The sequence below is a fragment of the Psittacula echo genome (genome assembly GCF_963264785.1).
Source record: "Psittacula echo genome assembly, chromosome: Z".
NCBI classification, from domain to species: Eukaryota; Metazoa; Chordata; class Aves; order Psittaciformes; family Psittacidae; genus Psittacula; species Psittacula echo.
The window spans coordinates 100318202-100379149 of record NC_137742.1 but is presented as its reverse complement, the minus strand read 5'-3'; the positions used below and the strand labels follow the sequence as shown (position 1 = coordinate 100379149).

Genomic DNA, 60948 nt, shown 5'->3' with positions numbered 1-60948 from the left:
GCAGCAGCACAACCTGCATTCAGCTAAATTCCTGAAAAAGCAAGTTTAAAAGGGAAAATACTGTTTACTGCTAATAAAATGCTAATTTAAAATATATCTTTGAAGGCAGAAGTCAGCATGCTCTGTAATTTTTATTGACATATTTTTTATATGGCAAGCAATGGCTTTCTTTCATTTGAATGACTAAATTTAGGCTGTTTTGTGAAATCTGCCACTTACTAAAATTATTATGAAACATTTGAAGCATTTGTTTTTCAGAAAGTAGGCTACTGCACTGATGCCGTGGCACAAGAAATTCAACTAAACTGTTAACAGGAATAGAATGGAAAGTCTTTCTTGGGTTGTAGATTGGAACTATGACTTCAGCTCTTGCAACCTCTAGTTCCTTTGGTGCAATTCCACACCCTTCCCACTGACTTGGGCTCAAGCATCTTCATGGAATCGATCTTACTGAAACAAACAGATCCTGACAAACCTTTATGACAACGTACCATGTGAATTTTAAAACAGAACACTTGCTTTTTAAAATCCCTCAGTGTGTTGCATTTCAGTTAGTGTGTGACATTATTTTGCTTTTCTAAATAAGTTTAAAAGCATGAAACAGGGTTCAAAATGAGAAAAAAGTAAAAATATAATTAATCCCATCAATCACTTCTACAGCATGATGTAACACAGCTAGACCTGGGGGCATCCATACTTTTGTGTCTTTGGGTTCAAAACTGCAATCTGACCCTTAACCCTTCCCTATCAGGCCCACCCCACACGGATGGGTCAGGGAGGCTTTGAACATGGATCCAGCCGCTCGCCGAAGCCGGGCTTTGCTTAAGTAGGATTAGGGAAGGAAAGCGGCTGGGTGATGCCCTCCGACACTGCCCTGCGCGTTACACAGCCTGACCCTTCTGAGGGGCCTGCAACCGGCGCTCACCGGCAGCGTGTGTCTGCACCCGCGGATCCTGGTCCTGACCAGGGAATTCTGCCAGTGCCCTGCGGCCCTCCCTGCCCTTCCTCCCCTCTCTGGAGACAGCCGCGGCGCACCGGGAGACCATGGATGAAACCGGCTCCCGCCTGGAGCCGCTGCAGCAGCCCGGAGGGCATCCCCTCGGGCATTCATCCCCTCGGCATTGCTGGCGGAATAGAGGATATAGATTATCCGTCTGTAAACAGAATTCAGGAAGATACCTCCCAGCGACTTACAGAGAAGCGGCTGGAAGCGAGGCCTGCCCTGGGCCGCGGACCCCGGGTGGGCAGAGAGCCGGTCAGGCCGGAGAGGCGCCGAGCGCTCCCGTGAGGGGAACCCGCCGTGCCTCAACCCCCCGCAGGACCGGCCAGCCGGCCCCCCGGGGCTGCGCGCTCCCTCCGCGCCTCAGATGAAGTGGATCCAGGCGGAGCTGTCAGGGTCCTGCGGCGGACCGGTGGCGGGCGGGCCGCGCTGCCGGCCCCGCAGCCGATAGTTCTTGCCCTCGTTGTTGTCCCAATACTCAGCGCCGGCGACGCGGTAGCGGACGGCGAACTCCAGCGAGGCCTCGGCGGCGGCGGCGGCAGCGCCCAGGGACAGGAGGAAGGTGAAGCGGTCGGTGATGCCGTCCGCCGGGCCGGGTGCCTGGTAGGCAGCGGGCACCTCTGCGCAGCTGGCCCAGCTGTTGAGCGTGTAACGCACCGTCACGGCCTTCTCGTAGGCGAGGTTGAGGACGCGCACGGCCCCGCGCAGCCCCACCGGCTCGGCCCGCACCCACTCCAACCTCACCTTGTGCTGCCGCACCCGCTCCGTGAAGCCGGGGCTGGAGCCGGGCCGCGGTGGGAAGAGCGGTTCCAGCAGCGGCGGCGGCGGTCCGAACAGCACCGGCTCCAAGTCTCCCAGGGCCGGTGGCTTCCTCGTCTTGAAGAGGTCTGCGGTGCGCGGCGGCGGCGGGGCGGGCAGCGGCACCTGCGGCAGGTCGGCCTCGCAGAAGTGGCGCACAGAGGTGAGCTCCAGGCCGAGGGAGTCGGCGAACCGCACCGTCTTGCGGCGGGATGGGCTCTGCTGCAGCGCCGGGCGCAGGCTGCGGTCGCCGGGCGTGGGCAATGACTTGGCGCGGCGGCGCTGCGTGGGGCTGGGCGGCACTGCGGGCAACGCGGGCTCCCTGCCGCGGGGCTGTGGCTTCGGCTTCTCGCCCTCCGCTTCCCGCACCACGGGAGGGGGCACAGCGTCGCTGTCGGGGCTGCAGCCAGCCCTGCACTGCTCGGCCAGGCTGCCATAGAGGCAGGCGCTGCAGCTGAAGTTGCGCGGCAGGTAGAGCCGAGGAGGCGGTGTGGGCACCGAGGTGTGCAGCGAGCCCGCCTTATCCATGGGGGAGCCGGTGGGAGCGGCGGCTGTGCCGGAGGCTGGCGCAGGACCCGAGGCCCTCCGCCCGGCCAGGGCTCCTCCTCTCTGGCCGCTGCTTGCGGATGGCGAGGCGGTCTAGAGCCCGGGCCGCGGGCTCTGCCTCTCGCCTAGACCCGATGTCAGTGGGATGACCTCGGCGTTGTCCCCGTCGCTGCCGGCCCCGGGGACTGCCGGCGGGTGCATGTGTCCACTGGCGGCGGGGGGACCGCGGCGCTCCGGCGGCTGCCGCTGCTGACGTGCAGGGGTCAGGCAGCGAAATACGCCCCGAGTCATCCTTCTTCCTCCCCCATCGCGCCGCTCTCCCCAGCCGCCCCTCTGCTCGCCTCAGGATCGTCCTCGCCACCTTCCCTAATTGCACTCCGTCGGCGGCAGGCCCCTCTCTCCCGGCGGCTCTCACTGCCCGCTTTCCCCAGGACCGCGGCTACACCGTCCCCCTCCTCCTCCTTCTCGCTGTGTTCTGGGTCTTTCCTCGAGGAACTCATACAGAAAGAGGAGGCGGGAGGGATTCCCCCGTGGAAGCATTAAAATTCATCACGGCGCTGTCGCTCGTCCGATCCGTTACAGAAATAGCCGCTGAAGGAGGACGCTGAGCCGGGCTCTGGAAGGTTACATGGGCCGGTAAGAAAGAGCTGGCTCGTAAGCTGGACCTCGCAGTGTACATTTAAAGGAAGAAATCCAGCTAATCTGCTGTAATGCGTTTACAGTACATCTGCTGAATAAAATATGCCTGCCGCAGCCCTGCTATCTGCAGTCGAAGTGGCTGCAGCCTAAACACGGAGGGTGGTTCCGCACCAGAACCGCCTCTGCTCTTTTCAAAAGAGTATTTGATAGTTGCCAAGCGATATTCAAGTGAATTAAAGCTTAATGAAAAGCAGACACTGATGCAGCCAGTTCAAGGAGCTAAACACTATTTTAGTAAGCCGCTTCATTCCAGACTTCCCGTAATCTGGTACTCATTTTTAATTAGTAAATTGCATTAAAAACAATGATCCTACCATCCTGCCAGAGACTGAGCCTGACCTGTGTTGACGTCTGATTCTGATTTAGCTTCTGGGCAGGAGCTTTTACACCTTCATCATTTTATCTGCAGCACTTGGTGTTCCTTTGAAAGTCTAGGCAGAGGAAATGAAGCTGATGAGATTAAGAATGGAACAAGTAAACCCTATAGGTCCTGACAGGAACCAGGAGTTAAAGAAGGAAAGTCACAAGAACACAAGGAAAATCTCCCTACTGGCTCATATTAGAGCTATCAGCTTCAATTCCCTTATTAAGAAGTAGAAAATAATTCCTAGGTTATTGCTGCTGGGTTCCAAATCTTTTTAATGACAAATGGTTCCTAAGCAGGGAATGAAAAATGATGCCCCGCAGTGGTAAACTTGACGACACCATTACGCTTCCCAGTGATTTGTCGTGTCATTGTCTCACATTCATGGGATGATCACAGGTTTTGAAAAATGAGGTAGGAATGACATAAAGAATTGCATCTGAATTTGTTAGCCCAGGATCTTAAAATTGTATCACTTGTCTTTTAATGCACACTACAGGAAAGATTTGTTAGTCCTCTTTCTTATGCTTCCCTCTCAGAAATGAGTATTTCAGGAAAATAACATGAGCTCCTGGATGAGTTTTGTCTACTCATATGGGTCTGGGGGAGAAAAAGAACAGACCCGGAGAATTGTTCGAACAGGCTTTAATGCTACATAATTTTGAGCTATTTTTTAGTAATTTCCACCTGTCATAATGAAAATTTTCTAAGGAATTAACACTTGGTTTTGCTGATGCTAATTTCACCTTAAAACCAAGAAATGGTAAGAAAATGCAAAGTCTTTGCATTTTTAAACTGTTGTGAAACTAACTGAACTAACAAGCTAAATCAGCCTAAACCTTTAAACACATTCAGTCAGTTTTGAATATGTGCAGACAAGGAACATGAATTTGGAGTAGTTTAACTTCTTTTACAGTTATACTTTACACAATTGGGGTGCCTTAGCAGAGGTCGACTTCTCTTCTGGTAATTTCAGTTGCCCAACTTCTCCTTATGATAAACTTGTGTAATACTCCTGCTTTTCGTCTTTTCCAGACCTTCTCTTTTCTCCCAAAATCTGGGTAATATTTAATGGAACAAAAAAGAAAAAGCAGCTCCTTTCTTCACTAGTGATTGTAGGTGATGTACCTCATAACTGAGTTAAAAATGCAGATTCCCCAAACTTAGTTATCCAAAAAGTGGAATAAAAAAAAATGAGGAAATCCTGTGAGAAGTAAAACTAAACAAACCAACACACTAAGCTTTGGACCAGCCAGGTCGAGGCAAAATGAGATGCAGATGAACACCCATATAAACCGATTGACTTGATGAGAGGACAGAAATTTTAATTAAGTTCAGCTCTTGTCATCTTCAGGTAAAACCTGATGGTTCTTTGGCTTTGCAAGAGGATGAAAATACTGTATGGGCATGTGGATAGTATAGAAAAGGATAGAAAGAGACTTGATAGAAATGCATGCCCACTGTACATAATTCCACAGGCGATCCTTGTGGAGTGGAAGAAAGCCCCTTACAAGCTTTCAAAAGATCAGAACGAAATGGTACTTAAATCAAAACATCAATTCACCAGCTAATCATGGAGGAACTCAAAATTTCACCAGCAATTTCCCCGACACCTCAAGTTCTGGCACACACAGGGGCACCTCAGCCTTGCCTCTGTGGAGTACTGTGCCCATGTAAACTCCACCAGAATCCATAGCAAAAGCATTTCTTTTTTTTTTTTCTCTTGATTGAACATTCTCAGCTTGTCTCACTGAATCTACAAATGCGAGGTATGCTGCTGCTTTCTTTTTACTCTCTTGCTTACTTGCCAAGGGTAAAGCTGTGGGAACTCTTCCCCACACGTGCCACTAATGAGGGTGTCCTTATTACTAGGCTGATCTTCTGCCTCTGATGAATTTAAGATAGATACAGTAAATGAAAGTTTCTAGCACTGAAATTTAACAAACATACACACAGACATTCTCTCAAATAGCCTGCAGCATTGTGCATCCTTATGTGATGTGGAAGCTGTGCTAGAAGTTCAAAATGGGAAGCATCTGACACCATTTGTAAAAGGAAGTTCTTTTGGTTTTGCCTACTGTAAATATTTGTACACAGCAAATGTTTAAACCCTTGGAAGCAAGGAAGGACTACCACACATACAGAAACCATGGCTTAATATATGCAGCAATATGCATCATCCACAGCCTCCCCTCCTTCCCCCCCAGCTTAATTTAGTTCACAAAATTTAGGACATGTAAGTTTAAAAATTTAATCCATCTGTTCATTTATAGTGCTCTGCTAAGATAATTATCCAAGGTTCTTTTCTAAAGAATACTGTAAATATCCAAGCTGACAAAGAAATTGTTAATACTGATGTAGCTAGCACCTTTAAAGAAATACCTATTGTCTTTTCACTGGGAAATAATATTTTTATGACAGGATAATTCTGAAGGTTCCAGGAGGAATAGAGCAGTGGTGATGTAAATTCTAGAGCTATACAGTGTTGCTGTGTTACAGGGTAAGAAAAGCAGGAGGTCTTACATCACAACTAGTGTCAACAGACATCAGAACTGGCACTCAGGCATTGTTTTCATTTCTTCATATTCCTCTCCCTTTGCAGATTCAAATAGCACAGTCATAGGATAAAAGTTTGTCTTAATAATATTGTCCTAACAACATTTTGTTGACCTGTCTGAATCTTCCCGCTGACATCAAGAATTTTAGAGACAGCCTCTTGTTCTCCATATGTAGCACTGAATGACCCTGACATTTCTGCTGTGCCAAACTGCATTTGAAGTCCATCTGATACCTGAGAATTTCCAGCTAGTTGAACAGAGATGTATGGTTCCCTCTTTTCTTAAGGTTTAAAAGATTCACAAAGGCAAAACCAATGCAGGCAATGAACTGGGAGCTTTCTTCTGCTGCATTTATCAATTGTCTTTACTCCAGGTACTCTAGGAGAAAGCAGATGCTACTGCTGGGGAACATTAAGCAGAATGACAATGGAACCATTAATAGGGAGGCTTGTCTGAGTGCTGGGGCTTATCCAAAGTGGGCACTGTCACATGTCCACTTTAACTTTCCAGAACAGGTTTATTTTTAGCAATGAGTACTGTAGGAAGATAAAATGGATGTAAAGGCGAAGTGCATTACAATTATGTCAGCTCTCGAGATGCAGTTGTGACTCAGTGCGCGAATTGGAAAGGTCAGCTCCTACTCTCATTTGTATCTGCACAGCTCTTCCAAAGCTGATGAACTACGTAGGTGTTACACCAGAGTTTCACCTGAGAGTTTAATAATCCTATATGATTACATGAATCTGACAATTGTATTTACATTGACAGTTTGTAAGCTTTGCGTGAGACACTCGTTCTGCATGCTTACACTTTAAAACACCTTCCCACACTATTTCACATTAACAACTAACTCAGACTTCATTTATTTCCCCAGGAAAATATCTTGGTCAAATCTCAGAGAAGTGCCACTTTAGAACTAGGTAATACGCCTAACGCATATACGAAAAAAGAAATAATTAAGTATTCTGTTACAGAACAATGGTATCAATCTTCTCTACCAAATATTGTCTTCACCTAACCAGGATCCACAGTCTTTAGCAAGATGAAAGCTGCACGATTCACAGGCTTGAATCAAGGACATTTGATATTAAAGACAAGTGAATAATTTCCAAAAGGCTGCAGGTTCTGCTGCATAGAGATGTGACATTTGGGAAGGTGCTTTGTGGTTGCATTTTGGCTTGTGGGTTTTTTGGTTTGTTTTAAATATAGAGATCCAAGTGAAGATGCAGTATTAACAAGAAAACAGAACTGTAAGAGTTTACCTCAGTTCATGACCTTGTGAATCTGCCTTACTGTATGAAGAAGCTCACACAATTTTATTAGTTAAGCATTAACCATGTCTGTTGACGCTAAGTGATTGGCTTAAGACTTCTGGAGAGACCATAAGCTAAAAAAAGCCCTAATTAAGACTACAGTGGAAAACTAAAAAGAACAACCAAACAGATGTATCTCATTATGTGGAGAAAATTATGAAGAGAATTTAAAGTATTTTTCTCATGTAAATAGTTCTGCTGTCTTTAACAGGAAGGAATGTTTTTAACAAGGATTAAGCAACAGCCAGCAGGACAGGACTCTTTCAGTCCTAGAACTTTTAACAGATTTTCGTGCAAATATTTGAGTAAATGCACTTCAGGATCTCCCCAGATCCCATCTTCTCTTAAAAGCGCTTGTGACTCACTCTTCACGCCACGTTGCAAAATACCCACAGGTCTTCCTAGCAACTGCAGATGACCTCAGTAGTGCTAGTTAAGGATTTTAGATATGAAAATATGCTCATTGTATGCCTGATTTGATTTTTTTTTTTTTTTTTTAATTTAAAGATCTACTGGTCAGGCAGTGATACACTGATTACTTAGATTAGGGGCTTGGAACTAGATAATCTTAAGGTCTTTCCAAACCTAACTATTCTATGATTCCATGATTCCTTATATTGTAAGATAATTTTATCTCCTCATATTTTATTTGTTTTTTTTTTTCTTCAGCTTCCTCACAGTTTTTCTTCCCCTTTCCCCCACATTAGGTCATTTCACATCCATTTTTCTCATATGCATTACTCTCTTCCTAGTCACATTTTCAACCTCTGTACAGGCTCTCTCCTTCCTTCTGCTCTTTCCAGCACTATTCCCGTGGTTTTTTTTTTTTTTGCCCAAAGCCTCCCGATTCTGCCATTTCTCTCACTTGCCATTCTCGGGCTGGTGGTTCCCAAACGCCTGTCATTAACCTTCAGAGTCCTTCTCCACTCTCCACCTCAGGACAGCGGCTGGAAACGAAGCTCTGTCACTTCCATGCAAACCACAGGGTCCCCAGGATAATGAATGCAAGCTCGGGAGGGCGCTGAGGAGCTGCCCCTTGGCGCCCCACTGGCCAGGCACATCCACCACGCCATGAGGGCACTCCCCGTCACAGGAGGCCTCAGGCCGGACCCGCCATTTCCGCACAGCCCGCCGCGTTGCCGGGGTAACGGCTGGGCGCGAGAGGGCGCCCCCCGGCGCCTCAGGCGGAGAACGGAGCGGCGCCCCCGGGCTTTAAATCACTTCTGAATAGACACTCGGGGGCTTTCTACATAATAACTTTTACATCCATGGTGAAGGAAAGATTGAAGACAACCACCCTCTGGGATACTGAGGGAGGGAGCAGTGCTCACCCGTCACAAATGCCCGCATCAGAGGGTTGATGAAACTGTTCTCTTCTAGGGTAAAACTGAGGGACCACGAACCACCTCAGTTCCTTCTTTCAGTTCAGGAGGCTATGCAAGGTTACCAAATAAGACTGGTGAGGAATTAGTTATTTGTTAGTTTTTACTTAGAAGAAAACACAAAGAGCATGAGTGTTCAGATGCATCAGCAAAGACTACTGCTTCTTACACTGCTTTAGCTTGTCTTAGATTTAACACATTTCCCTATTACCAGGTGCAAGGCTGGGGTAGAACTGACCTGCCTGCCTGCTTCCGGCTGCAGAGAAATGCAAGGCAAATGAACTTCCCACAGTTGCCATTTTGGTTAGACATGTGCAATCATGACAACAAGAAGCTGAAACTACAAATTAACCAAAACAAAAAGACCTGTTAAGTGTAGATGCCACAGCTGATACAGTTTCAGAAGAGATTTTAACCCCTTCTAGTAAGTCTGTTGCCCTACAACATATGGCATTAAAATGGAAATACTTAACAAGTTACACTATTCAAACATTCCAAGGTGAAACGAAGAACCTGCCAATAAAAAGAACATATATATGAAACCTGGAAGATGAGAAAAATCCTGAAGCTGTAAGGCATAAACAGATTAATGTGCTTAGTCCAGACAGCTCTTTGGTTTTAGGTCTTCACAAGTACTTCCACCTGTGAAAGATGCCACTGCTGAGGATACTGCAAACCCTTCTTGGAAGACTATAAAAGCCATTATCTCTTAGAAGACGCTCACTGGCACTTCGGCTGAGATTACTTCCTGTAATCAGGAGGCCAGAGGACAAAAAAATAGGAATCCATGAATTGTCGTTTATCTCATGCCATATAAAGCTCTCAGTCCTGAGCAATTACACTGGCACTGCTCTTGCATCAAAGCATTGCAACTGCTTCTAATCCTATGGCTTTTAGAACAGCTGTCATGCCTGTATGCAGATACCACATAGAAACCAATATATATAAAACAAAATATACAAAACATGATGACATCCAGGGCTTTCACTGGTAACCCCTGGCAGTGTTCAAGGCCAGGTTGGACAGGGCTGTGGGCAACATGGTCTAGTGTGAGCATCCCTGCCCATGGCTGGGGGTTTGGAACTGGATGATCTTAAGGTTCCTTCCAACCCAAACCATTTCATGATTCTATGATGTGAGGACCAGGTATGCTGAGGTCAAGGCAGGAAATGAATACAAAAAGCAGGAGATTCCACTGCTTTCTGGACTACCTTCCTTAACAGTGAGGCATGCTGCAGGAGCTGTGTCTAGACAGACCTAACAGTTCTATGTTGTAATTTCATGCTTTTTAAAGAACTTGTTAGACTGTGAGGAAAAAAAAATAATTTTCCTTGTGAGCAACATGGATACTTGTAGGCTTTGTAGACACTATTAATAGAATTACAAGCTAATGAATGCTGATTACTTTCATGTAGGTTTAGCTTCTTCCTGATAGATTCATTAGAACTATAAATAACTTATTCTGGGGATGGAGCACAGTCTCTTCATTTAGATTCTCTCTGAATGACTATGGTAGCCTAGCACAATAATTCGGCATTTGATGCTGCTGAGTATTGAACCAATGCCTGACTTTAGGAACATCCTTAAATCCATGCCTACTCTGCAGGGAATTTAATAATATTCTAATTTAAACAGTGCTAAATCCTATTGAGCCTCACAAACATTTGCATACATCCCTTGCTAATTTGGCACCCAAAAGAAATGGAAAATGACCTGGAAAACAAGACAGTGGTGGGACTGAGAGTTATCTACTATTACTTTTTTTCTTACTCATTGTAAGTAGACTCATTTTTTAATCCTATTAATGTGGTCGTTTCTTGTTTCTGTTTAATATGTATTCTGTGCCTTCTAATATTCACTTATTCTTGTTTCATCTCATACTAAATGAGGGAATTTCTGGTCAAGTTTTCTTTTACTTTTGTGTTGAACAAAAAAACCCAAACAACCCAAAGCAAAATAGCAGCCTTATCATAGACACATATGTAACTGCAATTCCATTCAGCATTCAGGACACAGATTCACTGCAACTTACCCTTCCCCTCTTTGATGCTTCGATAAAAATTTGGAATAGGCAAAGATAACACCAGGGTAAAGCCCCCCAGTAGCAAATGGTTTCCATTTTTAAGGAGAGGGAGGAATTCAATGTCTTTTTAGATTAATTCTTATTTTTTACCAATAAACATGCATAAACATAGTTTTTAGTTTTCTGGCATTGATTTGCTAATTATGTTCATCTTCAGGTATCTCAACACCAGAGCTAAAGAATTATCACCTTTAGAGGCACAATTTCAGTAAAACACATGATTTGTATTCTATGTACCTAAAGAATTATGTGTTTATTCCTTCAAAAAATAGAAGGATGACATGTCTTCATCTCTTCACCCAATACTCACACCACGACCTCTGGAGAACAATGCAGGAGCTGAGTGATAGTGAAACTCCAAGCAGTCTGCTTTGTCTCCTAACACAAATTTGCCTGGGAATTGCTTAGGGAAATCTGGAAATCTTGTAGAACACTAATTTGTACAGAAAGTATGTTACAGTTCTTTAAGAAGGGTATCATTAGGTGAAGTGGCGTTATCAGCTTGAGGTGCAGAGTATGAGAGTTGTGGCACTGGAGGTGGGAACAGGGCCACTGGTTTCCTGGCAGCAAATGGGACTTTCCAAGCGACGATACCTCTGCTCCAGAGGGAGTTGTGCCACCTACTAAGCTATGAACACATCAGCACCCACATCAGAAGCTGCACAGATCTGTTGAAAAATAGGTCTATGGTGATCTGTATGCATCTTTTACCCCTTTCAACACCCGGATATCTGAAAACTTCAGCCAATGATTATCTGGAATAAAGCTCTGTCCTGGTTATTAATTTCCAGGAAACACAGGGTTTTTGTTGTGGTAACTTGTTCCAGATGACATTCAATTACAGTGCCACAGTTACACAAGTGCAGCATACACACACAGATACACCCTCTAACACATACCATTTTCTTCCTCTCTTCATTCCCTTCCCCTGATGTATTTTCTAATCCTGTTTAGATATAAAATGCAAGCTCTACAAAAGAAGCATCCTTCACAAACACCCCAAGATAAATACATCCACATATACTTGTTTCAGTCCCATTTTTTGCTAAATAGAAAATTCAAACACACATGCATATGTGAAGCAAGTAACATTTTCCATCGCCCAGAAGGAAAGAAGATAGTCTCTCCCATTCAGACAACTGAAAATAGTGCTGCTTCAGTTATAAAACTGAACAACTAACTGCATTGCCAATTAACAGTAAAGGCAAACATATTTCTTATAATAATTGTAAGTTTCAGCCACTGCAGACAGGTAATAAATCCCTTAGCATTACAGAAACAGAATGTTTAAAGCTGCAGGGAAAGCTATAAACTTTATTTCCACATTTTCCCAGTGTTTAATGCCAGATAAGGTATTTGCTGAGGTTTCCCAAACTGTCAAATCAGTTGGTACAACCTGATACAAGATAATATTCTAAGGACCACACTTGCAGATTATTGCTGTAACACCAGACCACAAAAGCTACTAACGAAATGCCTCAAACATAAAGAAACGACAACACAGCACTTAAGCCATCCTAAGCTTAAGTTGCGCCCTTAAATACACTGTATTCCTCTAGCACAGGAAACAGCAGCTTATTGTTTATGTGCGAATTCTCTCAAGAATAAAGTCATTCCTGTTCAAAGAAAGGAAATAAACTTCAGTGCTCAATCAGCTAGAAGTGCTTCTTGTATTCAAGGTGCCAAAACAAAACAAGCCAAAAGGGAATTGCTGACAACAATGTAAAAATACAATGACAGAACACCTGAAAGTTAAATCAACATTTTTCCCTTTTGTTTCAGGTCCAAGCTTCAAAAGGGCTGCTTCCAGAGGCCTCCTTAACAAATCCTTGAGCCAGAAAGCAAATAATTTCCAGTTCTATTGTTTTGACAGAAAACAATCAGCTGGTTAGCATGCAATTTCTTGAAGTGAAGGAAATTCAGGAACTAAACACAAACGGGTCAGTGATGCTTTCACTGCTAGAGGAAGAAATAAGTGTTTTCAACAACAGCAAACAAGAAAGTAGTTCAAAACTGCAGGAGGCTTCCCTGGTCTCTAAGGAGCCATTTTCATCTCAATCTGTCTTCAATCAAGGCCTTTTACACTGCCTGCCATTTCTGCAAGTTTCATGAGGACCACTCTGTCACAGTATCTGACTTTTGCCCATGAGCCAGATCTGTTCTGAATAATGAAATGTCTGAAATAACAGCCTAAACTAAGTTTCTAGACACTTAAGACATACTCCCCTCTGGAAATGCCTTCCCTATTTTGCTACCACCAGGCCTGAACACAGCTGTGCAAATGCTCACCTCAGAGTACACTGGGACTGAAACCTGCAGCCTACTACACATCAGAGAACGCTTCATTCATGACTGCAGCTGATGTAATGGTTCAGATGAAATTTTAGTTCACCTACTCTGAGTTACATCTGTAAGACACACAGGTAACAGTAGAAACCAGTATTTAATATTCTCCAATTAACAGAAAATGGTGGGACCACTACTAAAGATGGGAACTGTACAGGAAGAAAAAGGAAAAAGTATGATCCGTATGCCAAGCCAACCTACTCTAGCTTCCTGCTTTTTTAAAATACTTGTAGTGGCCAAAATTATTTTCTCAGTTATATAAAATATATTGCAAAATAATATAATCTGTTAAAAAGGATTGTAATTTTCTAGTAGGACACTTTGAAAACCACTTATAATGCAGCTGAATTTGTACTTGATGCTACTTCTAACTCTAAAGATCTTGAAAACTACAGGAGGGGTGGATGACAAGGTAGAAGAATGCAAAATAATCCTTCTGTTTTGAGAGCTGTTGTAGAAGAAACACATTTATCTGTCAGTGAGCTGAAACTGAAAAGGAATTCCACTGAGTATACAAGATAATTTAAGACTTAATCTTGCACTCACTGCCAAGAGGTTTGAGAGGGAGCACTACTGCAGGCAATGTGGATGCTGCTGGCTCTGAAGAATCTAGCCCTGTCTGTATGCGTCAGATCTCACACAGAAGTCTATGCCTAGGTTCACCTACAGCAGAGAACCTCTCGAATAATTTATTTCCATTTTATAAAATGCAGCATCTTGACATTATGATTATACTTGTGAGTTTGAACTTCCTAAGATTCATGGAGGACTAGAGAGGAAAACTTCTTTCACCTCTGCAGATCAAGGACTGACACTATAATTTTTTAATTTTAAACCCATAATGTTTTAATTTACAAAATCTCTACCAATTCCAAAGACATTTAGCTTTCAAAAGGTAAGATGTTAAGGAGCAATGGGTGGTACTTACCAACAGGCACCGAATACCTCACCCAATGCCAGTAGGCAGACTGCAGCCATTAAAACAGAAGCCAAAAAACTGATTCAAGTTCACTTTATTCCAAAATATGTATAACTTACAGGACTAAGTGCTTCATTTGTGAACAAAACGTTTCAATACTTGTGAATAAATTACTAGTAGCTTTGTGTAACACTTCAGTTTCCAATAGAGGGAAAAATGAAACAGTATTTTGGCACAAGATTCTCTCTGCATGCATTAATATACTCAAAAGTTTCACGATTACTAGGACAACATTCCTTCTTTGGGATTGTCACTTTTAAAATACGCCTCAGAAATTAAGGTTTGCTTTTGTTCAGTGGATGTTTTCTGGCTTAAATAGGAAGAATTAAACGGACATCCTTTGAAAACTAAGTTTGTCCACTAGATCAAAATCTCACTAGTGAAGAGAAATATTTTAAGGACAGTCCTCAGCCTTGTTGAGATTAACTCACACATTCTTTGGGAAAGACTCACCCATGAGATTTACTACTCATCCATTCCAAATAATTACAAGCTAAAATTAGATCATAATCAGGTGTTGAATTCTGTAACTGGATAAAAAAAATATGGCTGTCTTTCATATCTAGCCTTACCATAGATGCACTTGCAAATTCTTGTAGATAGATGTACTGCCAATCCTGCTCTGCATGCAAGTGCCTGAAGCATGAATGTAACGCATTAGGTGTTGTGAAACGTACAGTTTACATCATCATGAGTCATCTATTATACTCCACTGCTAGTTACGTTGCAGATGTTGCCGTGAAGCCAGTATATGAAAAAGAATCAGAAGCAAAGGACTTGTGTTATTTAACTCAACAGTTCCTTCAGGAGTTTCTGTGGTTTCAGGCTGTCCAGTTCCATTTTTGGTGAAGTGGAAGAGTCACACGCACGAATACAAACATAACCCTCAACTTGACTGCAAGACAAGAGTTAAACCATGTCGTTCCTTGATTCTGCTAACTGCATAGCAATGGCATTTTAAACAAGAAAATTCAGTCATGTCCTAAGCAGCAAGTCCTTCTAGCACACGTTTAGGTTCATACAAACTGTTAAAAACAGCAACAAAAGAAACAAGAGATGCATGTTCACACCGTGAATTGAAGCTTGCTTTGATTAAACAGCCCTATCCTCAGTGTTCATGTCAAGGGATTAACAGAATGTTTACAGTAAACCTGTTCTACCAGGAACACACTCATAACAGCACCTTAAACCCAATGTGAATGAAAAAGCTTGCAAGGCCCAGAACGTTAACAACATTTTGGTGTGAATGTATTTGGAACAGTAAACTGTACATTAAGATCATGTATAAAAAAATCCTAACACATCAGAAATATATTAAAGCACAGGAAGCCATACACCCTTAATAATAAAGGCAAGTACATTTGGTTCATCTCTGAGCTGTCATTTCAGCAGCACATTCTTTTCCAAGTTGAGCGCTCTATGTTGATTCAGTATGTGTTAGTTCTACTGACTCACCCTGTATTTGAAAGGTTATTAAAAAACCAGCTAATGCCTTCAGATCCCATTCCTGCCAACACTTATACCTCTACCCAGCCTCACCAAAAGGTAATATCAATTCAGATCTGACTAAGCATGTGAGCAGGTATTAGAAGGAGAAAGATTTACAACAGCGGAAGGCAGTCACCGTTCTTTCTTCTGTTGCCTCTTCTGTTGCCTGTACACAATCAAGGTACATATAATTTATCACGGAAATTCAGCCTTCTGTTTTCAACACAAAAACATGACTGTGTGCATGCCCTGGAATAAAAATTTGTGAGGAGTGTTAGGTACATACACCAAGTTACAGACATCAAGTTCATAACTGGATGAGGTCTCACAAGGCTTGTATTACAGCTGTTTAATTTATAGCTGCAAGTATATATATTAAGATTACATATCCCTTGGAAGTTAAAATTTTCTAGACACAAGCAGCTTTGCACAGCTAAGAATACGCAGCATTAGCAAACTGTGACTTTAAACTACTGATTTCTCTAGGCTGACATGAAGAGTGGGGAGAGGATTCCTTCCTTACTGAAAGCAGAAATAAGTATTTACAAGCATATTAGAAGAAATAGAGGCAAATACAGCCAAAGGCAGAAGAAACATAGATTTACTGTCTTACAAACCTTTAGCACTGTGACAAATAAACATGGAAGGCAACAAACCAGACCTCTCCTTTTTCAGCTGTTTTGCGCTTATTTTCTCATAGAACACGTCCCAAAATTGCTGTGTTTCATTTGTCCGATTTTTCCTACATGCTTAAGAAAAGCTCACGTGAAACTACAAAACTACCAATTCAATTTTGGAGTAGCATTACATGGGCATCCAGATCAAGATCCAGTAATCACAGCCTAACAGAATTAAGCAGGGAATTGAAACAGTAGGCAAAAGTAGTATTAGTATCACTTCCAGACAAAAATTTGTGCTAAGAGGCTATGGAGAATCTGATGCTACTTCCTGCATAGCAGTTCAAATGGCAATAGAGGATACAAAAGAGAATAAGCGAAGGATTAAGTTACTGCTGACCAATACTTGCAACACAGTGCCTTGAAAAATCAAATCAGAGACAAACTGCAGAAAAAGGGAGACAAGTATCATTTAGGACTACCAAGTAATAGTTTTAACTGAAGTTTACTTTTAAAACAATGGCCAAAATAGGAAATTAGCCCCTTTAAAGAACTTGTTCAAATGTGAAAAATATTCAGCAACAGCATCGCAGATAAGGTTTCATCAGATTTACTGTGGGATTCAGCAAACTGTGAAGTCTGGTTACAGCCTTCACAAAAATACTTAATAAATGCAAACTGAGCAACATATGCCAGTGACACAGGATCTAAACCAGTTTCTGACTTTCATGAATAATTTATGGAGAACCAAATTTGTGAAGAAAGAAGTTAACTTTGGTCAGAATAAGCCACTTCCCTTAGACCATACAGACACATGAAATAATTTCTTAATAGTTTTAATAAATAATTTCATGTTGTGGTACAGTGTTCACCTAATTAATTTCAAGCTATTTTAAATCCATAGGATGAGGGAAGGGAATGGTATTTGCATGTTCCAATAAAACACATAAAACTTATCAACACATTTAATTACAAAGTAAAACATATGAGTAACGATTACATTGCAAGACTGCATCCACACAAACCTTAGGTTATTTTTCTGATAGTCACTCCAGTTAAGAGCTTTGGCTTCCACCATAAGAATGTGGCTTTTCACATTCTGATTTGTAATTTAGTTTCAAAGTTCTTTAAACGCTAGCTGGTCTCTCAGGTGGCTCAGTTCAAAGCCTTTCACCATTCTGCTCCTCATCACCTAAGATTCCCTTTCTCATAGAAAAAAGACTGGCTTTCTAAATTCAGAGGTCACAGGCCTTCTGCCTTCTACAGCTGTGGAAAATGCTGTTTTCTCCAACCAGATTTATAGTAGCTGCTTCTCTTCCATGCGTCTGCAACTTGCACATGGGGAACAGAAGCCTATGTATGAAGAAACATTCTCTAGTATTCCAGTCAGGGGTAAGAAAGGAGAAGGAAAATCACTTAAAACGTGAAAATGCAACATTACTAGAAAAATACTGCAATAGAATAAACTAATGTAACTTTGTTATCTTATTTCCCCAATTTCAAAGCAGGCAAATAAATATGAATCAGTCATATTTTCAGAAGACAGAGCAACAAGCAATCCCTGACTGTTTTTAATATATCCCACCTTTAAGATGAGAACTTTAGGCACTGTGAAGCCTGGGGGGGGGGCCTTTCCTCAAAGCAGAATTAATGTACTCTTGGGGGGAATTGCAAGATGCCTTTTTGCAGTTTCTTCAGCCAAAATCTGGAAGACTCTGAAATTGCACCAGAAATGCTGAAAAATTAAACAGGCAACACAGCTGAGTTTTCTGTTTTTCAGGAGGAAAACATGAGCTTCATGGTTAATATAAAGATATTACTTCCAGTAAAAGTATACACTTACCATATTAGCGTAGTGTGAACGATGGCAATTCAAAGGGTGTCAGGAAGAGACAGAAAGGTATTGCTCATTTCCAACAAAACAAGCTAGCTGCAGTGGATGAGTAACGTAACTCCCACACCCCTGAGCTGAGGATAGGAAGCACAAAGCATAGTGAGCCTTCAAAAACTAAGGCTTGGGCATATGTTTACTGGTGGGCTGCCCAGTAAATACATAGCCAACACTGCTCCTCTCACAATGGAGGAGTAAAGTCTGTCAGAGCCCCAGGAACTTGACACGAAGAGGTTTCTCTTTTCACTTAAGGTAACAAACTAAAGCCTGTCCAGAACAAAACTAGCGGCCTACATTTTGTAGGCATTATAGTAAGATGCAAAAATTAGTTAAGGCTGAATTCCAACATACATTCACAGCTTCTTTTTTTTTTCATGCACATTAAAAGTACTGCAAACAATGATATAAGGGGCAAGATGAATATTTAAAAAAAAAAAATAAATCCAAAAGGTCATGTTTTATTTCTCTGTCAAAAAAAAAAAAAAAAAAAATCAGTTTGTTTGAATTTGACTATACTCAGAAAAATTCTCCATAAGCTGCAGGAACTGAGGGCTGCAGTCAGATTTGCAAAAGCAAGATACAGCTGTTCTGAAAGGGCTTCTGTGAGGTGATCTCCCAGCTCTGCTGCAAGGATTCCAGTTGGTTTTGGAAGTGGGAAGTCCAAAGCCAAGAGTCTAGATAAGTAATTTAGAGAATATAATTTCCCATTTGTAAAGATTTCTGTTAAAGTAATAGAGGTATAAACCACTGTAACACTTCTCAACTTGTATCTTAATAAAGCTAGGAGAATTTCAACAAAAAACAAATTATTCCAGTCTTTGAGGCACAGACATTGTAATATTTGCATCTTGGAGACGGAAATAATTTAAGCAAATCCCTCCTGAAGACTCTAGAAACGTTAGTCCCATTTATTACACTACCTAAAAGGACAACACAGTAACTTCTCCTACAGTTGTGAATTCAAAGTTCTTTTTCTATACTTCAAAGGACATCTGTGCCACTTAGGGAAAAATATAAAAAAATTACTGCTTTCTACATGTTTTGTAATAAATATATTTGACAATCCAGGAGTCTCTATGTGTCTAGTGTTTGGAAAATACCAACTTATGCAGGAGAACGAGTTGTGAAGGCATAAAGTAAAAGACAACAATACGGCTTATTATGTTCATGCCAGATTTGAAATACAAGCTACTAAAAAAAGTAAATAGAAGTAGCTTACACTAATAGAATCCTCCCCCATAAGTTCAGGGAAGCATCTGAACTGGACAGCTCAGGGTTTTGGTCCAGCACATTGGAACCTTATATGTAAGCCAGGAGTAGATAGAGATACATACGTATACAGAGCTACTTCAAAAGTTGTTCTGTTTAAATGAAAGCAGTATCACCTCCGTAAAGGAGTTTCAGAAAAAAAAACATAGGCACCATGAATTCTTTTTTAAGGTTCAAATGTACATTAACATGTTACAGCTTCCCTTTCCCCTCCATTCACACACACAGTTTATGTCAAGTCATACACATTTGATAGAGTACCTTCAGCATGAGAAGTCTCTTAGGTCAACTGCTCACGATAACTACATTCAATAACGCAAAGTGGATGACTTGGTCAAGCCACTTCTCCCACCCCAATAACTTAATTTCAAACCACAGGAAATGGTTATATTAAGTAGCACTCAATGGCTAGGCTTGTCAGAGCTCTGAAACAAGGAGCACAGCTCTTCACAGGTCTGTGTTTCTACTGAACTGAATTGAGACTCCATTGTGTTCCAGGCCAAGTCAGCCAGAAGAAAGTCATCCATTGCTGTCTGTGTCTCATTACTGGTAAGGAATAAACTCCCTAGATTCTCAAAGCAGCTATCCATAGTCTGTGTTTCAGCGCTACTGAGCTGGACTTTGCTTTCAATATTCTGCGTAGGTGTATTTTTAATAGCCTGGTATACATCTGTCTGGGTTTCTGTATCAGACGAGTCAGTACTCATGGAGAAACTAGACTGCTTCAGAATACTCCCTAAAGGCAGATGGGCATTACTGTCCAAGAAGAAATTCAAGTCTGTCTGTGTCTGTGTATCGAACATCTCCAAACCTAAGAAGTTAGAATTTCCTCGGCAGCTATATGATTGAGTTGCACTATCTGAAAATAAAAAATCAGTTTGAGTTTCTATGTCCAGTGACTCCAAAACTGGCTCAGGGTTCAGGGTACCAAGATCACTCTCTTCAGTCTGAGTTTGAATATTGGATGCTGAAAAGAACTCTTCAATGTCAAAGTCTATTCCTGTGCTCTGTGATGGACCAGATGGTAGATGCGTGTCAGCATTAGAACTTGTCTCAGACAAAAGGCTACGATTATCCAGTGTCTGGCCAGGCATGTTTCCTGAAAAGATGTTTTCCAGATCGCTTAGCAAGTCCATTGTCTGGGTTTGATTATCCATTGTATTTTGAGATGGAAGTATATTAGGCTGTGTACTGAAGTTGATAAGTGATTCAGACTTCACTGTATCTTGATTCAGGCTCTTGCAATTACTTCTTTGCAGCAAGGTTTGATCTATATTTGCAGGCATTAAGTTGTTTTCTGGAAGTTCAATGTGAGTAGAAACATATGATGAATCAACATTGTCAAAGATGTCACTGCACATCACAGCCTGGTCCATCTGTACCCTTCCATCAACAGAGTCCTGTGTCCTACTGGTTTGAGTCTCTCTAGAAATGCCACATGATGGAAAACAAACCTGACTAAAAGCATCAGTCTGGGCAGCTATGGATGAAGTCAGTTTGGAAGCAGGCAGCAGCGTCTGTGTTTGTACACTGATGGGCAGCGAAACCTGTGAACTGAATGACAGATCTGTCTGAGAGCAAGAGGATACAGAAGAACTGGGAGTCCAGGTTGCAGCTGGTACAAAGTTCTGTGAAATATAAGATAAGTCAGTCTGTATATTAATTGAAGAGATTTTATTCTTGTGACAAACATTCCCCATCTCCTGCCCTGTGTTACTCAATGTAACCTTATCGAACTCTACTTGTAAACTGGTACTTACGGGTTCACGATCACCAGAATTTGTCACTTTTGAAACAGGCATACTGTCTTTAAACACAAGTGTTTCTGCCTCCAGTGCAGGAATCAGAATTCCTATTGATTGAGGCAATAAATGAACAGTACTTACAAGTGAACCTTGATTATCGACAGCCACTACAGCAGGTTTGACAGAAGAGTCTGTTGCAGACACATATATAGGCAAGTGAGCAAGCTGCATCACTGGAAGTTTAACCAAAGCCACCTTAGGCTTTGGTAAGAGCATCTTCGGCGTACATTTTGGCTGCATTTGGTTCGTGAGGTTAGAACTGCAGGAGCCTTCAAGAGAGGCTGCTATTTTCACTTCAGAGGACTCCAATTCCTGAGTGCCAGGATTATTATTGTGTGTGTTGATGAATGCTTCATTTGCTTTCTCTGCCAACTGCTGATTATGTACAGAGGTTTCCATTTTCCTTTTCTTACTAGGAGGATCCCTGTGAACACGAGATCAGTAATTTATACTTCTTTCAAGCACAAAACATCTGCTTGCCATTCTTTTGAGTCACTGCATTGAAAATATAAACTGAAGTTGCCGACACGGTTGAGTATACAAAAGGCATCTAACCCTGATTAAACATAAAAAGACTCCATGAACTTCAGTTGTGTAAGATTTCATTCCTCACTCTCCCATTTCAAAAAGAAAAAAGGTTACCCCTTCTATGGAGACCTATTTCTAAATGGAAGTGGAAGTTTAGATGGTTTCTTCCCCCTTGTACATTAACTACTATAATTAAAGACAAGTTTAATTTCTAACTTTGATGCTAACTCAGACTGAGCATTGAAGGAACAGAGGTTTCAAAATGAGTGTATAGGTAAAGGTCTCTCATGGAAACCAAAGATACAGTTAGCATTCCTTCACATAAAACTTGATTTTGCAGCAGTTGTATCTCCAAATCAGTCAGGTTAGGCCTCAGGAAACAGACTACCCTTTATAAAATGTATGTATATATTAAGGCAAATTTAAACCTACACATGCATATACAGCCATTAAAAAGAGAAGAAACCTCCCCCACCAAAACTTGCAAAACCGACTAGGCTATACAAGAAAAGCTAAACTGCATTCCACACCAGTTACCAGCCATAAACATTTCCATATAATTTCTACTTTTATAGAACTGTAAAAGCAGATACAACAATACCAGCATTTACACCATGCAGTGCAGTGTCATGAGTACTTTTTGGACTGTATGTGGGGACACCTAATCTTATTGATCAGACAGTTGTCCTTGCCTTCAACATAACAGAAACTACCAAAAACAACAGAACAAAGAAACTGCAAACTGCTGTACAGCTAAAACAATGTGCGCCTAGTTACAATTTAATCAACAGAAAGGGATAAAAAGCCAGTCAGAGAACTTGGTGATGAACATGAGTATCATTACTTAACTTCTTCACTTTTACCTGTGTTCTGCAGGAATTTCATGGCCAGTTCTGTAAATATGCGACAGTAATGCTGTTCTGCTGGCATAAGGGCACCCACAAGTACACTGGAAAGTCTTGCCACAGACCTCTATATGTCGTTTCAAATACCACTCTGTACCATAGGAGTTACTACATTTATCACATTTGTGCTTCTTTTCAGCATGCATTTTCATAAAGTGCTAGAATACACAATGAGAAGCAAACATTAGCTTTCAGCTAAGCTAAGAAAAAAGAAAATCACGTTTAGGGGAGACAATATTTGCATTTTTTTAGTTGTTAAATAGCATCAAACTGTAGAGTTAATTTGTTTTTAAAAAGTCTCATTAGGAATAAGTTACAAGCTTTAATAAATCAACAGAAAGAATTTGAAGTGTGCAAGTCTGCTTGTGCTATGTACATTTTAAAACACAGATAAAGATATATATATGTCCTAATGCTATTGGAGGTTTCCTATGGACATTAACAAGGTTCATCTATACATTTATTAAAGAACGTACTTAAGTATATGTTGCAACACGGGCAAGTTCCTGAAGATCTTACAACTGAGCAAATACTCTCAAGTCAAACAGGTCAACTGCAGAGCAAACAGCAGAATTTCTCCTCTTCATTCACAGCACCAAGTGCCAGCCACTCCATCTCCTACAGTCTCCCCAGGTTGTCCAGGGTAACCAACAGCAGAAGAGCTTTTTTCACTCATTCATTCAGAAACAAGTCTTACATGTTTTCTTAAGCAGGTAACTAGTAAATAACCGCATTTTGACACCAAAACAGAGAAAACCTCTTACCTCTTGACCACTTAAAAAAAGCAGTTTAAACTAACTACTTAAAATGGTAATTTTAAACCATTATTGGTTGCTACTGTGATTCTCCCCCTCCATGCCTTTGATCTTTGTCCGTATTTTTAATTGGCTGAGAGGTACTGTCTTCTAGTTTAGCAGAACATACTGGCATCTGCCTCACCAAAAGGTTCAAGCCTTCTAATAGCAACATGCAAACATGCAAATTCCTTAACCATATGCCCACACTGAGTTTCTAAACACAATTGTCCAACTTGAGGACATATGGTCAGAGGCTTTGCTCACATCTGAAGGCACAAGTGTACACTCTGTAGGAGACACAGTCAAGACTAAATCAGTATGAAAATAATAGTTTAGGAAATAGGAATACCTGTTTGACCAGAGAAAATTGGGAAAATGGTCTGTTTGGTCCTCTAGGGCAGCCTTCAATAGGACAGCAGTAGAATTTCTGAGATGTTTTCAAACTCTTCCTTATTGGTGCATTAAGTTTTCCATCCTGAAAAAGAAGCAGTTGAGAAGTTGACAATTTTACAAATTTGGGTATGAAAGACACAACATTCAGAATACACATCAACTTTGACTCACTGAGTTTACACCTCTCATCAATTAGTTGAAGGCACTTTCCTAAGTCATTTGAAAGCTCAAATGGAGTTTTCACCAAGGTAGATGCTACTTTGCAAATGTACCATCAAATTGTGAAGTGAAATCGCAACCTCTACAGGGTACCGGTACTGTACTATTTACTTCTACCAAGATACTTGGCTGCCCCACACCAATTATAACTGCCTTTTGTGTTATCTGAGCCAAAAGGCTTTCCCTATGGATACTACACTGCTGATTCAATGTGGTTTTAACTTGTTCGTAGCACAGTCTACTTGAAGCTCCACTAAAGTTAGTCACACATGGTGTAACCCAACTCTCCCCTGACATTAGAATTCTGTTGGCACTAGTTGGAGTTTACTGGTAATAAAATGAAAACTGCCAAGTACACTCTGCCATTTAATTCAGAGCATAAATAAAATCTCACTGAAGTCACTGTTAATTCTGAACCTCCAAACGTTTAGTGGCTGCCATACTCACATTCCCTGTGTGATCTGTGTCACCGACCATCACATGTACACTGTAGAAGAAAGCAAGAGAACTTGCTCCAAGAGGACCTCAAAACGGCATACTGAAAATTAGGGCAATTGTCTGGATTGTTCAACCACACAGAACCTGCTCCTATGGACACAGCCACTGAAACCAGAGAAGCCATATCCCTGTAATCATATCCTATGTGAAAGGGTCTCAGTGGAAACCTCAGGCAATTAAGTCTAAGCCAAAAAAAAAAAAAAAGAACTATTAAAAACCTGATGCTCAGAGTAGCTGTGAGTCTGTGCATCCTGGGACACAGTAGGAGGCCAACCAAACCCCCAGAGCCAGTTACAGTCATCCACAACGGCATCCCCAAGGTGGTTATTCAGAAAATTTCTGGAGCATGCCTGGTCTGAGCTCTGCTCCCAACTTTCCAGTGACAGTAGTAGCAGAATGTTGATTTTACAACAGTCACTCCCCGACTATCATCTTCAGGCAGATCTCCAGCTCCTTCATGTTTACAACACAGGTTGGACCAGGCAAAGAATCCACAAAGCACAACAGTCATCCCATGTGAAGCAAAGAAAGTATGTGCCACAGCTGCCAGAATACAGAGGGTTTCCCTGTTTCTTCTGTAGCTACTGCTAGTCACAACCCAACAGTTCTGTGCGCTGAGCTACTCCTGCCTTCCTTGTGAAGTGCTTTCATTTGCACTTCAGGAACACTATGAAGCAGATGAGTGGGACACTTCAATGACTTTGGTTTTCTGCAAATCATCTCTCCATCTAAAACAATCTGTGTAAAAGGTAATCCCTTAAAGCAACATTTTGGTTACATTTCCACAAGCTCAAGTCTGTTCTGCTGACACCGCAGCAAGCTCATTTTTGTTAATGCCATACCACACTCAGAGAAGCAAAGGCTCTCAACCAAAGTGATCTGCTGCCATTTCATCAAGAAAACCTGGAATAAATCTTTCAAAAGGGAGTTTTCATGTAAAGATTTAACCTTCTAAGCACCTTCATGTACAGCAGTTTTTGCCATGCATGGACAAACCATTCATAAACAGGCCTGCTTCATCTCTGCTGAATAATCATTGTGATTGTTTTTGCACTTCTTAGAGCCACTGCCCAAACCAGGAACATGACTCAAAAGAATCCAGCTGTTCCAGCCCCACTACCCCAATTACACTTTTTAACCCTAAGTTTACCCAGAAACACTTGGATGCCAGTCTCAAAGCCTTCAGGAGAAAAGATCTGCCTTAAAGTCAAAACTATGTTTGGTCTCTCGCACTGCAGATGAAATAAATAGGTTTAGTAAGTGGCAATTGGAGTTATTCATTCCTAAATAAGGACTTACTCCAAGTGTGTTACCTTCAATGTCACAACCCAACAACAAATGTCATGGCAGTATGTTCAGGCACTTAATAGGTAAACCACAGTCAGGGTATTTAAAACTACTTATGCACTATGGTATAGAATAACACAAAGTATAAACATGAGATGAGCAAGAGGTTCTTTCAACAGCTGAACACAGACTTTTGAGGCACAGACCACCATAAATTCGCCGATGCCAGTTGAGAGATACTCTACACATATGAGTAGCTCTATCCAGACAGTAATCCTGTTCTGACCACCTTCAAAGCCCTCCTGGCTCTAAATGGTTAATCTTACACCTTCTCAAAACCCCATCTGGCTGCTCACATGTCAGACCTTCTCACAAGTCCTGTCCTTGTGCAGCTGATTTCACTTCCCACGTTTCTACAATATCCACCCACTGCTATTATTGTAGGTATTTGTCAATAACTTCTCACAACCAGACCCCTGTATTTGCAAGGAATACTGATGTTGCCACAAGCCCTATCAGCATAACATGGAAAATATGAAGGAGGCAATTCTGTGTATTTCTTTGATAGCAGGGAGGCTGTAGTCAGTGCTGAACTGGAAAGGGTAGCTTACCCTTGGCATGGTTTACCCAAATGCATGTATCACATTACCACAATAGTTTTCATAATAAGAATAAATGCACTTCTCATGCTATTTAGTAAAGAAATGCATGATCTTCTGCAAAAAATCCCTGTTTTAATAACTGGCTACAGTCTAGTCTTACTGTTTTAAATTACTTCTTTGGAATAAGCCTTTCTATTGCAGAAAGGCAAGACGTTACTGAGTTCACCTTGACTACATCAGCAGCAAGGATTGTTACTTGCTGTTTTCCACGTTGTTGTCACCAGCCCTCTGGCCTAGTTACGCTAGGGAGACAGCTGCTATTACCAACCCTTCATCATGTCTTCTTTTGTTAGACCAAACAAGCCAAATTCTTCTAATTTCTCTTTGTCAGACACAATTGCTGTTCATCATCCTCAGTAGTCCTTTTCTACAGCTTTTCTGGGTTCATTTCAGCTCATTTGAATGGGGTTCCTACCCTACACCAGTGACCAAGAATATCCTCCTGACATATTTTAGGTTTGCCCCTCTCACAGCAGCATTATCCTAACTGCACACCATATGACCAAATAGCTTTTGCAAGCATTTGCCATCTCAGTTTTCTGCTACAAACCAGGACCGAAACCAGGACTGATCAAATTTTTGGTATCACTTCCCAAGACTGTAACCTTGTACTGACTTGACTCAGTTTTTACAAGGTAATCTTGTTTTCCTACGTAAATGTCCTTCCTCTGCAACAACAATACCTCAGTTTTTGGTATCAAAAGATCCTACTGGTGCTACTTTTATAATGAAAATTAAACAAGTCAACCTCCCTTATCTTCAGCATCCCTAAGTTCTCTCCTTCCCCAAAGGCTTCTTACCATCTCATTTGCAAAGCTGCTTTGTCACTAATCCCTCATTTTTCACTAACAAATGCAATCTACTAAACTCTTTTTCTCCGGGGAGGCAGTTATCTCTTAAAATGAAATACTAAAACTAAAATATTAGCGCAAGTTCATCTCCTTCTGCAGAAACAGAGTAACACACACCTAGGTTTGTATCTGCTTAACTTCCTATCTTTAGCCTTTCGTTCAAGGTGCATTCTCAAGCCATGCATAATGCACATTACAGAAAACCTAGCCTCCCTTAAGCCTCAACACTTTACTCTCAATTACAACACCCTTGGCATAAGCGCAATGTACCTGAAAAACCTGCATGCATCCATGTTTCAGTATTCATCCCAGCTGTCACAAGGTTTGGTAATGAGGGGTATGACATGTTATAATTCTACAAAGCACCGACAGTTAGCAGCTATGTAGGCGACTGGTGAGTGAGCCGCACTTCCTCACCCATGAGCTGTAACCCACAGCTCTGCTCCTCGCTGGCTGCCGCATACATTCAGAGCATGATCCGAGATGACTGTCTGCTGAACCTGAATGAGCCTTTTCAACGTCTGCTGTACCTCCACTCCTACACACGAGATATAATACAGCACACGCACTAAAGCTGTTAGCGCGTATTAGGAAATGAAATAAAACAGAGACAGGAGATATCAAGTATACTTCAGAGTACTTCCTTGCGCTCATCACCCATGACCATCTGTAACACATATCAGATCCTGGAATTAGTCATTTCACAAAACAAGCATCTTTACTGTCTGCCCACTGGGGCTGCATTTTCAGAACGCAGCTATGAATGCTGTGCTTCAAGTTTTACAGGAATCAGATTTGCCTTCACACACTCGGTGTTATGGTTTTAAGAACAGTACAGGACATGCTTCTGAAAGGCCCACACAGCACTGACATGCTTGCAGAACTGCGGCCCTCCTCCCCCCCGGTGTGTGCTGTTTTCTCACGAGTACTATGGCAATGAGAGCTTGCTTCCAAAACGGCATCCAGCTAGCATTTTTTGGTTTTGGCTCACAGACATTTTAAAACACAAACAACTCCCCCAGCATAACAGCACTCAGCGTTTGGATCTTGGTGCCTTGCCAACTGCCGAGGGTAGGAAACACAGCGTGTTTGCACAGCACCTCTCAAGTGGGGCTGTAACTTACTGCAGAAAGAGAAGCAATAGGCAAGTGAAATATTAGAAACTGAGCCCCAAAGAACTTTTCACTGCCTTCGTTATGTTTAACGCCAGTACAAAACTGGCTTTTTTCCCCTGTAAGTAGTTTCAGTGGTATTCTCACTACTGCATGAGTCTGATGGGTCAGACTACGCACACACGCTCGTGTATTACACACGTACACTCGCACACTTCTCACGTGGAGGGACTGAAGCAGAGGAGAAACACTCTCCCATCGTCTCTGGACCACCCCACCCACACCACTACGCTCCGTAAGACCAACCCCACAGAGCCCCCGTACAGCCCGGAGAAGCGAATCCCCTCATCCGCGGCGCGGTGGTTCCGGGGATACGGCCCAGGGCGGAAAAAGAAGCCGCACCGTTAAAGAGCCTCAAAGACCGAGACTAAGACGAGAGGCGACCCTTTGGGGGCTCAGCAAGATGGAAGCGCCTGGCGGGCCCGACTCAGGGCGGTGACGGTACCTGGACCGGGTGGGCCTTGCTGAGGTGCATGTTGAGAGCCGGGCTGTTGGGCAGCACCTTGCCGCAGCCGGGCACGGTGCACAGGATGTTGGTCCTCACTTGGGACAGCTCTGTCACCGAGGGCCGCACCAGCTCGCCGGCGGGCAGCAGGTCCCCCACCGGCAAGGACACAGGCACAGGCGGAGGTGCCGGTGGCCGCCCCAGCGCCCCGCCACGCCGCCCGGCCGCAGCCGCCGCCATTTTGCTGTCAGCTGCTCGCTCCCCGCTTCCGGGCGCGGCCGCCAATACCCGCCGCCGAGAGTGAATATTCAGCAGGAGCGTGAGACGGCCCCGCCTGCTGCGTCACCGGGCGGTGGTGGTCGGGGCGCTACGGGGAGGAGGAGGAGCCATTAGGGCGGTGAGGCGCTGAGGGGAGGAGGAGGAGCCATTATAGTGGCGGGGCGCTGAAGGGAGGAGGAGCCGTTAAGGCGGCCGCACAGAAGGCGCTAGGAAAGCGTGTCCGCACCGGAAGCAAACAAAAAGGAAGTAATGGTGTGGATGTGAGAGTATGAGAAACTGGGGCTTTTTCCACAGGAAGAGCGCTTGTGACAGCCTCAGCCCCGTCACCCTCCCGTGGTGGCGGTAAGTGGGCCTGTATCACATTCATTTGTGCAGTTCCTGTAACCTTCACTACGAGAACTTAAGAGGTACACATGTACATTAGAGAAACCTACTTTGCAGAGGTTATAGAAGAGATAGAAGTTGCCTTCCGCAGAAGCACAAGTCAGAAACAGGCCATAGGCTAGGTAACCTACACTGTTCCAAGGAGTATTTCGGAACTTTACGTTTGCGGTCATTCATTAAATACCTGAAGTAAGTCATTTAGGAGAAAGCATTAGGAAGAAGTTACACAGAGGCAGATGCATAGTGGAATGTTAATGGTCTGAGTCCTGGAAGGTTCTCCAAGGGTACAAGTTGGCAAGAGACAACTCTATGTGTCCTGTATGGCCTGTGTATTAGAAAACCTGGCATTGTTTCAGCCAGGTTGGATGAAGTCTTGGATGACATGGTCTGTTGTGAGGTGTCCCTGCCCATTGCAGGGGGGTTGGAACCTGATGATCTTAAGGTCCACTCCAACCCTAACTACTGTATGAGTCTATGATTAATCATACCATTATGTTAACTGTTTTCTCAAACTAACATTTAAATCCAGAGAGGGAAGTCCTAGAAATACAGCACTAGCAGGTAGTCCTCAACTAACTTCTTCTTATGGGCGAGATAGAGATGCTGAAAACCAGAACAGACCAAAAAACAGTATATATTAAGTCGTGTGTCTGAGTCAGGCAAAACAAGCTTCTCTTGAGAAGACTTTATTTACACATTTATTTACAGTTTCAAAAGAAAGACATTTACATAGAGCCTCGGAAAATATTTACACTGTGCTGTGAAGTTATGAAGACTGTCTGCCCATTGAGGTATCTAAGGGGTACCAGAAATTCCCAACACACAAAGCAGATGCATGAAGTTTCCAGGTAACAGAATTGAAAGTAACACTTATTAAAAACCTGCCTCTTCAGATCACATTCATGTCAAATTACAAATGATGCAGCAAATTACATGGAAATAGCTATCTAATTACTAGTTGAAATATACCAACCCTATAGAATTCCAGTGCAATGCTGCTGTTTGCAGTGGTGAATGTTTCCATCTCAAGTTTGCAGTCTTCATGTCTCCAAGCAGCACAAACTGGTAATGTACAAGGATTGCAGAAGGATCAAAACTTAATGGGAATATACTAAACTGTGGACTTCCACAAAAAATAAATTTATTCATGGTATTCCTCTAGGGGGAAATTTGATTAAAAGAAAATACCTATTTGTATGAATGTCTTATTTCTAGTATTTGTTATGGGCTGTTGCCCTCGGTGAGCAAAACCTCTGCATTAACATCAACTCAAGATGGACAGAAACCTGTTACTACCACTATATGCCAAGAGCTCTCAGACTGTTTAAATTTCACAGCTATTTTTTTTTTCCTGGTTATTTAAGGAAAGGGATAACCCTTCTGCTGAAAGACAAATGTGAAAAACTGATTCAGAGGAGCCACAGTTTGGAAAAAATATTATAAAAATACAAGTTATTTTTGAAAACATGTTTTAAAATTCACAATGGTTTAATTAATACCAGTAATAAACGAATTGTATATTCCTCAGTGAATCAGTCTTAAATGAGGGACTTAGAAAGCCTCCTGGAAATCAATCAGTTTTCTCTTTAATTCTAAAATGATTCCTAGGTCTGTGTGATATAGAGGTAAGCAGTGGTGAAAGCGGTGCATCAACCATACCTGGAGAGAAAGACAGACAATTAGAGCTTAACCCAAAGAATATTTACCTTTCGTAACTGTTATAAAACTAAACCACAGCTTGACTATGTATGTACAAACTAGTAATTGTAAGAACAAACTGCTATGTGTTTAGACAAAAGTTTTTAGACTGGTAATATTTTTATTTTACTAGATTTCTATGTATTTCTAGACAAACTGCAAAGGTTCTCTCTTTTGCAACATAGAAGCAGAACGTAAGATGGCAAATATTTAACTGTGGATTTTTCCTCCATTTTATGGAATTAGAACACTTACTCGTTGACGCCAGGGATTTCAGTGATTCTAAGAGATGTGGACTAGAAAACTTCACCAGACATCTGAACGGTTCTTTCTGATACAAAACATTCTGTTTAGGATCACTTCTAAACATAGTCTGAAGCTGTAAATACAAAATTTAACCAGGGAGTTTAAGCAATAAATATTTTACATATTATTTAAACATTATATATTAAATATTAAACATTTATATATTAAAATACTGGAAATAAAAAACATTATTTATATATTATTTAAATATAAAAATGTAATATGTAATAAGACTTTTATGTCACTTGTAATGTTAATATTATAGAATCATATTATAGTTAGGGTTGGAAAGGACCTTAAGATCATCAGGTTCCAACCCCCCTGCCATGGGCAGAGACACCTCACACTAAACCATGTTGCCCAAGGCCTCATCCAACCTGGCCTTGAACACCGCCAGGGATGGAGTGTTCACAACCTCCCTGGGCAACCCATTCCAGTGCCTCACCACCCTCTCAGTAAAGAATTTCTTCCTTAGATCCAATCTAAACTTCCCCTGTTTCAGTTTGAACCTGTTACCCCTTGTCCTGTCACTACAGTCCCTGATGAAGAGTCCATCCCCAGCATCCCTGTAGGCCCCCTTCAGATACTGGAAGGCTGCTATGAGGTCTCCACGCAGCCTTCTCTTCTCCAGGCTGAACAGCCACAAATTTTGCAGCCTGTCTTCATATGGGAGGTGCTCCAGTCCCTGATCATCCTCGTGGCCTCCTCTGGACTTGTTCCAACAGTTCCATGTCCTTTTTATGTTGAGGACAACAGAACTGCACACAATACTGCAAGTGAGGTCTCACGAGAGCAGAGCAGAGGGGCAGGATCACCTCCTTCGACCTGCTGGTCACGCTCCTCTTGATGCAGCCCAGGATACGGTTGCTTTCTGTGCTGTGAGCGCACACTGAAGCCGGCTCATGTTCATTTTCTCATCGACCAACACCCCCAAGTCCTTCTCTGCAGGGCTGCTCTGAATCTCTTCTCTGCCCAACCTGTAGCTGTGCCTGGGATTGCTCTGACCCAGGTGTAGGACCTTGCACTTGGCATGGTTAAACTTCATCAGGTTGGCATCAGCCCACCTCACAAGCGTGTCGAGGTCCCTCTGGATGGCATCCCTTCCCTCCAGCGTATCAACCGAACCACACAGCTTGGTGTCATCGGCAAACTTGCTGAGGGCGCACTCAATCCCACTGTCCATGTCACCGACAAAGATGTTGAACAAGACCGGCCCCAACACTGATCTCTGAGGGACACCACTCATTACTGGTCTCCAGGCGGACACTGAGCCATTGACCACAACTCTTTGTGTGCGGCCATCCAGCCAGTTCTTTATCCACCGAGTGGTCCACCCATCAAATTGATGTCTCTCTAATTTAGAGACAAGGATGTCGTGTGGGACAGTGTTGAACGCTTTGCACAAGTCCAGGTAGATGACGTCAACTGCTCTGCCCCTGTCCATCAGTTCCATAGCCCCATCATAGAAGGCCACCAAATTGGTCAGGCAGGATTTCCCCTTAGTGAAGCCATGCTGGCTGTCACCAACCACCTCCTTGTTTTTCATGTGCCTTAGCATGCCTTCCAGGAGAATCCGCTCCAAGATTTTGCCAGGCACAGAGGTGAGACTGACTGGTCTGTAGTTCCCCGGGTCATCCATTTTCCCCTTCTTGAAAATGGGGGTTATATTTCCCTTTTTCCAGTCGTCGGGAACTTCACCTGACTGCCATGATTTTTCAAATATGATGGCCAGTGGCTTAGTAACTTCATTCACCAGCTCCTTCAGGACTCACGGATGGATGTCGTCAGGTCCCATGGACTTGTGTACGTTCAGGTTTTTAAGATGGTCTCGAACCAGATCCTCTCCTACAGTGGGCCTGGGGTCTTCATTCTTACAGTCCCTGTGTTCGCCTTCCAAGACTTGAGTGGTGTGGTCAGAGCTGTTGCCAGTGAAGACCGAGGCAAAGAAGTCATTAAAAACCTCAGCCTTCTCCAAATCCAGGGTAGGCAGTTCTCCCAATAGCTTCCAGAGGGGGCCTGCATTGTCCCTAGTCTTGTCTTTTATTTGCTACATACCTATAGACTCCCTTCCTGTTATCCTTAACATCTCTAGCCAAGTTTAATTCTAACTGGGCCTTAGCTTTCCTAACCTGGTCCCTAGCTTCCCGGACAACATCCCTGTATTCTTCCCAGGCCACCTGTCCCTGCTTCCACCTTCTATAAGCCTCTTTTTTCCTTTGAATTTATTCCAGCTGGAGGAATATTTTAATAAAATCAGAATGCCATCATGTGGTCAACAGTTTCCTGCTGGAAGAGGCAGCTTGGTGTGTAAAACTGTAAGCTGCTAAGCGTCTCTTAAAATTTCTAATATATCTGTGCAGATAGAAATCCATGCATCATCCAAGAAATTAAATTCTGGTGTTAGATGTAGCCTCATCTTTGTACAAACTTCATATAACCCTCATTCCTTCATATAACTTCATTCATTCATATAACTTCATATAACCCACTATTCACAGTATCACAGTATGTTAGAGATTGGAAGGGACCTCAAAAGATCATCTAGTCCAATCCCCCTGCCGGAGCAGGAACACCTAGATAAGGTTACACAGGAATGTGTCCAGGCGGGTTTTGAATGTCTCCAGAGAAGGAGACTCCACAACCCCCCTGGGCAGCCTGTTCCAGTGTTCCGTCACCCTCACTGAGAAGAAGTTTCTTCTCAAGTTTAAGTGGAACCTCTTGTTTATACCCATTACCCCTTGTCCTATCATTGTTTGCCACTGAGAAGAGCCTGGCTCCATCCTCGTGACACTCCCCCTTTATATATTTATATACACTAATAAGGTCACCCCTCAGTCTCCTCTTCTCCAAACTATAGAGACCCAGCTCCCTCAGCCTTTCCTCATAAGGGAGATGCTCCATTCCCTTCATCATCTTAGTAGCCCTGCGCTGGACTCTCTCCAGCAGGTCCGTGTCCTTCTTGAACTGAGAGGCCCAGAACTGGACACAATATTCCAGATGCGGTCTCACCAGGGCAGAGTAGAGGGGAAGGAGGACCTCTCTCGACCTACTGACCACCCCCCTTCTAATACACCCCAGGATGCCATTGGCCTTCTTGGCCACAAGGGCACAGTGTTGGCTCATGGTCATCCTGCCATCCACTAGGACCCCCAGGTCCCTCTCCCCTACACTACTCTCTAACAGGTAGTTCCCCAACCTATATTGGAACCTGGGGTTGTTCCTGCCCAGATGCAGGACTCTACACTTCCCCTTGTTATATTTCATCAAGTTACTCCCTGCCCAACTCTCCAGCCTGTCCAGGTCTCGCTGGATGGCAGCACAGCCTTCTGGCGTGTCAGCCACTCCTCCCAGCTTAGTGTCATCAGCAAACTTGCTGATAGTACACTCAATTCCCTCATCTAAATCATTGATGAATATATTAAATAATACTGGTCCCAGTACTGACCCTTGAGGCACTCCACTAGATACAGGCCTCCAACTAGACTCCGCTCCATAGACTACAACTCTCTGGCTTCTCTCCTTCAGCCAGTTCGCAGTCTACCTCACTATCTGATCATCCAGACAATTCCTTCAAATTGCAATTTAATGTAGCTACCACCACAATAAAATGATAAAAACCCTCAAAATTCTTGCACTTTTTACCTTATATTGTGCATATTCAAGTTTCGGTAGGGGATCATCACCAAAAACCTGCTGATTCATTCTCTGTATTTTTTCTTTAGTTTTTCTGTTTTCTTGAACTAACCTTAAATCTGTAGAGGAAAAGAGTAGGGAAGGGAAAAAACAGAAATATAACTTTGTCAGCTGACACAATACTGCTTTTCTCACCAGATTAGTGAAAATCTGAAAACAATAATTTTAACTAGCTTAGCAAAAAAGGACAGTGATGAATTCTGTCTCCATCATTTATATTTTCATTCCTTGCCAGAAGAAAAACCCAAACTAATTAATCTCATTCCATAAGCCAGCAGAAACGGCATTCAAATTCCTGCTGAATTTAAAATATACATACCACTTTCTGGTTCTACACTGGGTTGCTTTAGAGGTTCAAAATAAGAAGTTTGGATGTTCTAAATGGAAAAAGGAAAAAAAGGTTTAGTTCACTTCCACTTTTAGAGGCTCTAGTGGAAAACATTTCCATGTTTTGCTTCATTCTGAAAGTGAGCACCCTTCCAATTCTTGACAGTTACTACAAGTCAGAAAGCCCAGCTTTAGTTTGAGAGAAGAACACCTGTCCTATGATATTTGTGAATATTTCCTACACCAACCAAGTCTTGAAAGGCAGACACAGGGACTGTGAGAATGAAGAACCTAGGCCCACTGTAGGAGAGGATCTGAGACCATCTTAAGAACGTGAACATACACAAGTCCATGGGACCTCATGAAATCCATCCATGGGTCCTGAAGGAGCTGGTGAATGAAGTTGCTAAGCCACTGGCCATCATGTTTGAAAAATCATGGCAGTCAGGGGAAGTTCCCGACGACTGGAAAAAGGGAAATATAACCCCCATTTTCAAGAAGGGGAAAATGGATGATGCAGGGAATTGCAGACCAGTCAGTCTCACCTCTGTGCCTGGCAAAATCTTGGAGCAGATTCTCCTGGAAGGCATGCTAAGGCACATGAAAAACAAGGAGGTGGTTGGTGACAGCCAGCATGGCTTCACTAAGGGGAAATCCTGCCCGACCAATTTGGTGGCCTTTTGGGATGCCAAGTAATTACGTCCCTACTCTAATGTTACCTTAATAAAAAGAGCTTGTCCACCTCAGTAGTTCAATTATATTTTAACTTGACGGTAAAGGTAAAGGGTGAATTTCCCCCCTTGCCTGGGGTGAGAAATAGGCCCGAAAGAAAAAGTAAGATTTATCTTAGGATGTATTTGTGAAGTGGCTCACCTGGTTAGATCTCTTAAACAGACTGTCTTTAAGGGAGTTTAAACAATGACCTTGAAGGTCCATTGCACGGATGTCATAGGAATTGGAAGCAGCAACCAGGGCCTTCAAATAAAAATTTAAATTGTTTTAACATTAGCCTTAATTATCACTATGTTTATAATACAGAAAACAATACAGTGTCTCTGGACTTCGTGCTGGTTTTGTTACAAGGTAAGCAGGTGTGTACAACTAGCAAAATCCTCATGTCTAAAGAAGTGTTGAACAGACTGTTATTAAGCTTAGGTTAATAATTTAAAAACATTCGCAGGATTAACAAGATAAGCCCTAGAAAAAAAAACAAAGAGATAAATAATTAAATTAATAGCACGAAAGTCTGCTAAACAAGGGAAAAACAACCCAAACACAAAACAAACAAACAAACAGAAAAAGACTACCAGTACTCTTCACCACACTTTGACAGAAAATGTCTTTTAAAACTACTTTATAGCATTCCCCAATGAGCTCATACATTCAGTTCTTGAAGTAAACTGTTAATGCGATAGTCTTCAACTTCATGAGACAATTTCACTGAATGCTGCCTAACACTCGGTTAAGACATTAGAACAATTCAGGGTCAGCAAAAATCCCAGTAAATTGACTTTATTCATGATGCAGCATTCCAAAGGTTGCAAAGATTAATTTTTGTCCCATTTTTACCATGAGCTAAGGGGAAAAAAACCCCACAAACCTAACTATGTAAACAAGTAAGTTACATTACGTGACAAATCTTTACCCATCTTCTTACAAGCTAACACAGTTACAGCTCTACATTGACTGTGGTGAAGTCAGGGTCTACCCAGTTTTACTTCATACCTGACAGAGCAGAGGCAAGTTGCTCCTATATTGTGAGAGAGAAATAAAGACATAAGGAGTGTGGTATACAACGTAGCTGGCTCTGTATTGGTTTGGTTCGCTATATGGTGTTCCCCAGGCAATTCTAATCCAGATTGCATTATCCTCATATTCTCTGAAGTTGATGGTGACCTAACACAGAAAGAAAAGCTTTGATTTACCAGTACAGGCAGGTATCTGTAAAGATTTTGTTTTCTCTTAACCCTGTGTATTCACACAACCCAAACATAATTTAGTACACCACTGCTTGAATAAGAAACAAATCCCACTAGTCTGGTCAGGATTGTACTTAATCAAATTACCAAAGAACAATAACCTCACAAACAGGGGAGGAAAAAACAAAAACAGAACAAAACAGTGCAATTTCAGACTCTTAATATGACTTTCCTTCCTGTTGATACACACTTTCTTCTGAAAGGCAAAAATAAAAAAAGCTTATTATAAAAACCTTGATTTCTCTAGGGAAAACGACATCACAACGAAAAAACGTCTATTTAGATGGAGGGCTAATGGCAGTATTTTCATTATGTCTAATTCTTGAGAAACCAAACTTCTGATCAACTTGTGATTTTAGACCTGTATGTAATATTTATCACTGCTTAAGAGTAACAATCAGAAATTTGAAGATTCCCTTTCCTGTTTGTGTAGATTCACTCCTTGGTTACTTTTTACCTTGACTCAGTCTCAGTGACTTGAAGAGTGGGAAAATGTCCTTAAAATACCCAACCAACCAACCCTCCCCTTGACTAAATTAGATGTAGCCAAGCTTTTAGTCCACCTATGTCATAAACTGCTTATATTACTGAACCAACATAACTTCTTAAAGTTTTTGTGCATTTTAAAAATTTAATGTTTAACATAAAATATTGCAAAACTTTATTGTACTAGAGCTGTTATGAACTGCTGCTTACATCTGTTTAGTCTGAATTGCATTTGTTGCCCTCTACTGGTGACAGTGGGAATCCTTCGTGTGTCAAGCAGTGATAAAGCAACTAGCCACAGGCAATTTCTGTTAAATTATTTAAATGAAGCTGGTGAGCTAAAGCAAGAAACGACTTCTGCACATTGCTTAGTAAAAACGTGAAGTGACAGTATCTGCTTTCGACTTACTTCTGTAGTCTAGAAACTGCTCCTTCTTATTGACAGTGACCTTTCAGCCACTGTAATGTAACTAAATACCAGGGCCTAGGTCTCACAGCCATCAAAAATTCTTTCAAAACAAGAACTAAAAAGAAACATACAATTGTGCTACAATTGTTACTGGGCAATGGGACAAAGCAATATCAGCTTGCCTAGGCAATATGTACACTCAGACAGGGCAAAGATTTGAGGGAAAACATAAATGTGCCAACCTTTCCTGAGGCCAGTCATATTTTAAGGCAATTTTACATTTTATTTCGCTCCAGCATAATTGTAAAGTTGCAAGAACTTTAGATAAAGATAAGAAACTATTGTCTATTTCACATGCAGTTCCTACCATTCCTAAATGATTAATTCAATTAATTTTTGATGCAGACTAAGAAAAAAACCCAAACAAATCAACCCGCAAAATACCTCGCTAAAGTTATGAAAACAATCTATTGACAATAGAGCTGTGTAACACATTTAGAATGGATTTATTCTTACATTTCCCAAGGCTGAACGAAGTTTTCTTTTAAATATTTTTTTGAAATCCTTTATGTCAAAATACACCGTTTCTTTCCCTGTTACACAAGAAAAAAAAAAGAAACAAGACTTCTGTTTACAAGAGTGAGGTCAGAGATGTCTTTAGGTTTCCTGATATAAAATTCAGCAGAAAAAGCTTAAGTTGCATAGCCTTATACAAAAATCTGTATATTACATGTGAGCCCCTGTATTGCTCTATAATGTTTACTATATAATTAGCAGTTCCTAACTTTTAATAATTGCTTGGGAATTTAATAGAATATATTTAATATTTTTAGAATACATGTCCATTGAAAAATCCATGCTAGACTATAGTTAAATGTTGAAGATATCTACTGAAAAAAAAAGTGGACTGTATTTGGGTTTAAAATGTATGATACGGGGTAGCACTGCAGTGAGTTGCCAAGAACTGTCAGATTACAGCAAGGAAAGACATCTTACCTGTTGTGAGAAGCTGGTATGCTCTCCATGTTCTTTTGTGTGCATAGGCATGGGTGTCTAATAAAAATGGGAATTGTTCAATAACATAGCATATTACCAAATGGTAATTAAAGGAACAATAATTTTACAGTACTTATGACCAGGTTATTAAAAAAGAGGAAAAGATTTCTTCTGATAATGCAATACAATTTGTTCAGCATTCTTAAAACTACTACTTATAGCAAATCTAAACGCAAAATATTTTTTTATTAAATAAGGTGGGGAGATCTGTTGTAATTCAGTTAAGCAAAAGGTATCCCTGAGATTCAATGTTTAAAGAAAAAACTTATGTATAACTACCAAAACTCAGTCTAAACTCAAAGAAAGAAGTGTAGACTGATATGTGTCTTACCACGGTCTACATCTATTTAGACCTCAGAAGAAGCAAATGTCCTTTTGTCAATTTTCAGCTTTAAATTTTATTATTCTTCATTTTAGAAAAGGTCAGATCCAGTAAGATTCATCTAAAATGCGATCTGCAGCAAATTAATCTGTACCTCTCAGGGGCAATTGCTACATAATTAAGGGTGTTATCAACTTATTTGGAAAAAATACAAAGACTGTTTTCAATCTTTTTTTTTGGTGGTTTTTTTTTTTACTTACAAATCATGTCTAGGACAGCTGCTTCCTTTATGTCTCCAGGTATTTTCTAGAAAGAAGAGTAACAAAGTACAGTCAACTGCAAGTCCAGAACATTCTATCATGATGTTTAGTAAGTGAAAATTCTCAGTACTGGAAATTCAAATGACACTGCACTGATGTCCTCGGCATGTACGTTCTGCTCAAAGACACCATAGCTGGTCCCAATATGAACACAACACAGTTTCAAGAAATCAATAAAGAAAGCTATTTCATCAGGGTTCAAGTGTTCCTCTGCAGAGGCAGCAATAATGTTGCCCTTATGCTATAATGTACAAGCTACTAGAAAGCAAAATGAGCAGGTCTTCGTGACATGATGCGACACTGATCAGTATTCCACTGTCTGGTATTCTAACATGATTGGTTTCTTCTTATGTAACCTCTACAGCATGAAAACTTTCTTAAGAAGCTTTAAGACATCACTTGTTACAGGTCAGTTTCAGAAACAAATGTCATTTTAAAATATTACATTTGCTGTCTTACAAGAACAACTCAACATTTTCTTGCCTGCAGTTTGAGCTCAACTCCACATGACTAAGCTTCGCATATGAAATTCAGAGCAAATGATACAAAAAGCTACAGCATGTAAGATAACAGTAATAACTATATCTAGGTTACGATTCTATATATGAAGACACATACAAAGACTCCTGGTACACCAAAATCACAGTAGGTAAGTCAGATATAAGAAAGCTTTTTTTGCTTAGAGGACAACGAATAGACATAACTCTGGCCAAGCACATGTTTAAAAAGCTTCTATAAAATATATAAACTAGTGCTGTCATTACCCACACTAGACTTAAATTAGCCCTGTGTAATGAGTAGATACCAATCAATGCCTTTATATTATAATTTAGAAACACACCCATTTTTTTAAAGGTTTACAACACAGAGCTTTTCTCTAGCTGGTGCAACTTGGAGCTCATAATATGTACTTCCCTATGCAGTAAGATCAATCCTGCAGTCCTATCACAGACGAAACTTGATAGCATCACCAGCTCAGCTTTATGTTTTTCACACTACAAACTGACATTTGATGCTATGTCATGACTAAACAAAATCATGTATTCATAAGAATTTGTTTTTCACAGTGCTTCAATGTGTGTGCTTGTATGTTACTGAGAAGCAGCTGCGAAAGGACAGGATTACCTCACAGAGCTGAAAAATATCGGAAGCGATGCTCTCTTTTATCTGACAGAAGTTTATGGTTTGCAGCTGCTTCTCAGACAAAAAGCCCCATTTCTGTAGCATTGTCTTGATTTCACTTCGTGGGATTTTTTGTACAGTTGTTCGGATATACTGGGCAACAGTTTCATCCATGACTAAGCCACCTGGAAAGCTGAAACGTGAAAGAAGGTCAGAACCAAGACACAGGCAGGCTCCCGTAGTTAAAGTATACAAAGCTGTACCTAACACGACTAGCAGAACATTGGCATCAGCCTTAGGCGCGGTACTATCAGCTTTCGGCGGACACCAACAGCAGCAAGTTAAACAGCTTCCTAGGGTAACTTTTCCCCACATCCTCAGACGTTTACCTTGCTGATGCCTGCTGTGAGCTTCTGGAGAGGGATGGGGCGCTGGCACTCACCCGTTACTGCCCGTCCGGAATAGCCCAGGCAGCCCGCACAGACACGAAGAGACCAGCAGAACCGACGGGAGCACCACAGCACCTCCACCACCACACACCACGGCAGACGAGGCGGCTGCACTTCAAACAACCGGCCGCCGCGAGCCCGCCAACCGCCGGGCACCGCCCACTTTTCGAAGCTCCCAATCGGACTGCACATGGTGACCGAGCGGCCCAATGACAAGGCAGCTCATCTCCTGCCCCGCCCCGTGGCGCGCCGGCGCTGTGAGGGCTGTTTGCCCGTCAGCCCGGTGCGGTGAGCTGGTTTCCGCTTGGCTCTGTCCCTGACAGCCGTGCCTCGGCCTAGCCCTGCGCGGAGGCCGCGTCTGTGGCGGTGCCTGGGTGCGCTCGTCCTCTGACGACTGGAGTAAGTGTGAGGGTGGCTGAGAGGGAGGCTTTGGCCTGACCCGAGCGGGCAGTGTTGTTCCTTTCGAGGCCTAAAGGAAAAGAGGAGTATGTGGGGAAGCTTACCCCTCTCCCCACTCACCTTCTTCCCTCCCCCACCCACCTGGCTCTGTGGAGCCCTGACGTGCCCTGCCTGAGCTCGGGGCCGGCTTCTGGGGCCCTCTGCTCACCTCCCGTGCTCCTTCAGGGCTCGAGCAGGGCTTCCGAGAGGGCCTTTCTGAAGTGGGAACATGAGGCTGTATTGCAGCCGTCATAAGCTTGCTTTTTCCTCTGTGTGTGCATGTCCCATCACCAGTTTAAGGACTTCTGAGAGCAGTGAGAAACTACAGACTGAAGACAGTGAAGGCTCTTAAGTGGGCCTCTCTGCTTCTGCCATAACTGTTGAGAACAGTGTAGGTGCAGCAGCTCCTTTCACCTCATAGCAGAGCTGTGTTACTGACTTCTGCCAAGCGCCATGTGCTTTCCTCCAGGGGCTGCTCAATGAAGGAGACACTGGCTTTTCCAGCTGCGGAGCATGATCCTCTTGATCCTGTTCCCTCAGAAGGAGATGAGCGGTTGTACAGTAAGCAAGGGAATTCTGTGAGCAGTACTAGGTTTATAGTGTTCTTGACTGGGAAATTAATGGAGTAGTGATGAAATGAAGCCTGGGCTGGTAGATGCAGCTGAAGTACAAGAGGTGTTTGCAAGCTGCAAACCAGGAATTTGGTGACAGCACCTCATCTTCAGCATGCTTTACTCTTACACTGGCTCGGGCTTGTCATTCTTGGCTCTGTATGCTCATCTTCATAGACATAGCAGGAATGGAAAATGTAATCTTTTGTGATATACTAATGCTGTATTGAACAGTGTGACTTGTTACATGTTCAATAAAAATATTTTGCCAATTGTCCTGTAACTATGCAGCTGCTTATTGAGTGAATGCAACCTTAAATAACTGTCAGGAGGCAAAAATGCCTTACTGTACTTCCCTTGATAATTTATTTTAGCCAGAAATAGAACTTACTTGATATTCAAGTTGGCCTTCAGCTTGCTTTAGTCACTAGGATAACACCTCCTTGGCTTGCTTTGCAAAGTATAAAATCAGGTCTGATGTAGTTTTATCAGTTACAAGTAGCAGGTAAGCACTCATTCAGCTCCTGTAAGGGATGTTGAATTGTTGGCAGAAAGTGGTCGTGTAAAAAATTAAAATTGGTATGAATCTTATTAAAGTTTTTGGGGTTTTTTAATTATTGTTTAGGTTCAGGGAAAGTAAGTGCAATCTACATAATATAAAACATTTTAAAGTGGGCATAATTTATCCCTTTTGCATATCCTTACTATTTACAAGTCTTCATAACACACATACATGTATCTGAATTGTTTCCCATTGTAATATGTAATATTGAAAACCTACTGCACAGTTTTATAGACTGATACTCAAGGGATTATGACAAATTTTTAAAAGATTTAGCTAAACTTGGTTTATTAAGGTGAATTGTTAAGTTTCTTGAAAGCGGTAGAAAGTTGAGGGTCTTTCTCAATGTGCCTAATCAAAACATTAAGGACAGCTGCATACATACAATACAATATCCTGGTCAGGGAGACATTATCCCTGCTATTGAAAGCTAGAAGCAGAGTCCTTACTTTAGAGTTCCCTAGGTTTTTGAAATGGTATTCATCAACTGTGACTTCTCATTTCACTAAATTGATTTGAGCATTCTAAGCTGTTGCCATCAAGAATATTTATAAATTGTATATGAAAGATAATTCTGCTGAAGTGACGTGAATGGTATGTTTAGGTAGCACCAACCAGTTTAGGTGTGGAGCTGAATCCTTTTGTATGCTAAAACTTTGTATAATCTTACAGAAACCACTAATGATTTGAGTAAACAAAGAGCTGTTTAGATCAAAAGTATTTCTCTCCAAAGCCAAACAGAACAAGACTATGTAAATAAGAGCTTAAGCTTCAAATACCTCGTGTTACTCGGGTTGGACAGTGAAATGAAGTGTGAAAGTAAATGTTACACATTGTTAGTAGAGTGGCTATATAGCAATGTGGAGGGGTGAACGGGGTCTCGTTTGCGTGATGATGCTGCCACCTCCTGCTATTACTTGAGTGGTTGAAGCAAATGTGTATGTTCTGTAACGCTGTGCAAAGGGAGCTCTGATTTTTGGGATTCACACCTCTTTCCCCCCAAGCTTTTTCATACTTAGGCTCTTTATGAGCTACCAGAATTCGGTCCATGTGGACTTAAATTCTGGTAAGATGGCAACTGCTGTCTTCATTTTAGATTAGAACACTTAAAAAGAAATTAAGGAAACAATAGCTTATGCCATCTTTTTTCATACATGTTTTTGTTACTCTTGAAACTAATTCGTCTGTCAGCATCAGTCCCCTCCAGCAAAAATATTTTAGCCTTTTCTGATCATTCATTGATCACTGTCTAATATGAAACTCCTAAATGTAAATATAATATTGAGCACTGATAACACTGTTCAGTCATGAACTTCAAAGTACTTAAGAGGTTCAGTTAAACCTTCCATGACTACTGTAAGATCTTTTGTTACTTTACTCCTTTGGTACCTGCATGAACTGAGTATCATATCTGGTGATTGAAAGAGTTTAATATTGAATGTTATTTGAAACTTAATTTCAGAAGTACTGATCTAAGAACTAGTGTGACAGCACCTCTGATTTGTAGCATCTATCCTGCAAGATGTGCCTTTGGAAAAACTGATTTGAATCGTTAGAAGGCTGTTAATTGATGAAATGCACTGTCACCTATTATTTGTGGCATTGATAGCTTTCATCCACTTTATCTGAGAGTAATTCTGTAAATAATGGCAGTAATTACTAATCTTAGTTTAGAAATAGTGACTCTTTCATTGAAATGCTCCCTTTGACTTTCTGGCCTCTGCTGATGTGCATGCTACCTATTTCACTATGGCACTGGTCTTGCTTTCTCCTTCCGAGATAGCCAGCTCAGATGACAGTGTTAGGAAGAGCAGTTGGAGGCTGAATGATGAAGAGATTTAATAATCATCTGAGTTCACACGTGTTAAAGTAATGCACAGTCCCTGAGCAGATCACCCTCTCAAGGAAATGCTAACGCTAGTGCTATCAAAAAAATCCACTGATAAATTTAAAACATTGACTTCGTGTGGCATGCAATCAAAAGCTGGTGGCAATAACACAGTAGGGTTCTTAATCACTTTGCTGTTACTGTTGTGCTCCTGCTGTCATACTTCTAGAGGTTCATTTGCTAATTTGTTGAACAGAATGCTTAAGCAACTTGTACTGTTTCCAACTTCTTCTGTACTAAGAGTATATGTAGTGTAATATTAGACTCCCAGATAGTAAGGGGGAGGATTGAAAGAATTTACTACATGTTTTTGCAGCACCGCATGAAACATATTCCCATAAGTGTCTAGAGGCTTTTAAATCTGTTTGGGTTTTTAAAATTTAGTTTGCTTGTGGGAATGTAACTCTTGTTAAGCTGAACACATGATAGGAAACACTGGGTAAATTAGGGAATATACCTCCTCAAGCCGAATAGATTACTTAAATACTCTAGGAATAACAGTGTAGAGTAGAGCTGCCAGCACTTCAGCTCAGTATTGGGATTCTGCAGCTGTAAAGTCTGACCACTAGCTACTAGTGTCTAGCTGGAATGTTAAACCAGTGGTGGCTGCTTAGTGAAAGTTGTAGTGGTGTTTGCCTGATGCACTGCAGCTAGAAAGGTGCTCTCTTTGGGAGGCGGGGAGATGATAGAATGTTAAGTAAACAAAAGGCATAATTTTAATTCAGTGGTAGTATGGATCATACAAGTAGAATTTTGTCAGGATGAGTCCATTTGTTCTGGTCATGAACTGGACTTTTATTCTTCCCTCTGTGGTGAAGTGATCTTCCATAACAAAAGTGTCATCTTATTTCAGCTGCTGTCATATGATGCTTTCATCCATTTCAACAGAAGGTCTTCGAAATTAAAATTACTTGGGGTTTTCGTTTTGTTCACATGGAAGGTAACATAAAAATGTACTTCTAGAATGAAGTTTGCTCAAGCCCACAGAACCCTGCAGAAAAGAACTGCAGAAAAGGGTTGTGGTTGACATGAAGTTAGAACGCGGTTTAGCAGTGCACCCTTGTGGCAACAAAGGCTAACGGCACACTGGGCTGTGTTAGAAGTGTAGGCAGCAGGAAGTTACTATTACTCCCCTCTTCTTGGTAGTCTTGAAGATACATCTGAAATACTTTGTTCACCTTTGGGTCCCGCAGTCTGACAGAGGTGGTAAAAAACCGAGTCCAGCAAAGGGGAACCGAAGAGGCTCAGGAGGGTGGAAGGGCTGGCCTATGCAGCAAGGTTATGGGAGGTAGATGCTTTAGTGTTCAAATGAGAAGACTCAAGGGAAACCTAAATGCTGTCTTCCACAGCCTGAAGGTGTAGGGAGTTCATGCAAAAGGCAGATCCAGATGCTTTTCAGAGGAACATGGTGAAAGGGCAAGGGGGAACAGTGTGAAGTTGCAAGAAGGGAAATTCCAGCTGGGCATAACTTTAACAAATCATTACTGTTTTGACTGAGTGATTAAGTGCTGTTTTTAAAAGCATCTTCAAAGCTTTGCATCAGGATTTTCAAAAAGTGCATAGATAATTAAAAAGATGCCAGTTCTTAGAGTGCTGCAATGAAATGTCATTGTGCTTCCTGTTCTGAGCCATCTTTCAGAAGGGAGAAAGAAAAATACCTACGTTTAGCTTTTTTTTTTTTCTTAAACTAGAAAGAAGACAACTCAGGAAAGTGAAAAGGAAGTTCAAGAAAGATTAATGATACTAGGCAGTCCCTTAAAATTAAAATCCCAAATGCATACTTATGTTCATAATAGCAAGGAATGTAATCTTCCAGTTAACTGCTAACATTTGGGCTGTGTGGAAGAGCAGGCATGTGCTGGTTTTAAATACTTTAAACAGTGAAATAGAAATCATACCTATTAAGCTGCATCTTGATCTAAAATATATTTTGTTAAAATAGTTGTGAGATAATACCGTAGGTGGTTAGCTCAAACTTTCTTGTTATACTTTCATATTTTAATGTTGGCAGGTGGAAGTTTTCCTCAGATCCTTGTCTTTGTGCTGCTAAAATTATCCCTCACTAAAGATGCATCCAGACCTGTCTCCTCATCTGCATACTGAGGAATGTAACCTAGTTATCAGTCTGCTCAAGAAGTGTCATAAGGAGGTAAGGAGTTTTGAGCAGAGAGAAGAGTGGGTGGGTTGGGGAAATGAGTGTCAGATAAATTAGTGAGAATATTATATGATCATAGAGAGAAAAACCTCCTCTAGGCAGAACAGCCATGAAATATAGGTAGTCTGTTTTCACTGACAACTATGTGTAAAATTTTGGTAGTGATTTCTGTAGGAAATAAAACATGCCTTAAAATTCCCTGTGCTACAGCTTGACAAGTCTATCTTAAGAAATGAAATCACTTCTGCACCTTTTAGTTCTCTATGCCTCTCAAAAACCAATAATACACCAGCTTGAAATGCCCTCATTTTGTATGCTCCAATATTTCCATATTTCAGCTGTCCACTGGGCAAATGCTTCAATCTGTTTATAAACAGATACATTAAGGGGGATGTGGACATGCAGCAATGCCTTACATTCAGTGCTTGGAGAGCTAAATGAGAATTACTGTTTGACTTACGTCTTCCTAAGAAGCACCTGCCGAAGGATGTAAAATGCCAAATTGTCTTCAGGCTTCTCAAGGCTCTTTATTGCTTCAAGAAGATAAAGATAGAATCTTTGTTTCACTTATTTAAAAGCCTTTTTTCTAATTTGCTTTGTAGTAAACCTCTAGATGTAGCAGAGTCAGCTGTATTAAGTGTATGAGTTAACTTTTCCTCTGAGTTCTAAAATTTCAATTTGCCTAAAAATGGTTTAGGTAATTTGAGAGACTGCAGAGACTTTCTTTTTTCCTCTTTTTTTTTTTTTTTTTTTTTTTGCATTAACTACTGTGGTATTAAAAGGATTGCCAAGTAAAATGACTATCAGTTATAAAGAAACTAAAACCTCTGTAGGCAATATAAAATTAAAATATTGTCATTAATTTTTCATAATTGTGAAACAAACCCAATCAGGAAAGAAAATACGCTCAGATTTGTCTTGCTTTTTGGTACATACGTAGTTGGCCTTGCTATGGTTTGACTAGAGAATCTAGAAATATTCATATACTACTTGAAAGTAATTGTTGACTGTTGTTTGTTTTTTTTTTAACAAGGAATGCTAATATACAATTATAGGCATTTTATATAATGTAGCTTATTAGTCTGCCTTGAGTTTGACAGGGAACTAGAACTAAATGGTGTGTCTGAATTCCGTGGCAGCAAGTAATTCAAAGGCGTCTACTGCCAGTTTGACTTCTGAAGTCAAATTGCTGGACTAGGACCAGCAATAACAGAGTCGTACACACGATTGTATTCTTTTGGTCTTGTTTGAGGTTAATCTTTACATGAAGAGGAATTACATTTGTTAGTCTTAAGCTCAACTATAAGAGGGTCTTTGTGCTAGCAGTCTCGGAACAGAAAGAGTGAAAATGCCTTCCTTCACACTCACTGGAAAGGAAGCGATACCTTTTTGTTTAAAATTCAAGGGGAATGTACTGAAATATTATTTTAAAATTGAAGTCACTGAAATCTGAAGTCAGTGAACGTAATTAGTTCAGTGACTACAACCTATTTTGTTATAATGCCACCATGTCCTAAAAAGCTTCATCTGCAATATAAATTAATATTCCTGAGAGACAAAAAGTTTTATTTTTTAATTGGGTGTCTTGTGTGTGCATTTTCATAACTGTCGATTTGATTTATTTCTAATCTAGAACCTGCCCATTATATCACGTTTTGCATCTACTGAGGAGAGGTTGATGGGATGCCTATTTGATGTCATTATTTTGATTTGTTTGTTTGGTTTAATAATTCTGTCTTGTATGAAGTGCATGCTTTAAAGAGACTTATTTTTATAGGTGGCTAGTGAAAGAAATCCTTATTGTCTTGCAATCATATCACTGTAACAGGTGTAATAATTATTTTTGAAAAACTTATTCTTTTTCCTCATAACCTCAGCCAAAAAGTTGACAGTTTAGAAATCTCACTAAATAAGCATAGAATCATAGAATAGTTTGGGTTGGAAACGACCTTAAGATCATCTAGTTCCACTCGCCCTGCCATGGGCAGGGACACCTCACACTAGACCAGGTTACTCCAAGCCCCATCCAACCGGGCCTTGAACACTGCCAGGGATGGAGCATTCAAAACTTACTTGGGCAACCTGTACCAGCACCTCACCACCCTCACAGTGAAGAACTTCTTCCTTATAGCTCACCTCAACACCCTCAAGGCCTTCTTTGCAGGGCTGCTCTGAACCACTTCTCCACTCAACCTGTAGCTGTGCCTGGGATTGCGCTGACCCAGGGGCACTTGGCTTGGTTGGACTCCATGAGGTTGGCATCAGCCCACCTCACAAGCGTGTCGAGGTCCCTCTGGATGGCATCCCTTCCCTCCAGCATATCAACTGAACCACACAGCTTGGTGTCATCGGCAAACTTGCTGAGGGCGCACTCAATCCCACTGTCCATGTCACCGACAAAGATGTTGAACAAGACTGGTCCCAACACCGATCCCTGAGGAACACCACTTGTTACTGATCTCCACTTGGACACTGAGCTCTTGAACACAACTCTTTGCATGCAGCCATCCAGCCAGTTCTTTATCCACTGAGTGGTCCACCCATCAAATTGATGTCTCTCCAACTTAGAGACAAGGATGTCGTGTGGGACAGTGTCAAAGGCTTTGCACAAGTCCAGGTAGATGACGTCAACTGCTCTACCCCTGTCCATCAGTTTCGTAGCCCCATCATAGAAGGCCACCAAATTGGTCAGGGAGGATTTCCACTTAGTGAAGCCATGCTGGCTGTCACCAACCACCTCGTTTTTCATGTGCCTTAGCATGCTTTTCAGGAGAATCTGCTCCAAGATTTTGCCAGGCACAGGGGTGAGACTGACTGGTCTTTAGTTCCCTGGTCTGTAGTCTTCCATTTTCCCCTTCTTGAAAATGGGGGTTGTATTTCCCTTTTTCCAGTCATCGGGATCTTACTCAGAACTGACTTCCTATTTATATATCCCACCTGTAGGTATGTCGAGTGGACAGAGCAAACCTTCCCCTAGGGTGGAAAGGAGAGTAATCTGGCAGCAACAGTGGAAAGGGCAGTGAAAGCTCTCAATGAACAGAAGTGATACTACAGAGATCCCCGTTATCATGACCTCTGGCTCAAGTTTGTGAGTGAAGTTGGAAACTTCACCTGACTGCCATGATTTCTCAAATATGATGGATAGTGGCTTAGCAACTTCATTCCCCAGCTCCTTCAGGGCCCTTCAGGATGGATGTATTTCATCAGGTCCCATGGACTTGTGCATGTTCAGGTTCCTAAGATGATCTTGAACCTGATCCTCTCCTACAGTGGGCCTAAGGTCTTCGTTCTCATAGTGTCTGCATCTGCCTTCCAAGACTTGGGCGGTGTGGTCAGAGCATTTGCCAGTGAAGACGGAGGCAAAGAAGTCATTGAGAACCTCAGGCTTCTCCGAATCCAGGATAGGCAGTTCTCATGTTTCCTTGTGGAGGGAGCCCACATTATCCCTAGTCTGTCTTTTGTTTGCTGCATACCTACAGAATCCTTTCCTGTTACCCTTAACATCCCTAGCCAAGTTTAATTCTAACTGGGCCTTAGCTTTCCTGACCTGGTCCCTAGCTTCCTGGACAACATCCCTGTATTCTTCCCAGGCTGCCTGTCCTCGCTTCCACCTTCTATAAGCTTCTTTTTTCCTTCTAAGTTTTCTTAGCAGTTCCTTATCTATCTGTGGAGGCCTCCTGGCCCTCCTCCTGGCCCTCCTCCTCCCTCCCTTTTAGTCGGGACACAACACTCCTGAGCTTGGAGCAGGTGATCCTTGAATATCAACCAAGAGTCTTAGGCCCCCTTGCCCTCTAGGGCTTTATCCCATGGAACCTTATTGAGCAGGTTCCAAAAGAGGCCAAAATCTGCTCTCTTGAAGTCCAGATCAGTGAACTTGCTGCATGCCCTTCTCACAGTCCTGAGGATCTCGAACTGCAAAACAGATTCCAAAACATATATTCCAGAACATATATTCCACTCACTGTATGCACTAGTAAGAGTGGAGTTAGTTTCAAATATAAACATTCACCTTGAAATGTAACGTGCAGGTAGGGGAGCAGAATACAAAATGAAATCTGTATTAGGTAAAATGAAAATGCTGTAAAAGCAAGATCAGCTGGCAGTAAAGCGACCATTTATCACATGCAACTGCTTCTGAGTGTCATCTGATGCCATTTATACAGCAGAGAGTTATAAACAAACTAATTATAGCACTGCTACAGTTAAGTGTTTGTCATAATCTTTATTAACCAGATCCTACTTTCAATCATGTTCTATTCGATGAAATCTTGTCCACTGTTTGAATTCTTAACAGTGTTCCTGTATTACTTATGTAAATTCATCTAGCTGCTCATCAACTAGATGTGCATATATTTCCCTCCTAAATACAGAAGCGACTTCATTCTCATCTGTTTTGTTCTTCATGGCCTTTCCTCCCACTCCCCCAATTTCATTAGCTCTTTAAAAGATTGGTTGATTCTCTTTTGATTGTGTAGCTGCAAATACCTACTAAAACCTCCACTCCTTCAGGTCTTCTGAATTACTTGGATGAATGGCTCTGCTACCAGGTTATGCTATGACATACTGTGGCATGGTAGCAAGCATCAGTCTGAGAAAGTATTCCTTTTGGAAGACTGCATTCTGAGGGTGATTTGATGGCTGGTAGTATGAAATTGCTCCAGGAAATCCTGGCAAAGAGGACAGATTTTTATGGTATAAAGTTAGGGTGGAATATCTTCATGAGGATATGCCTGCAGTTTTTCAGAAACTAAGTAACACTTAAGTATGCGTAAGGCCTACAGTTGAACTGTGTCAGAAAGATGGTAAATGCATCTTATTTATTAACCTTAAGATTTGGAGAAATTTAATCCCCCATTTTTAATACTAGTTTTAACATTTCAGTCATTTAAGCCTAGTACCTGCATCTTCTGGACGAACACCACATTCTCTGTGTGGTTGGGATGATAGAGCATCAAGTCCCTTGCTTCTTTAGGTCATGAAGAAATAATGAAAACTGAAGTACAGAGGACACTGCCGCCAGGATGCCTGTAGATACAGATGCTTCTGTATCACACACTGGAGTTCAGAATATTTATTTTTTATATGTTACTCAAGTTAGTGTGAGCGAAAGTTCTAAGACTGATTCCTAGATCAATAAAATATCTGTTCAACATTTAGGCTTCCTACCTTCAGCTTAGGTATCCTGTTTTAGTCTGATTGTACAGCATGGTGAGTACCTTCAACTTTCAGCAGTGTGGGGGTGACTCACATGAGGTTCAGGAGTAGCTCCAACTTCTAGTTACTGAAGTTACAAAGCATCACTTTTTACAAAAAGAGAAAATGTGACTTCTAAGAAATTTAGAGCTTCAGAGGAAGAAACCTTTGAATTGTAAATGTTTGGTTTTTTTTTTTTTTTCTCTCCCTAACTTACCAGCACAACATTTTGAAATTTTTTGGCCACTGCAATGATATCGACCGTGAGATGCGGAAGTGCTTAAAGAAAGAGGTAAGAAACACATCTGCCAGTTAAATGCTTAATAAAAAAACAAAGTCCATGGTGTAGAAGTAGAGTTGATTTTTACTAAGTCGTACAATCAGTAAATGTAAGCGCATACTGGAGTGGGCATCTGAGACTAAATTTAAACTGTCTCTGATAAATTTGTCAGGTAAAATCTGGCTTTAACAAATGGCATGGTCTGGTTTTGCATATACAAAAATAGGCAAACACGCATTTTAACTGGCACTTGACAGGCTGCTTCTGAATTTTTATTTTCTTAGTAGTAGTGTTTGCACAGAACAGAATATAAAGCAATAATGGTCCCTTCTGCATAAGTAACACTTGTTACTGAAGTCAGTTATACTGACTGAAACTACCTGATGAATTGCTGAGTTAGGCTCTAAATGAAAATACTGCTGCTTAGTACCTACTTATTGCTGTACTACATCTACAGATACAAAGGAATGGAAGACTTTAGGAGTTTAACGGATTCACTGGCTAATGGGCACATTTTCAGAAGAGTGTCAACTGGTTTTTGTATTCGTGGTTGTCATGCCTACATGACAAAACACATAAATTAACTTTTCACACACTTTTTAACTTCAAATTGTACTAACTGATTTTGACATAAATTTCACAATTGTATCTAAAAAGGGAAACTTCAAGTGCATGATAGCCAGAACAGTTTGGGCCCCTCTTTTCCCTCTGTCTGTCTACGTGAATTAATTTCATCTGCTTGTGCCAAATACCTTTTTATTTTCCCTGCAGCACAGATCTGGAAAATAAGTTTCTTCCCATGTAATCTTATTTTATATTGTTCCATTGAAGCCTTCACATTAAAAGGAGTTCTTGATGCTGCCTATATTTGTCTGTCTTCTTAAAATATAAATTGATTTGCCATTAGTAGGAAGCCCCTGAAAGGCTGTTTATAAGTTTAGAATAGGTACAGATGTAGCTTTTAAATATCCATTGTTCTCATTCTACATAAACACATGGATGGGTTATTAAAAAATTAAATATTGGCATGGGAAAAAGTTGAGCATATGATTCTATGTTTCAAGCCATTATTTCAGTTATAAACCAATCAGTATAATGGGTGAAAAACTGCAAATCATTTCCAGAGTCAATCTCCTTAGTAGTTTATTACGTTATATAGAGTGTACTGAGTATTTGTGGGTTACTTGGGCTTTATTCTTGATATCAGTTATTAAAAAGTTGAACAAATGCGTACTTTAACTTAAGGCCAAGAATAACTTGCTTCTCATGAAATATATCTATCAGATCATGCATTGATTTTTAATTCTTCATTTCTTTTAGCCATGAAAACGTCTCCTTTTTGGCTGTAGTGAAAGAAAGTTGGGCTTTCAGTCTTCAGGCTTTTGCTAGTGCAGGGGCATACTTGAAAGTATGGTTGTCTTAAATATGCATCTAAACTGAGAAGGCTTTGATTCCATTTTACACTGGAGTCCCGTCTCTGTTGTGTTTCTTTCTTAAACGATAAAATGAGCCCCTGAAATGTCTTACCCTCATTCAAACCAAATATGTCTTTCTTCCTTTCATCTTGGTATAATACTTTATCTGTGCATATAACTAATGACCAGGATCAAAAATAGACCAAGTCTGCGATGACATATTCATGTTTCAGAAGGCAGACGAGCTAATCGGTATGTTTTAAAAGCAAAAGAGGCTGACCTGTGTTCTGGAATAGCAGCAATATAACTTTTTTCCTAGTTCATGTGTGAAATGTAGCTGTCATACATAAAATGGCTGTCTAATTAAGTTCCTCCGTAAGATTAAGTGGATCTTCTTTATTGGAGCATTCTAATACTCTTTAGTTTAATAATCTTAGAGACATGTTTTTTAATCAAATAAATGTTAATTTCAAAGTGAAAATGAACTAATATATAGATATTAATAAGAACTGCATTTCTAGTGCATCAGTCAAAGATATTGTTTCTGTTCTTGAGTAATAAACTCTCTACACTTTTAAATTGGACTTGTCTGCTTAATGATAACAGCTGATCTATTAATTTCCTTGTCTGTCTTCCAGTATGAAGAGAACAGGGCCAGGAACAGGGCGAAGCGACGGAGTATAATTAATGCTCGGAAAAACTTGGAGAAGTGAGTGGTTCTGTAGCTGGACAGCTGCACCTCAACAGGGATGCTCAGTTGGAAGTTGACAGAACACTTCCTTCCCATCACCAATGCTCAGCCTGCACACCTGATACATTGTTTACCTTGCTGGGAATGACTATGTGGAAAAAATAAATATAATAAAAGATCTCTTGCAGCTTAATTTTTGATCTCTAGAGGAAAATGTTGTAGCAAGTCTTTGCTCTGGCACAGTTTTGTTACAATTGTTAAGTAAGGAGGAATTGGTGTATGTGCAGTATTTATGTATTCAGTGCTGCTATATTCCCTACATTGTGCTGAGTTGCATTTATTTCTTTGTGTTTAGCAGTTTCTTTTCCATATCTTGGTTTTTGGTATTTTTTTTTCCCCTTGCAAAATACCAAATTACTTTTTTCATCATTCTTTTTAGTGCTGTGATAACACTTATTAAATGAATTAGTAAAAAGACATTTTAAACAGATGTGGCTTGAAATTGCAAATTGCCTATCAAGTAATAATTGGTGTTTTAGTATTTTTGAGTTCAAATGATGAAACTACTATCTTCCACTGAGAAGACTAAAAATCCTTCCTGCCAACCATATGTACGTTGTACGCTGTTGTAAGACAATTTGTTCATCATACCCAAAGCAAGCAGCTTTAGAAATTCAGAATGGAACATTTCCAGGGATTTACAAAGCTTTGCCTTGATTTTTGTTAAGTATAATCAATGTGTGCTGAGTGATTTTTGAAGAGGAGTGCTGCCAAAAACATAAGCTGAGTAGTTCTTCCACATACTCTGGTACAAAGATGAATTCCTTTGCCATTGAAGGAAAACTCACACTGAAGTGAAAGGAAGTGTATCTTGCCTTTTAGCTGGGCAAGTCAACAAGTATTGTGTTAACCAAGGTGCCTCATTAGCTTACAAGAGCTGTGTATTTCCCATCAAACTACAGAAAGTCCTCAACAAGTCTCTGAATTCTGAAGATTTGGTATTAAAACGTATGCTGGGTTGTGCAGCAATGGAGCTGCTTCTCTGGGTGTCTGCTGGGTTCACCTTATTTTTAAATTACTTTTCTGTTACATCTAGCAGCAAAAGAATGTTTAAAACAAACAAAAAAACCAACAAATTTTATAGAGCCAAATATACCAAGTGTCTTGAAACCTTTTGGAAAAAAAAGGTGCCTATTCTACAATGAATTCTATAGTTTGTTGCAAGAACCACTGTTGACACTGTCTTGAAATTAGTACATGCACCTCTTTTTGGAAGAAAGCTGTATTTTGTGACCTATTTTGAGAGATTAATTAGAATAATTTTACTTATTTTTTCAATACCCGGATGAAACCAGTTAAATTGGTAAAACTTTACCACAAATATCAGTGAAAGCTCTCTAAGAAAAACTGAAGCAGTTGTTTCTCCGTCTTTTCATGTGCTGCTTTCTTAGAACAAGTAAAATAATGCATTGTGTGAATTAAACACTTTAGTGGCTGCAAGTGGAGCAGTCTTTGTATAGGTAGTCTTCAAAATACTTTTGAAGCGTATTTTATAGTGAAGTTCCCTAGCTGGGAACTCTGCATCCTCAATCCTTCTTCCATTTGGATAACAAAATCTATTTCAGGCAAGCTCTTAAATAGGATTTGGTTGTGCTTGTAATCTTTAAGTAAATAAATAAATGGAGAATTGTCCTAGAGGTTGGGTTGAAAAGCTGATACCTGAGTGCAGAAGCACTGAAGATTTTCTTTCTTTCATCAGCTTCTGTGAGTCCAGGTCTTTCACTAGAATAGCAACAAAATAAGTATTCAAGAGCCACTTAACACAGCTCATTAGTCAGAATCATGTTTTCAGAGATCAATGCACTTAATGAATGAAATCCCAAATGGCATGCACAATTTCTATTGCTACTTTGAACTACGTTTCGCAATAAACCTATTTTACAGATGAACTTTGTTTACCTAGTGAAAGTATTACCATGTTCATTCTCCTGCTTCTTTGCTAATTGCCTACTAGCAGTGTAGTATGAGATTGCTCATTGATTCCTGGGCTTTTGTTCCTTTTCTTTTTGAGAGGGGGAGTTATGTTGCTAATTTGATCTTGAAGCTGAGACACAGTAGTGTAATAATGCTTACAATTTACTTGACAGAGAATGAAGATAAGGGTGAAATGCTAAATGCAGTTTATGTTGTCCTAAAGTAAGCTGAGTGATGGGTAGGGGATGCGTTGGATGAAGTAAACCTTATCTGTAATGACTCTGATGCCACTTTGTTGTAATGCCATTTGAGTATAGAAGCATTTTACCCATTGTGCTTTCTGAAAGAGCAAGTTTGAAAGAGAAGAAAAAAAGGAAATTTAGTGGCATTTTGTGTTGTGTCATGTATGAGGAGCTCCTGGGCACTTCACGTGGGAAAGTGGAGATGGGGGAAATACAGAGTGGGCAAATGGCAGCTGTAAGACAGACCTGGCCACAGCAGTGAGGTTTTTCCATGTTCAAATGCTGCAAAAGTATAGAATAATACATGGACAAGAGGAATACAGAGAAAGGGAGTGATAACTACCCAGCAAAATCTCTCCAGCTCTACCAGAAACACTTGGTAACACTATTGGTGTGTATTTTCTCTTGCTAGAAAATGAAATGCTGGCATCTTGTTTTCCTTTTTTTTTTTTTTAAAGGCAAAGATATTCTGCTCAATAGCAGCAGCATAATGTAAGTACAGCAGGGCTAGTTCTTGCTCTGGTGTTTAGGTCTGCCTGCAAAGATCACTGTCCCGGTGCTCAGTTCTGCTAGGAATAGCTTGAAACATCAGTTGTCTGTCAGGGGAAATTAATGTGAGAGATATTTCAGTGAGTGCTCAGTGGCTTGCCATGAATTAACCAAGGACACCCATCACTGGCAGCGACCACCCTGGTGCAGCGCAGCTGTACTTCACCGCACAATACAGAGTGTAGGCAGCACCTATTGCATGTGTGACATCCCATGCTGACAGGGAGATAAGAACTCAGCACACTACCATCTTTAAATAATTATCCATCTTTATCCTTCAGCTGTGATTTCTTGACATTAATAAATTGATAAAAAGCTGTAACACTGGCTTTCATGTATTATTTCTTTATACCATTTCACATCTCATCTCATGTATGGCTTGTATCTCTTTTGCGTTATTTTGGGCTTTTGGTATCAAGTGGCTAAAACATGCCATATTTGTGTTGTTCTTTGTACAGCAGGATTTGAATCCAGTTTGACTCTTAAGCTGCAGCACTGAGTGTTAATATATCATGAATATACTGCTTGTCTTGCTCAGTTTCACTCTAGTTGGTATCACCCTCAAGGAATTATGGCAGAGGGAGCTGGGGTAATTGCTCACAAACAGAGGGATCAGCTGATGGTGAATTTCATAGGCGTGCGTAACTTCCTGAGTATCAGGGTGTACTCAGAAAACTCCTGTAAGAAATGTAGTCTGGGTACACCACAGGAATGATTCACGTGAACAGCTATTACTAAAATACGCAGCGGGAGAGTTAGTTATGCCTAGTGTAATTGTGAATTATTGTAATGAATATTTCCAATGCGTTGTTCACTTTGCTAGATGTCTGCATCTCATGAATACAGTGTCTTCAACAGTCAGGAATCTCTTGGTGTTGGTTGCATGACATCTAGTAGAAAATCTTTGTACAAATGAAAACCCATTTCTGTGGAATACCTAAAATAATATGAACAACAGGAAAACTGTGATATGTAAATCTGACAGCTTAATTAAAAATTAATTATTAACGCTTGTGCTTAAGCAAAGGGGATTCTCTTCCTGGACAACATAATGGATTTTACTAAATCCATTAAAGCCATTTGGGCTTTCATTCATTAATGTACACTAAAGTTTCTAATTTGATTTTATTAGCATTGACTAAAATAGAGTATCATAGCAAATATTGGCGGTCCCTTTAGATTCTCTCTTTATTTTACAGAGCCTTTCACTTGTAATTTGCTAATCCTAATTCTGCCTGGCATTGCAGGAGGAACCTGATGAAGTTAATAGCCTGTCCTCTTTCTAGAGGTGTTCTCATCACTCAAGGTAAATAGGTGTTGGTGTAACTGAGGCCCAGTGGTAGCCGTGCTACTCATCAACAGAATCTGCTTCATGGGAAATGATCTACTAATAAAATCTTTTGAGTGAATTTACATCAGGTTCCCCAAACCTGTTTAAATTGCTGTGTACCAAAAAATACATCAATGGGAACATATATATTCAGCCTAAAAATGGTTCTTGTGAACTGTCATGCCTTAAAATTATTCTTTTTGGACCATTTGGTGACATTTTAAAGGCTGTGAGCTGTGAAATGGAGCGATCACTTTAACCAGTGAGGTTTTATTCTTTTTATGTAGACCCCTAGATGAAACAAGCCACATTTCAAAAAGGTGTATGTGCAAAGAGATCTTTGGGGCATTCATTACTGGAAAAGATCTTTCTGATGGCTTGACAAAACTCATCCCCGGCACAGACATCGGCTATCCAGAATCTTTTGCAAAACCTGGGACTAAAAACTGCTCCTGACCTTTGCTGCCAGCAACTTAGGGCAAGGCTGGGAGTAAATGCATGAAATTTTAAGCTAATTTCTCCTGCCGTGCTCGGATGAAATGGTTGTTCCCCACACTCAGACAACTGTGCTCTGTTTTCTCATAAGTTTTTTTGCAGTTAGTTATTACCGAGGTGATGTTTTGCCTTGCGAACGCAAGCGATGGCTGCAGTTCCATCCAGGCAGTCTCTGAACCCTTCCTTCACAGCCCGCAGGGAAGAGTATTGGGAGTTTGCAGGCGTTTTCCCTCGCGTTGCTGCTCGCTGCCTCACGCTACCCATCACTGGACGGCAGCCGTTCCCAGGCCAGCCGCAGCGTCAGGACGGCGGCCAGCACCGAGCTCCACAGGGCGGCCCTCGATGCCTCCTGCTCCCGCCTCAGGCCGAGCCGCCGGTGCTCGGCGCTGCTCGCTCACCTTATCCGCCTCGGCCGGCACCGCCACAGAGCAGCCAGGACCGTGCCCAAGCTCCTCTACCCAGCCCGGCCTCCTGAGGCCCCGCCGTCCTCTCCCCGCTCCGCGGCACACACCAGCGCCGCCCAGTGGCCACGGGGTCCTGCCGGGAGCCAGCGGCACGGGGAGTGGGGTCGGTGTGGCCGGGCCGCCATCTTGTAGGGGTCGTTGTGGGGCGGAACCTCCCGGCGGCAGGGCCTGGCCGTTGGCCGCGGTGCGTGGTGGTGTGGAGGGAAGCGGCTGCAGCTGCCGGCAGCGGTGGGTGCCCGGTGCCGGCGTGGGTGCCGTCGCTCTTGCAGACTGTGCGGTCCAGCCGTGGGCTGCCCGAGATAGTGATTCGCACCCGCTCCCTTCAGTGCGGCCTTGAGGCCAGCAGCTTGCACAGACAGCGCCGTGCCCTGAGGGACTCAAGCTATTGATCAATTGTTGATGCCAAAGTCTCTTGCACGATCCTACGTTGTTTCTGGTTTTTAATGGTGTGCTCAGAACAGCACTGTTGAAACCACCAAACTTGGTTGGACTTTGCTGTGCTGAGCATGTGTGATCACAAACCACAGCAGGAATGGCACGGATACCATCAGTCATCCTGTATTTCTTGGTAGGGTCAGAAGGCCACACCTCGCTCTTTCGCACCCCGCAGGGTTTGTAGTAGTTATAGCTACACTTGGTGTTTTACAAGCAGCAATGGTGTGCCCCAATGCAGGCACTGCTGTTCTCCAAAGTTCAGCAGGATATTTGCGCCTGGCTCTGGAAGCAGCCAGGACTGGAAGGTCATGCTCAATAGACAGTGTTGTTGCAGCTTTATTTCATTCATGGTTCATTTTGGGTAGTGTGGTGCTTGGTTTGTTGCTTGCCTTGTGTATTCTGTAATATTGCAATGATTTATCCAGGGGCACCTTAGACTTCGTGTGTGATCCACGCAACAATCCACCTAAACTGTCTGTGAATTCCACCTTTTAATTCCTA

The 60948-nt window shown here is 41.5% G+C and overlaps 4 protein-coding genes across 9 annotated transcripts; 1 reads left to right on the top strand and 3 right to left on the bottom strand.

Moving 5' to 3' along the window:
• Nucleotides 1-495: 495 nt before the first annotated feature.
• Nucleotides 496-2326, bottom strand: PPP1R3E (protein phosphatase 1 regulatory subunit 3E; the record flags this gene model as incomplete). The annotated part of the gene is made up of 1 exon (XM_080637994.1): nt 496-2326. The coding sequence occupies one exon, from the start codon at nt 2324-2326 to the stop codon at nt 1364-1366; it is 963 nt and encodes a 320-aa protein (XP_080494120.1). The 3' UTR covers nt 496-1363.
• Nucleotides 2327-14144: 11818 nt separating this feature from the next.
• ATMIN (ATM interactor) lies at nt 14145-29152 on the bottom strand. 5 transcript variants are annotated; one of them, XR_013958697.1, is made up of 5 exons: nt 28896-29152; nt 23718-23843; nt 22530-22729; nt 17759-21562; nt 14145-15805 (listed from the first exon to the last, which is right to left on the bottom strand). XR_013958697.1 is itself a non-coding variant. In XM_080637082.1 (5 exons), exons 1-5 carry the CDS (start codon nt 29133-29135, stop codon nt 19735-19737), a joined length of 2136 nt encoding a protein of 711 aa, XP_080493208.1. In that variant the 5' UTR covers nt 29136-29152; the 3' UTR covers nt 14145-19734. The 5 variants fall into 5 exon arrangements, 3 of the variants coding, with proteins under 3 accessions (XP_080493208.1, XP_080493207.1, XP_080493209.1); XR_013958698.1 differs by having other exon boundaries at nt 14145-17908; nt 18017-21562; XM_080637082.1 differs by having other exon boundaries at nt 14145-20961; nt 21220-21562.
• A 1976-nt stretch (nt 29153-31128) lies between these two features.
• On the bottom strand, nt 31129-41450 carry CENPN (centromere protein N; the record flags this gene model as incomplete). Its single annotated transcript, XM_080638391.1, has 10 exons — nt 31129-31217; nt 31512-31635; nt 35205-35314; nt 35575-35632; nt 36456-36557; nt 37308-37478; nt 38973-39049; nt 39453-39509; nt 40095-40140; nt 41280-41450. The coding sequence occupies 10 exons, from the start codon at nt 41448-41450 to the stop codon at nt 31129-31131; spliced, it is 1005 nt and encodes a 334-aa protein (XP_080494517.1).
• Nucleotides 41451-42003: 553 nt separating this feature from the next.
• CMC2 (C-X9-C motif containing 2) lies at nt 42004-57986 on the top strand. Of its 2 annotated transcripts, none has more exons than XM_080637665.1 (4): nt 42004-42124; nt 47236-47373; nt 52793-52864; nt 54906-57986. In XM_080637665.1, exons 2-4 carry the CDS (start codon nt 47293-47295, stop codon nt 54978-54980), a joined length of 228 nt encoding a protein of 75 aa, XP_080493791.1. In that variant the 5' UTR covers nt 42004-42124; nt 47236-47292; the 3' UTR covers nt 54981-57986. The 2 variants fall into 2 exon arrangements, with proteins under 2 accessions (XP_080493791.1, XP_080493792.1); XM_080637666.1 differs by lacking the exon at nt 42004-42124 and adding an exon at nt 42147-42210.
• Nucleotides 57987-60948: the final 2962 nt, after the last annotated feature.

Coding starts and splice junctions, on each gene's coding strand:
- ATMIN (XM_080637081.1), bottom strand. CDS start 29,135: ATGGCGGCGGCTGCGGCCGGGCGGCGTGGCGGGGCGCTGGGGCGGCCA. Junction 23,844..28,895: donor GCAAGGCCCACCCGGTCCAG/GTACCGTCACCG, acceptor CTTCTTTTTCAG/GATGGAAAACTTAATGCACC. Junction 22,730..23,717: donor AATTTTCTCTGGTCAAACAG/GTATTCCTATTT, acceptor TGTGTATTCTAG/CACTTTATGAAAATGCATGC.
- CMC2 (XM_080637665.1), top strand. CDS start 47,293: ATGCATCCAGACCTGTCTCCTCATCTGCATACTGAGGAATGTAACCTA. Junction 47,374..52,792: donor TCAAGAAGTGTCATAAGGAG/GTAAGGAGTTTT, acceptor CTAACTTACCAG/CACAACATTTTGAAATTTTT. Junction 52,865..54,905: donor GGAAGTGCTTAAAGAAAGAG/GTAAGAAACACA, acceptor TCTGTCTTCCAG/TATGAAGAGAACAGGGCCAG.